The sequence below is a fragment of the Elaeis guineensis genome, chromosome 1, assembly GCF_000442705.2.
Source record: "Elaeis guineensis isolate ETL-2024a chromosome 1, EG11, whole genome shotgun sequence".
Taxonomy (NCBI): domain Eukaryota; kingdom Viridiplantae; phylum Streptophyta; class Magnoliopsida; order Arecales; family Arecaceae; genus Elaeis; species Elaeis guineensis.
This window is the reverse complement of record NC_025993.2, coordinates 13,700,066-13,772,154: the sequence shown is the minus strand read 5'-3', so window position 1 is coordinate 13,772,154 and position 72,089 is coordinate 13,700,066. Positions and strand designations below refer to the sequence as shown.

Below are 72,089 nucleotides of genomic sequence, written 5' to 3'. Positions count from 1 at the left end.
ATGCTACCAAATGCCCCAATAAAGTTTAAGGCATTTACTTAGTATTACAGGTGTGAACTCGCTCGTTCTTCTTTGTTCAAGCTTCAGCATCCCTTATTCTAGCGGAAGGCTCGATCATGACTACCCACTTTCCTCAGAACATACTAAGATCTTATTTAGCTAAGCTTTTAGAGTGCCAGAAAGTACTTTTTGACTCTCAAAAAGTACTTTCGAACGATACAGTGATATTTGATAAAAAATTAAAAAGTTATTTTGATTTTATTAGAAAGCTAAAAAGGTCTATTTTAAAAATATTCTATTTTGAAGCTTCCCCAAAAGTACTTTTTTACTAATATCAGAAAGTACTTTTTGACTCTCAAAAAGTACTTTCGAACGATACAGTGATATTTGATAAAAAATTAAAAAGTTATTTTGATTTTATTAGAAAGCTAAAAAGGTCTATTTTAAAAATATTCTATTTTGAAGCTTCCCCAAAAGTACTTTTTTACTAATATCAAAAAGTTGTTTCAATTTAAATAAAATATTTTAATATTAGAAATACCCACTAATAAATTTTATAACTATATCATATTATATTATTATACTATAAATATAATATAATATAATAATAAATTAATATTATGATATATTATAAATATATAATATAATTAATATAATCTATTATAGTATTATTATATTATTAAAATATAATTTGATATAATAATATTTATTAATAATATAATATAATCTGTTATGTTATAATTTATTATTAGATTAGATTATAATCTATTATATTATTTTATATTATATATTACATTATAATTATAATAATATTATATTATAGTACATATTATATTTTAAAATATAATAATATTTATGTCATAGATATATAATATAATCTATTATATTATAATTTATTATTAGATTAGATTATAATCCATTATATTATATTACATTATATATTACACCATAATTATAATAATATTATATTATAGTATATATTATATTGTATTATATTACATTATATGATAATAATATTATATAATATAATAATATTTTAAAATATAATAATATTTCTATTATAGATATATAATATAATCTATTATAATATTATTTTATTATAATAATATAATATAATAATATTTTAATAATAATATAATTATATTATATTATAATAAAATAATATATTATATTATAATCTATTATTATATTAGATTATAACTAATATATTATATTATATTATAAATTATATTATATTATTTTTTACTATACAATACTATGCAATAACTTTTATTATTATTTTATCATATCAAAAATATTTTTTATTTTAGTTATCAAATATATGTTCAAGTTTTAAAGTATTTTATGAATGTGGTTATCAAACAGTAAATGGTTTTTTATAAAAATTCTACTTTCAAAAGTTTTACTTCTCAAAAGCTTTACTTCCAAAAGCTTTACTGCCAACAGCAATTCCAAATAGGGCCTAAATATAATATATTGAGAATATAAAGAATGCGAGCTCTCTCATCAACCATGGTCAGCTTTTTAGTAAATAAGTTTGCTTGCTGAAAAACTTTGAATCTTCTTGCTTCTACACCATAGACCAGGGCCCAATTTAGAAGAAAAATGATGACTAGTTTTCACCAAACATCTTATCAGTTGACAAAGGCTTAAGAGACAGAATTTAGAAAATGCTAAAAAGTGGTCTTCATTTAACATAAAACAAATTGGCAATGTGAAATGTAACATTAAAAAAATAAATAAATTATATAAATAATTTTATATAAAATGCAACCAAAATAAATAATAAACAAAAAATTAGAAGTGTGATATTTATATTAATAGAGTGTATTCCTAAAATTTTATTATATCGAAATGAAGAAAATTGATGGTTGGAAGTTAGAGAGAAGCTGGCCATGTGTGTGGTTTAGAATCTACAGACTGTTGCTAAGATAAACTTAATTAAAATTAAAATTTTAATTTTGAATTAGAAATTCAAGTTGGATAGTTATAGATAGATAGAGAAGTTATCTTGATAGAGTTGGTTGTTATCCTGTTTTATCTATTTGATATTTTAAATTAAATTTTAAGATTATATATATGATGTATCGCAGAAAATATAATCAATCCACTGATAAAAAATGTCTCGTTATTTGATTTGTTACAAATCTTATTCTTCTTTATTCCTTATTCTTTTATTTTAGAATTTTTTCTTTTATCAATTTGGTATCAGAGCCTCATCGAGATGGCAAGCGATGTGCAACTCCAAATACCATGTCTCATGAAAGAGAATTATGAAACTTGAAGCATTCAAATAAAGGCCTTATTAAGATCGCAACATGCTTGGGAGGTGGTTGAAAGAGGCTATATTGAGCCTCAAGATAATTCGATGTTGTAGGTGGGGCAACACGATGCCCTATGAGATTCGAGGAGGAAGGATAAGAAGGCAGTCTTCCTCATCTATTAAGATAATGATGAGATCAATTTTAAGAAGATCTCTGCCACGACAACCTCCCAGGAGTCATGGGAGATTCTCTAAAAAGCCTACAAAGGTGTTGACAAAGTGAAAAAAAATTGCCTTCAAATGCCGCGAGGAGAATTTGAGGCCTTGCGAATGAAGAAATCCAAGGGCATCTCGGATTATATCGCCAAATTTCTGACGATCGTAAACCAACTTTGGGGGAATGATGAGAAGCTAAAAGACATCCAGATAATTAAAAAATTTTTATGATTGTTAGATGATAAATTTGATTATATTGTTGCAGCCATTGAAGAATCAAAAGTTCTAGAGAAGATGTCGGTGGATGAGCTTATAGGATCATTGCAAGCCCATAAGCATCACGTCAATAAGAAGTACGAAACAGTGAAACATGCTCTTCAAATGAAGCTCTCATTTAAAGAAGCACAGAAAAGCTCAAAGGATGATAGAAACCCAAGCGATCAAAGCCGTGGCAGAGGCCGAGGTCGCGATAAAGGCTACGAGCATTGCCGTGGTCGTGGAAGAGGAGGATGAGACAGAGATAAAAGCAATCAAAATAGTGGACATGGGAGATCAGATGCAAAGATTAGAGGTATAAATATAATGTTCAATGTTACATTTACAAAAAAATATGGATATTATTCCTCTGAGTGTTTTTATAATAAAAATAACCAACTTAAAGAAGTAATTAATTATGTTAAGAAAATAGAAGAGGATCCTTTATTATTGTTAACTTAAAGAAGATGAAGCTAGTGGACAAAAAAGTTGATATTTGGATAGCGAGGCAACTAATCACATGTATGGTCATAAAAGTACGTTTGTAGAGTTAGATGAATTGGTGGAAGAACAAGTCTTTTTTGGAGATTTTTCAAAAGTTTTGATGAAGGAGAAAAATAAAATTCTAATCTACCTCAAAGATAACAATCATCAATTTATTTTTGATGTATATTATGTTCTGGATATAAAGAATAATATTTTGAGTTTGGGACAACTGCTTGAAAAAGATTATGATATCTATATAAAAAATAAGAAGCTTGATTTGAGAAATAATATTAATGACTTGATTGCCCAAGTAGAGATATCAAAGAATAAGATGTACTCATCCTTGATATCAAGAATGATGTAACCAAGTGCTTGAAAATCTGTGTAAAAGATGCCTCGTGGTTGTGGCACTTGAGGCTCAGGCATCTCAACTTTGGTGATCTCAATATGTTATCAAACAAGCAGATGGTCCATGGTTTGCCTCATATCAACCATCTCGATCAATCGTGCAAAGGTTGTACTCTTAACAAACAATCTAGAAGATGTTTTCTACATGAGGCGAGATACAAAGCAAAGAAGCTGCTCGAACTCATTCACACAGATGTATACGGATCCAATGTCCCCACATCATTTAGTAAGCATCAATATTTTATGACTTTTATTGATGACTATATAAAAAAAAATCTGGATATATCTTTTGAAAGAGAAAGCAGAAGTTTTTAATATGTTCAAAAAGTTTAAGACAATAGTTAAAAATGAGAGCGGCTATTCCATCAAAGTTGTTTGCTCAGATCGAGGCATCAAATTCACCTCCAATTCATTGAAGTATTTTGTGAAGAGAATGAGATTCGGCATCAATTGACTGCCCCTTACTCACCCCAGCAAAATGGTATAATGGAGAGAAAGAACCGTACTGTTCTCAATATGGTGCAAAGCATGATTAAAAGCAAAAATTTATCAAAGGAATTCTAGGCTAAGGTGGTAGCTTGCGCCGTCTATATTTTGAATCGCTATCTTATAACAAGCTTGGAGAATAAAATCCCACAAGAAGTATGGATGGGAAGAAAGCCAAACATCTCACACATGAAAGTTTTCGGATGTGTAGCTTATGCGCATATTCCAAAGCAAAGGAGAACCAAGCTAGATGATAAAAGCTCAAAGCTCATCTTTATCGGGTATAGTACTAAATTCAAAGCTTATAAATTATTTGATCCTAACAATTCAAAAATTATGATCAACAGAGATGTTGAGTTCAATGAGAAAAATGAATGGAGTTGGCATAACAAGGTTGGCCAGATCATGGGAGAAGAGCTTGTCCAAATTGAAGTTGAAAAATCTTCACTCAGCTACTATACCACCATCAACACCAGTATCTTCACCGACACCAGCATCTTCTAATTCATTGGATTCATCATTGGATGGGAGTTCAAAAGTACCACAAAAGATGAGGAGTCTAAAAAAACTATATGAGGTAACAGATGAAGTATACATGGTTTGCCTTCTTGTAGATTGTGAGTCTGTTGAATTCGAAGATTCCATAAAAAGTAAAAAATGGAAGCATGGCATGGATGAAAAAATAAAAGCTATCGAGAAAAATCGCACATGGGAGTTGACTTCTCTTCCTAAAGGAGGAAAAGTCATCAAAGTGAAGTGGGTATATAAAGTGAAAAAGAATACAAAAAGCTTGATAGAGAGATGTAAAGCCAGATTAGTAGATAAAGGGTACAAGCAGAAGATCGAAATTGACTATGATGAGGTATTTATCGTTATTATTCATATGGAGACTATTCGATTAAATTTATCTGTTGCAGTATAATATAAATGTTCAGTTTTTCAAATGGACGTAAAATTGGCTTTTCTAAATGGCTATATTGGTGAGGAGGTCTATGTGAAGCAACTGATTGGTTATGTGATAAAGGGGCATGAATCAAAGGTCTACAAATTTAACAAGGTATTGTATGGCCTAAAGCAAGCACTGAGGGTATGGAATGCAAGAATTAATGCACACTTCAAGAAAAATGACTACATCCAGTGCCTATACAAAAGCACCCTCTACATGAAATCTAATGGGGAGGATATTTTACTAATCTCTTTACATATAGATGATTTGATTTTTACACGAATAATCCGACAATGTTCAAAAAATTCAAGCAAGTCATGATTCGAGAGTTCGAGATGATGGATAATAGCCTTATGTCATACTTCCTTGGGATTGAAGTCATGCAAAGCAAGGAGGGAATTTTTATAACTCAGGAGGCTCATGCGAAGAAGATACTGAAAAGATTCAAGATGGAGGATTGCAAGCCGATTTGCACACCAGTTGAATATGGGACCACATTATCAAAGCATGATGATGGAGTGACAGTCGATCCAATATATTTCAAGAGTCTTGTTGGAAGCTTGAGGTACTTGACATGTATAAGGTCAGATATTTTATATAGTGTCGGGCTTATTAATCGCTTAATGAAGGAACCAAAGTCAACACATTTAAGGACTGCAAAGCAAATTATGCGTTACATTAAAGGTACTCTTAGTCACAGACTTTTTTATTTGGTTTCTAACAATTTTTGTTTAGTTAGCTACTCAGATAGTAATTGGGGTGGAGATCTAGAAGGCAGAAAAAGCATGATCGGATTCACATTTTGTTTGGATGACATAGCATTTACATAGGTTTCAAAAAAACAACCGATAGTGGCGCTTTCAATATGTAAAGCTGAATATATTGTGGTCTCTTCATGTATATGCCATGTCATGTAGCCAGAAATCTTTTGAAGGCAATATAACAAATACAAGATAATGCTATCAGAATCTATATTGACAATAAATCGATGATTGTACTAGCCAAGAATCCAATCTACCATGAACCAAGCAAGTACATTGATATATGCTTTCATTTTATTTGAGACCAAGTCAAGAAAAAGGAAATAGAATTGAAGTACATCAAGTTCAGGGATCAAATTGCAGATATTTTCACAAAGTCCCTTAATTTTGAAGTATTTTGCAAATTGAAGGATTCATTGGAGTCATTGATAGAAGAGAATTACGTTTAAGGGGGGATGTTGATAAGACAATATATATATATATATATATATATATATATATATATATATATATATATATATATATGATATATCACAAGAAATAAAATCAATCCACTGACAAAAAAAGTCTTATTATTTCATTCCTTCTAAATCTTGTTCTTCTTCATTTTTTTTTTTTTTATTTTAGGATTTTTTCTTTTATCAGAGACTACAGAGAGAAAGAGGGATCCCAAAAGCATTGCAGGGGGATAAATTGTGACTGAAGAAAGATGAAGAGAGAGAGAGAGAGAGAGAGAGAGAGAGAGATAAGGGTGTGGCTATTACAAGGATGGTGAAATTTAGGGAGAGAAAAACTTGGAGCTGTATTTCACCTTGTTTCTTGTAGATTTACATAATTATCCCTTTAAACCAGAATCATGAACTAAACTTTTTAATAAGTAATATCAGAAACCTCTTGTTGCGGCCAATCGCCTCGTCGTCCGATCGTCGGGGAGCGTGCACCTGCAAAAATGAGAAGTCCACACTGACCGGAGGCGGCTCCGGTGGGGACCCTCCGACGGTCAAGTCAGAGAGGTGACTGGGCAACAGTGAAATGAAGACAGAGAGCTCGATCGAGGGAGAGAGGTTGGGCGGTCTGGAAGTCGACGTCGTTCGAAGACTTCTGACCGTCCACCTGCAACTGCGCAAGCCGACGGTCGATTTTCTCGAACCTGCGCTCGTAGTTGTCTGTCCGTCGGTGCTGGGAGACCCCAGGAGTGGAGTCTCCGGAAGAGTCCGAGAGAGAGGCGGACGACGTTCGCGGTCGCTTCTCCTTCCTCGCTCGTTCCAGCTGGGAGGGAGAATGCTGTCGGGACCGATGGGCGTCACGCCGCGGCCGCCCCTCCTCTTCTCCGGGGGAGCGCTGTTGAGGGCGCTCACGCGGAGGCGACGGAGATCGGCGCGGTCGGCGGCGGCTGCTCCTGAAAGGCATCGGACGGGCCGCCGGTTGTTGCTGGAGGCTTTTGACTGCGTCCGTCAGTACGGTCATCTGCCGACACCTCTATTAAACAAAAACTTTGAACCATATTCTCTCTAATTTTTTTTAGTATAGTATAACTATAACAATCAAGCCTTAAATGCTGGACATATTTAGACCTATTTTAGCAGAAAAATTAATATTATATGTCCTCTAAACAATCTTCAAAAGGAAAAAACGGTAAACTTCAAGGTTTTAGGAGCCATGAATGGCAAAATTAATATTTTAGCCCCTAATTAAAATACTAATCCTCGTGTACCATTTTCTTTAAATGCAGCTATATTAAACAACGCTAGTGTAAATTAATACATGGAGCTGGAAAACAAAAGATCAGGGAAGCTGCATGGGAGCAAAGGAGATGGAGTCCCAGAGAACAAAACTCATGTGACTAGCAATATGAGAGACTACCCAACCAGCTGCATCCTTGTCTACCATCTTTATGTGGATGTTCTAGAGCAAGCATATGTAGCAGTTATCTTACTGATAAGAACCATTGATAGGCCTCCTGTAAAACTTGTGTCTCTGGTTCCTTGAGTTGTCTTGTCATCTAACCATGATATTTCTCAATGGTATTACATTTTCACTCTGCTTATAATATATAGGCATGTGCAAATGCATGTCCTGCTAAGAAAAGGTGATTTATAAACAATTGAAACAATATGTAGGCATGTGCAAATACTTTGCTCACAACCATCTGTATCTCTTATGTACATCATACATGCCAAATTTTAGTGTTGGTATAACTGCAACCAAGGTAAGTGAAGCCAAACTCTGACTTGTTTGGGCTCCATTATGCCAGGGAGTCATGCTTGGCACAAGCTCGAGTTTAATTGAGCTATATCAACAACCAAAAAGTTGAGTTATATAAGTTCAATCTAGCTCATGAATCATTTAACCATCTTGAGCTAAGCTTAAATATATACTTATTTTTTCATGCTAAGTATTATTGAGCTTAACTAGTTTATAAGCTAACTATTTATTAGCAGGGGTGGCACTAGGTTGGCTTCGAGTTTATACAAAACCCAAGCTCAAACCTTATAAGATAACTGGGGCTTAATTTGATAAACATGTTAAGCATGAGATGGGTTGCCTAATCATATGCATGCACACATGTATATATGCATGTTTATATGTATTTATGTATGCATAAATATATTTGTATACATCCACACACACACACAAAAAGATACATCCACACACACGTGTGTGTACATGTGTGTGTGTATGTATGTATGTACATACATACATATATACATACGTATATGTGTGTGCGCGCGCGCGCGTGCGTGTGTCTATATATATATATATATATATATATATATATATATATATATATATATATATATATGTATGTATGTATAGATTTGTGCATGCATATATGTTGGTTTGTTTTGTCTATATATGATATTTCAGCTATGATTTATGATTGGGCATTCAGCTTGCTACTTTAGAAACTTATCCTAAAAAAGATGACCTCTAGAATCTTCTATGTATATGCTTCCACTATAAAAAAACCTACAACAATTGTGGATTGAATCGTAACAAGAACAGTCATATTTGTAACATAATTCATATTTTGATGAATCAATTCTCACCTAACAAAATCATTGATCATGCTTTCTTTTAACAAAATCTTATCTTAAATGTAATATTTTTAACTAAAACCAGTAAGTGCTATTAATGGTAAGCTGCAATATTTTACAGGGATATTAATTGGTTTTAATATGGTTATGAAACTCATTGCTCCAAATCAAAACTCTCCCGATGATTTATCCAAGGTATCATTTCTGAACTAAATCACCAGATTCAAGGTTTAGATTGCTCAAGTTCAATCTGAAAATCATTTTCAATTTTGTATTTTTGTTCATACTATTAAAGTAACACATAGCCCTACTAGATTGAAAAGGTTAATGATCTTAGATAATAAACTGTACTAAAAGACACCATTGAGGCGGAAGAGAAATGCATAAAATGCTATAACAAACATGATCTATAGCCTAGATAATACTATGAATTCCTAATGAGTGAATTGTTTCTTTGGTAGATTATTAATCAACCTATTGTTGGATTATGATTTCTCAATATATAATTTGCTATTTTTAGTGAATAGTGTGCTTGTGCAACATTGTTAGCTATTGGGGATTTTTGATAATTTATAAGTTTAATCTTACACCTTGATAATAACATATTATGCCACCTTTTTTTCAATGGAGCATTAGTTAGGACAATTCTTAGAAGTATTAGCTAAGTTTTGATTTACTTTTTAGTATTAAGCAATGCTGGAATAAAATACTATATGTCATATAGTTTCATTTAACCTCATGTACATGGAAAATCATGCTATTTCAAGGTGTGATTCTTGTTGAATTTTCTTACATTAGAATTAGATTACTACTTTGATTTCAAATTCTTACATTCACATTAAGAGCTTGGAAGACCACATAAAATAATTTGAATTTAAAATTTAATGAGTTTAAACAAAGTTTTGAACATTGTGAACTTAATATCAAGTGGGTACATAGACCATTTGATGCCACTGGCGGATCCATGTAGAAAAATATAGGGTCAATTGACCCCACAAAAAAATTAACCCCTTGTGTATATACAAGTAGCAAAAGTATTAACTAGTGGGAAAAATCGAAATTGATCCCATAATATTAGGCATATATATATACACACACTATTAAGGAAAAGTTAAAATTGACGTACTAATTTTATGAATTGATCCCATATCTTATATAAAATTTTTAAAAAATAAAAGATAAAAGGGACCATATAAAAAGAGTAATTATGATATATATTCTCTCTTTTTAATAACTTACATGTCCTATCTCTCTCTTTCTCTCTCTCTCACATACACCATTTTGACTTTTTTTGCTCTCCTCTTTTTTTATTAATTATTTCTTTATTTATTTTTTAATATTCCATCCACCCACCTCTTATATTTAAATCCTATATTAATTTATTTTTTAACCCTAAAAGGTCTACATCAAAAAATGAAAAGAATAATTATAACCTATATTCTCTCTTTAATGACTCATATATCCCACCTCTCTCTCCCTCTCTCATACCACTTTAATTTCTCTCCCTCTTTCTCATTCTTTATTCATTACCTTTCTATTGTCTTTTAATGCCCCACCCTAACCTTATGATCTCCATTCGTCCATTTTTTACATTTAATTATTACATCAATTTATTTTTTATATCATAATCAATCTAAATCAATAAAAAATTATATATTCTTCATGTCTATCTTCTCAATCTGAATTAAATGTCTCTTTTAGATTCTTTTTCTTGTAATATTCTTTTAATTTTTTGTCTTTTCATTTTTTCACTCATATCAAATATATATATTAGAATAATTTTTGATTTATCGTTATAATTTTAATATTTAATAATATCTAAAATTTTATTGTGGTAGTCCTTTATAATATTTTATTATAATGGATATTTAAAATACCACATATTATCAATTTTATGTATTTTATTATTTTTAAAAATAATATTTTATTATTATTTTTCTTTCTTGTTTCTTTTCCTATAGCTATTTCACTTCTTTTATTATATTAACCCCATAAAATAAAATTTTTGGATTTGCCACTATGTTTTCAACAAATGGCTATTACTTCAGATTTTAACCTGTGCAGTGGCTTTCAAATTCTATACATTTATATAAATATGGTCTAATACAAGATTTCCAAAATGTTATGCTAAGGCATCGGTTCTGTCTTATAAGGCATCGGTTCCTTATCCATTTGATATCTCGTATTTAGATGATAAAAAAATAATTACTATATTTTGAATATATGTTGGCTCCCTTCTTGTATAGAAAATGTGAATATAATATAAAATATTTAATACAAAATGTTTAAGTGTATTTTGTGATTCACATAGATATTAGTTGTTTTTGTTTGACCATTTGATGAATGCTGATAATTTAAATTTCTATACATATATATATATATGTGTGTGCACGTATATATATGTATATATTTGTATATGTATGTATATATATATCTAACCTCAAATAAGTTATAACTAGTCAAAGTTTTCATGTCAACTCACTTGAGTCTTTTTTTTTTTTATTGCTAGCCTTATTATGAGATAGTTACACAAGTACACTATCTTCTAAATTAACAACCATATATCTCAATGCATGTATGGAATAGTTATACACCTTCATCAAAGCAGACAACATGGTCATCCACACTATTGCTGGTGGTTGCCTAGTCAACTATGAGAATAAAAATCATATGGGGTGGGCTTCGTCATCTACTATGTTTCTCCTAATATCAATATTAAAAAAGGAACCTAAAAGTTAAAGACTTTCGCTAACGGAGTCATTAGTCTCGTAGTTAAAAAAAAATATATGATATTTTTTTTTTATAATATACTTTTTTATTGATACATGTTACATGACCAAGTGATACACACCAAATAAATTAATCATCAAGTAAGTCAATACATATTTTTAAATAAATTGATACATAATTTCTAAAATATCGAGTTCAGCAATATATAATACATGGCCAGATGATACATATTTAGCAAATTAATTATCTAACAACCTAATACATATCTCTAAATAAAATGATACATAATTTTCAGAATATTATATTCATCAGTACACATTAAATGATATAGTGATACATACTTATCGACTTTTTGATACATACTACAAGTTGGTTTGATGCACACCTAGCAATAATTCAATATACATTTCTAAGTAAATCATATATGATTTTCAGAATATAAAATCTATCAATATATAGTACACGATCAGGTGATACACACTTAGTAATTAATCATCTAACAACCTCATGTATACCTCCAAGCAAATCGATACATAGTTTTCAAAATATTACATTCACCAATATATAATATATGATAAAAAGATACATACTCATTGACATTCTAGTACATACTATAAGCTTCTTTAATGTACACCTATCAATAATCTAATACATATTTCTAAATAAATTAATATATAATTTTTAGAATATGCTTTTTACTTAGTGATATGTATTGAATCATTACTTGATATGTATCAAAGAAGTTTGCAGTATGTATCAAAAAAAAGATGAGTATATATCACTAAGTCATATAGTTTATACCGATAAATATAGTATTTTGAAAACTTTATATTAATTTATTTGGAGGTATGCATTGAGTTACTAGATAACTAATTCACTAAGTATACATCATCTGACCTTATACTGTATATTGATAAATTTTCTATTCTAAAAATTATGTATCAATTTATTTAGATATATATATTGATTTACTTAATGATTAATTTATTTAGTATATATCATATGGCCATATGGTATGTATTAATAAAAAATATATATTGAAAATAAATAAGAGAGAATGTCATTTTTTTTAATCACGAGATTGATGACTCCATTACTAGAAAAGTTTTTGATTTTTAGATTTATTTTTTAAGGTTGGGGTTAAAAAAAATGTGACAAGCTATGAATCTCGTCCATAATTTTTTCTCTAATACCTGCCGCATATGATTTTTGTTCCAATTATAAGCAATTTGATTGCTCAAACCAATTTTTTAGCACTATTCATTTGGTACCGAGAACTGTGGTTTTAAATCATAATCATTAGTGAAATTTATAAAAACATCAAGAGGGTGTTTGGTTGGAGGGAGTAGAGGTCTGGAATCGAAATCGAAATGGATAATTTCCATTCTAACTATTTGATTGGAAGAAGTCTCATTCCGATTTCAATTTCAAAGTGGAATGAAAATAGTTCAATTTATATAGAATTCAATCCCTACTTTTCTCTATGGATTCAAATCTTCATTTCAATTCTGATTCCAATCACGAACCAAATGTTTTGGAGGATTTAGCCATTCCGATTTTGATTCCAAACCATTCTGATTTTTATTTTCTTTTTCATTCTGGTTGCGAGCCAAACACCCTCTAAATGTGCATGGAAACTAAGAGTGAACCAGCCGTTTGGTCATTAGTTCTGATTTAATAATATACAGAAATAGTGCACTTAGTTTGTGTAAGTTGTTATTTTCTAAATCATATTTTGGTTGAATTATCCTGAATGGGGGCACTTGGTGAGTTGGGCCCAACTGTCCGTAGAACAAGTGGCTTGGGTTGATACTCAAATTTAATGATTCCAATTGTTCAAGGTCATTTCAAAAGACAAGATTATTAAAGTAGCTGTGACCTACTTGGATTTGGGCCAATTGGGACTAAATTAAAAAAAAATTGGTCCCGATCTATACGATGTCTCCGAGGAAAGATTACTTCTGGTAATACCGGAATTTTTGGATCTTGATTTGTGACAAGAGCAATAGTCTATGTGCTCTATCTAGGAACGACAATTGATATGGTACTCGTAAAATTTGTCTTACCCGTATTTAAATCCATGTAAATTTGTGCTATCTGAACCCATGTCAAATATGGCTAAAAATTTGCCCAAAAAATTTCAAAACGATCTCATCAGAAAAAAAAATTCTGTTGGATACCCAGCTCTACCCGTTTAGTCTTTATTTGGATTGAACACCCAATCCAAAATTACAAAAGAAGAAAAAAAAAAAGAGAAGAAAATGGGTGAGCAAAGAAAAAGAGCTTTGTACAATGATTTGACTATAATTAATATCAAGCAAAAATCAATAATTTATCAAACTTCTAATTCAAACACGAACAAATAGCCATAATCCATAATACTAATATTAGGATGATAATCCCCTCACCCATCAATGTACATTAATTTTTGTAAAGTTTTATACAAATATATATGTTATATATAAATAGGTCTAATAGTAGGGATCTGGGGGCCAAATTTCAAATCTGTCCTAAACCATAATGGGTTTTAATTTTATATTCCAATCATTTTCAAACCCCATAAGAAATGGAAAAAATCTGTTCAATTGCCATTCCTAAGTTTATTTTTAGCTTGCATTACATGATGAAGTGGGCCATATAAATTTGATTTTTAGGCTTGCAGAAGATGTGGTAGTTAATTACAATTAACTTAGATCCAATTCCTACGGCCGACCAGTCCATCCCATCGTCACACTAAAACCAAATTGAGCTAAAAGTCAAGACATCATTCTTGCCCAACGTACATGCCAGGAAAGATTTATTTGTCAAGTTAGACTTTGGACTTTATGAAGGACATTGGAATTGTTCGTATGTAACCATAGTTAGGGTCAAGTCCTGGGACTTAGAAAACTTGTCGTCTTGCCTTTCCTTCTATAGGCCCCAACAAATTTAGGCTTAAAACATAACTTGGCATAATGATTATTTATTTTTTTATAAGGAAGATTTTAATAATAATTTCTATTTTTTAAAATTAATTATGAATCTAATTCAATAAAATAAAAATATCACACAAACCATCTTGTAAAAATGACAAAAGAATTCCTCATGTCAAAATACCTGGACAAACACTTACAAGACGTATCACATTACTTTGTGAAAGATGAGAAAACTAAGCATAGTTATTGGAAACAATAATTTCAATTATAATGATATATTGAAAATAAATTTTCGATTGCTCAAGTAAAATTGGGCGTTGGATACAAGTCGTCTTGCTTTGAATCTATTCTCATCTTACTTTTGGTCAGATTTTTTCTCTCTCCAAAAAAGAAAAAAAAAACTGTTTTTTTTTTTTTTCTGAAAAACTTTACCTGCCATCAAAAGAAGAAACAGTTCAATGCACCGCTTCAAAGTGAGACGGAATATTCTAACAACAACTATAGATTCTTTCTTTGGTTTTCCAGTGTAACAGAATATTCGAAGAACCATTCACAAAAGCAAACATTTATGCGACAAGAATGAAACGGAATCTCGGCACATTGGACACGCTCACCGCTTCCGCAAATGGAATCTCGGCACTGGTCTCCTCGCTCTTCCAACGGTCACCATTACCCCTAACCCTGCTCTTCCTCCCACTTCCAGTCTTCCACTCCACCACGTCCCCTCTTCCTCTCGCTTGCGTTAACTCATCCCTCCCTCTGACCCCCAAACCCAGCCTCTTGAAACCCTAGCCACGGGAGGGAAGCCGAGAGTGACGAAGAACGCTGGAATCGATGGCGAACGCGAATGGACCGATGGGAGCGGAAGGGCGAACGGTCCCGCGGGCGACGAACCCGATGGTGACCCCTCTCCTCACGGATCTCTACCAGTTCACCATGGCCTACGCCTACTGGAAGGCCGGCAAGCATCTCGATCGAGCCGTGTGAGACTTTCCTTTCAATCCCTCCCTTAACCTCGTCGCTTTTTTGATCGGTTCTTGATGCTGGGATTGAGTTCTCTTCTTGGGGACGATTTGATGCTCTGCCCAATGATTCGAGTTCTTTCTTATCTTAATTATATAGCGGTTGCTACTGTGATCTGAACAGGTTTTAGTAATTATGTCAGATATTATACCAAGATTCTCTTAATTGTACTCCCTGAATTTTGTGGAGGCTTTCTCAGTTGTCTTTCTGTAGAGACCTCTCTTTATCCAACATTACCCACATTAATTTCGTTACATAAACGTTATACTCGCTTAGGTGAGATGCGCCTGCTGTGTGAAAGGACGTTTTTTTTCCTAATATACATTTCTTGTTTTTTCTCCTTTTATGTTCTTCTATTGTCCTTCTAGTATTGGAAATGCATGTATTCTAAGATTTGAAAGGATTCGTGTCTATTATCCAAAATATGCTTATGAATTATTGAATAAGACTTCAATAAGGAATTCCAAAAGATGATGAATGTTGTTACTATGGTTTTATAGAAGGAATTGGATATTTTGTTGGTAAAGTAAAATACTGTATTTGATAATTAGACACGGATTGGTATTTTTCATTCAGCATTTTTTCCTCATGGAAAAATATTGAAGTGGTTGCTTGTGAGAAGTTCATAGAATTGTGGTTATAAGCTTCTTTAGATCGCACCTATTTCTTGTCAGGAGTCTATTTCATTACGAGGACATGGCTCCTCATAATTACTTTGTTTCACTGAATATCTTGTGGTGCAATCATTAGTATATGAAGAAACAAGGATCGATGCTTATGTGCATAGCTTCATTCCTTTCTCTTATAGAGTGAAAGCATTACAATGGGCAATGGCATGATTTATGACAAAATCAGAAGTTGAATATGGTTTGACAACCTGCATAGTTCTTAACTTATTAATGTAAAAGAATAGTTTGGACAGGCTGCATACGATTTGCTGTAGGATTGTGAAAAAGCTCTCAAAATATAGAAGCTGTTTCATAAAGATGTCACTACAAGATTGGTGGAAGTTTAACTGCAATTGTGTGTCAATTACATAATAAGATATTAATAGAGTATAGGTTATGGCTTATCCAAATCTGTAATTAATGTTCATACTTCTTTATATGTTTGGGACACCGAGGATTAGTCAGTTTTTTTTGTAAAGAAGTTTGGTTTTTTCATTCCATTTCCTGGATCATTTCCTCAATTAATAGGCTAGTGTTGTAGAGTTGGGGATAGGGCTGCATATGTCTCATACGCACCTTGAATGGTTAGTGCTTTAGAGGGGGAAAATTTTATGGTCTGCTGTAGAAGTTTGGAATTAATTGCAAGATTAGGAGGAAAACAAGGATCCATAGTTCTTTTTGAAGGTTTCTAGTGTCAGTAAGTAGTGATATATGGTAACCTACCAAGGTTTTATGAACAGGAAAAAGCATTCAAAGTGTTTTCTTGCATTGATAAGGGATGGCAACTACTGGCCTTTAGGGATCAAAGAAGTGCAAAATAAATTCAGAGCAAATCCAAAAATTATCAAATTAAGCTCAGGTATAACTGCAGAAAACAAATAGTAGACAGAAAGACCAATAGAAAGAAAAATAGAAGAATGTAGAATTAAGAGAGCAGCATGCAGATTAACAACTAGTAACATAGTTGCTTGGCACCTCATCCCTAAGGTCTTTCCCTCCAAGAGGTCCAGGTTTCAAATCCCGATATTGCTCAGAGAGATAGATAGAGAGAGAGAGAGATAAGAATTAGACCAAGGATGAAGAACAAGGGAAGGGGAGAGGGAAACAGCCAAATTTTGGCTATCTTCCTTCCTTCAATCAAATTAACTCAAGTACCATTTCTAAAGATGGAAGATTACCAGTTTACGACCTTTATATAAACTCAAAATCCGAAAATATTAACAAATTCTAGCCATCTATAAAAGCAAAAGAAGATAAAATCTAAAAGACAATAAGGTCTCTTATAAATTTCCATTACAGTACCATGAACAGTCCCCTACTGCAATGGTGCAACATACCTGTGAGTAGTGCCTGCTACAATGATGAAAAGCCTCCTTAAACCTTGCTGGGACTCCTCCTAAAAGATACGGACTTTTGGAATCTTCAAAATGTGAAAGTATGGGTCAGTGTGTGAAAATTAGAGCTTCGGTGTACATCGGTCTTGTGCCTAGAACTAGGATGCAACGTGAAAGAATTCTTTCACATTATCTGCACTTAAGCAATGAAGTCTTGGACCCTGCATCTGGTTATTTAGGCACACAGACATAGCTATAGCTATCACTATGGTATCCAACTGAATAAGTTGGCAATACTCAGAATTTGCTTGCTGCTCCCCCCATCTTTTCAAGTTTTATGTGTATATTTGTCAGTCCATAGATTGGTGATTTTGTAAGCTTATCTTCTTCATTTTTATTTGTTGTGTGCGAATCTAGTTAGATTTTGTTATAACCTTACATGTTTGAGACCATAGATTTGCTATATCCTTAGCTTCTTCATCTTTCTATATGCTAGTTTTCAGGATGCTCCTTAGTTGATTTGCTGTTTTACTTCATTATCTCAGATGTTAGGTATTTCTATGGAAGGATTTGTTGACATGTATATTCCAAGCTACATTTGTTGTTTTGTTATATCTTTACATTTGTGTCAGGTTTGATTTGTTCTTCCGAAAAAACCCATTTGGTGGTGAATACACAGTCTTTGGTGGTCTTGAGGAATGCATAAGACTTATTGCTAATTTTAAATTAAAGGAAGAGGAGATCTCCTTCTTGCGCTCAATCATGCCTACATGTGAGGTATGGTTTGTTAGTCATGCAGCTAATTTCTTATTTCACACTTTAATAACAACTAAGTACAAATATATTATCTAGCAAGGGAAACATGTCTCAGTATAGCTGTTTATAAAGAATCCTCGAGTTTCTCTTGTTAGATTTTTCTATGAGATCATTTAATATAATCAGCTCTATTTCTTTGCTTGTGGGTGGTGTTTGGTTCCCAAATAATTTAACCAGCATATTTAAATAATTGTATTCAAATAGGTTCTTATTCCTTGTTTATCAGCTAAAATTATTCAGTTACTTGCCCTCGAATGGTTTTAAACAAGTTAAAACTGAATAAGTACCATAAAGATGCTTTTCAATTTTGAAATCCGAAAAGTGCCCCCGCATTATGGAGTTTTATTCAAGAGTCAAAAAATTGGTTTGACTGAATAAACCTGGATGAAGCTGAAAAGGTGAATGTTATACAAGTTTGTTCATGTTTATTTGGATGTGGATAATAGACTATTAAATCAGGGTAACAATAAGAACCAAGATATGCTGTTTCAGTATTGGGCCCTATATCAATGCCATCCTATTATTGTATCGGTATGCCTGGTATGAGAGCCAGTTTGGTGTACCGAGTGTTGGAACATGCCCTAGTATACTGGCGCTGAACTGGTATGGTATAGTACGACCCGTACCATCTGGCTTGGTATGGTATGGTGTACCTTGATAATAACGCAAGGAAAATTTTCTCAGATCACCACCACCACTGATAACTGAAAATGGGTATTTTTGCTGACTAATTAGTGTTATCTGAGATCCTTTCCAACTTATGCTTTGTAGGTTGAATTTTGGATTCCCTAGTGCCATTAGATTGAAGAAATATCCTCTCATATTGATTTTTAAATTCAAGAAAATCCTATTTGTTGCTTCCAAAATTGTTTTTCAATTGATGGAATAAGGTTTACTAGCTCTTAAGCCCGCAAACTTTAAGAGTTAAGGAAGCCATGTTGAAACACCAAAGCTGAATAGGCATCTTTTTCATATGAACTGCATGAAATGATATGCAGATTTATCTATTAATTGAACAATATATGAATCATATATTAGGCACGTGACATTCATCAATTTAGAGTTTGTTGAGATGTGGTCTTGTTACTATAAATTTTCTTAGAAGATAGTTAATATTAGGATTTTAGCTCAACAACTTTCTATGTATCATACTCTGGTGCTCATCTATTCTTTGCTTTCAAGAAACTTTATTTCGGAAAATGGAAACAGTACAAAATATTGAGAACCATAGTGTCTGTAAGAAGTTTCTTTGATGAATGGAAGGCCTTGAGAAATACAAGAAAGAAATAATGTAGAGTGCTTGTTGCAGAATGGAAGGCAAAGAGAATACAAAAGTAAGACTAGTATCTTAAAAAGTATATATAAGATAATAATGGCACAACGATCCTTGCATATATGCAAGTCTAGCATAGTGTGGCTGAGAAAAAAACACTACCTATCTTTGACTTGTTGCAATATTTGAATTCCTTTTCCGTCTTTATTTATTGCTGCAAGTTGAGAGATTATTATAACCACATTGTGTATACTAATTAACTCTTATTTTTGGTTGTATTTATAGCATACGAGTTTAAGCAACCTTTTTTGGTTGGTAAATGCATTATGATAAAAGTTTATGTTCACTCCAGAATGCCACTGTTGCTAAAAACATTTATTGAAAATATTTTTTTCAGGATGGTTTCTTTGACTATCTCAGGGCAATTGACTGCTCAGATGTTGAGGTTTATGCTATTCCTGAGGGTTCTGTTGTGTTTCCTAAGATACCCTTAATGAGAATTGAAGGACCAGTTGCTGTGAGTACCTTTTAATAGCTGCCAGTTTTCTGGATCTAGTAGATTTTTAATTGTGTTACATTTTAGTATGTCATTTCATGATATGGTTGCATGAAGTTGTGCTTTTGGATGCTATCACTCTGATGACACCTATAATTGCAATGATTTTTCCCAGGTGGTACAGTTGCTTGAAACTCCATTTGTAAATCTTGTCAATTATGCCTCATTAGTTACTACAAATGCTGCAAGACACCGATTTGTTGCGGGAAAGTCAAAAACTTTGCTTGAATTTGGGCTTCGACGGGCACAAGTGGGTTTCTTGTTTGCTTCTCTTTTCATTTTTGTCAAAGCTTCATGTATATTTATCTTATCAGATGTTTTTCCCCCCTCAATCTTATGCTTAGGGGCCCGATGGAGGAATAAGTGCTTCAAGATACTGCTACATGGGAGGTTTTGATGCAACAAGGTTTACTCTGTTGAAAAAGTGAATGCCATGTCGTAGGGGTCTTACCATTCTGACATTCGATGTGCTTAAATGGCCTCATCTATCTGGATCTTTATAGGAAACTTACCATACCCACATTGTGCAAATGAGTGTGAAATTCATAGTGCTAATTTTTGACAATTTTATCACATGAATTCCTTTTAGCAGAAGGCGAAACATAATAAATTGACCCTAAGATAAACTTGATTAGACACTGCTGCAAGAAGAGTTGAAGAAGCAAACTATGCTGTAATGACCCAGGACATCACCTGAAAAAACAAACCAGAAGGTCTTATTTAGGTTTCTTGGCCTTGTATAAGTACTCAAATTCTCCCCAGCATGTAAACATTGTAGGACTAAACACATGCTCGCACGAGATCTCATATGTGCAAAACTTTAGGCACAAGGCAATATGATAATAATTGCAAACTTTAATTGGCCTTTTAGATGCATAAAACATGTTGAAAGTAGAACTCCTTCATTTTCCCTTGAAGGCAATAAACTATGACAATAAAACAATAATGAAGGAAAAACAAATTTGGAGGAGAAGAGATTTAGAAGCAGATGAGTAGAAAGAAGGGAAGAAAAAGTAAGAGGGGAAAAGTTCAATGGCTTGCTTTAGTCTGGCTGGATACCTGAACCACTGATCTTTTTAAGCAATTAGTGATAGGGCAACCACTTACTCCTGCAAACAAGCAAAATATGTCTAATAATCTGTCTGGTCATCTAAAAGCTGTTACACTACTTATAATGGATCCAGAACCTGGTAGTTAAGGTTCGTTTACCGCAAAATGTATGGAACACTAATTTCATTATCGAACATTTCATACAGAAAGGTACATGATGGAACAAAATAAAAAATAAAAATCTCCATCCTTCTTAGGGGTGGACTTAGTGTCTTCATAAGGAGATGAACCCCAATTCAAAAGAAAGAATTTTTGGAAAAACAATGGTATAGAGATGCCTATGGTTCTGCAATTGCCAATATTGGAAGTATGATTAGTGAGATGCTGACATATATTTTTGTAAGCCTTAAGAAAATAAGATGGTCCTGGGACCTAGACAGAAACTTAGAAGCTTGTCAAAGAAACTGTTGGTTATCTGTTATTTGTCTCATTGATAAAACAAAATATTCCCCTATGAGTAATTATAAACTAATTCCACTAACAAACTTAGTAAATGTACTAGTTAAAGAAAAAAAAAGTTTTTCTGATTTGCATAACAATCCACTGGAAATATTGAAAATTTACAAATTATTAACACTTTACTGACCCTGGAAATAAGTTAATTATTTTTTTGAATGCGTTATTATGTATGAACATTTATATGAATTATTTTAGGGTTCTTTTTCTCGAAAGGGAACGAGAGAGTGAACCCCCTAGCACTTTAAATTCTAGTATGCACTCCTATAATGGATAATTCAGATTCCATTCATTGAAAAAAGTAAGTATTTGCTGGGTGCAAATTTTATGATTATTCAATTTATTAAATCTTTGAATAAGCTAACTAATCCCCTTTTTTTTTTTTTGCTAAGATCAAATAGTAATGGATAAGGATTATTTGAATGACTTAATTTCAATTTTTAAAATGTTTTTGTTAGATTGTACAAATCTGATAGTCACTTTTAAAATAATAGCAAGCCATACAGCATCTTGGGTCAACATTTTTTTTAAAATAATTTTGATATAGTATTTTTTTTATGTGTGTCCTATATTGACTTATTCTGAATTTATTGGTTTTATAGAATCTTATAATATAATTAAATACATCACTTGATTATGTAAATAGAAACATAACATTGCTAAGAAAATAGTTTCAGTATAAATTTAGTCTTCTGCTGCTTATAAAACAAATTATTTGTTTTGACCATCTCTCGACCCCTTTTGTGGTAATTGACATATTCTTTGACCCTATAAAGTGTTTGTGTACTTTCCTCTAGCATTGACCATTAACTCTAGCCAATGGTAAATCACTAACATTGGGCTGAGTTCTAGTAGTGTTTCACAATTAATTTTGTTCCTCCAACCTTCTTAGGTCATAAAGCCATTTTTATTTGTTACTCCTGACACAATCTCCATTTTTTTCATAGGCTTGAATGTATCTTCAGGCTGAAATAGCATAGCATGTTGTACTTGCACATAGATCTTGCTCAATTATCTCTTAATTATCTGTTTCTCTTGTATTTTCTTTTTTTTGGATGATTGTCACTATTGATTTGAATGATTTAGCTATGTCTTTTTAAGTCGTCTTCTCATTTTATTTCAACAGCAATGTTGCAGCTGGAAGGCTGTTTGGCATACCACTTCGCGGAACTCATTCACATGCCTTTGTTAGCTCCTACATGGTTGGTACTAATACATTAGTGTATTATCTCTTATAAACCCGATATGTTTATTATATTGGATATTCTACTATAATCAATATCATAATTATTTGGGATATATAGCGAATTTATTATGAAAGTCAATATGTTGTAGTATTCCAGAAGTGGTTAAAATTCTTTCACATCTTGAATAACGAAATGGCATAAGAATTTTGATCTTTTGCACTGGGTAAATAATTATCTGGAGATGGATGGTAAAGGTACCTTGTGATAGGTTTTTGTATTTTTTGTGCGTGAGAAATTATACATTAGGTTAATTTAAGTTCTATTGTATATAGGAGGCTGAGCTCTAATTGTTGGTAAGTGAAATTAGTTTTTTTAAGTGAGGACATAGATTGAATGTTTTCTATGTTGAAGTAGGTCTTAGGGGTGAAGATGTGCTTGGGAAGCAGGAGGTATAGGTGTAGATGGCAGGGAATCCTGGGATGCTATAGATTTGTGCTTAAGATGCACTAGCAAATGAAATGACAAATGATGGATGGGTACCATAAATGGATGAGGATCAATGGTCCTTTATACATTAAAAGTGCTTTTTGCATGAGATTCACTTTTTGTTGTGAAGAATATGATGTGTCCCATGCTGTCTGATGTCACCGATGAGTTGATTTAGTTACTTAAGTGGATGGAGATCTTGGAAACTATTCAATATCATGATGGAGGACGGTTCAAAGGATGGTCTTCATTTAGGAAAACATTCCATAATCATTTCATTGATCACTTACATAAAAGACTGAAAAGGGTAAGAAGATTAAAATAGGTCAAGCCGATTCCTTAGTACTGGGAAATTTCTGCCTTTAGTTGTCGCAACGTCTCTTTGGAACCTTGTTCCTGCACCCACTTTTTATGTGTTTTTTTTTCTAAATCCTTCTGAGTGATCCAATTCCCGGCACCCACATCCACTCATGCTTCATTAATGTGGTAAGAGTGGGCATTGGAAAATCTCACATGGAGACTATGAGATTTGTTGTCATTTCTCAGATGATTGTGTCATTAAACTAGTCTCCTTTTGCCAATTAAATTGAGAAATAGGGTGTCGGAGTACTTTTATTTTGAATTTAATGGGGTTGTGTTTGTAAATTAGTTGACTCTGTGACAATTTTATGAACATTTGTGTTGAAGTCGAGCTCTGTAATTTTGATTCTAGGTTAAGCAGGCTATGTTTCCTATTTCAATCACTTGATTTGTGGATCTAGCTGAGTTGATGATTGTTGGGTGATTGATTGAGAAGAATTTTTCTTATCAAATAAAGATGACTGGTGATTTTCTTTTTGGAACTTACTTGAAGAGTCGGAAGCATGAGTCACAATCATCATTTTTAAGAGCTAAACAATAGAGTAATGAGTAAGGCGGCTTCTAATGTGCTATGCAATTGTGGCATTGAGAATAATCATGAGTCATCCCTTGCAGCAGCAAGGGTCCTCATAGAGGAACATGCTTGGTGGACCACTTTATGGGACATCTTGTGTGGCGCACATTTTTGTCAGCATGGCATTGGTTTGGCCCCACGAAATACACAATGTTTTATGAACCTAGTTGATTTCATGTTGATGAAAAAGTTATGACACCTCAGCCGTCCCATGGGACATGCATATAAAGTTTGTCCTCCTAGCATTGCTCCTTCAAAGTGCAGCTCATGTGTTAGATGATGATAGAATGGTTCCAAGTTGCTGATGTCAAGTGGAAAGGATATGCGTGGAAAAGTCCAAGGGGGGAGTTGGGATTGTGGTTGATGGTAGTTTGATGAGCATAAAGAGGGTGCTGGTCAGTTTAGGGATTAATGATGGTAGTTATGTGGGATGAGATTGTGAGAGGGACGCTTTTGCTTACCAGAAATCTCTTAAGACAATAGCCACTAATAAGAAGAGCATTTTGAATATTTGAAGGCTAGTGATGTGGTATGCATTTGGTCTGTGAGAACAAGGGTGGAAGAGAGCAACAAGGCCTTAATTGGAGGGATGGCTTTGTAGAAATGTTAGCTTGAAAATGGTGAATCTGGAATCTTCAATGAGCCATAACTATATTTACATATTCAAATTGGATCACAGTTGATCTGAGTCTAATCTGTTATGGGAAAAAATGGTCTAGTTCAATCCCCTAACCTGATGATCATTAAACATTATCCTATCCAAGTTTGAAGAGTCAAAAAAATCTAGTCGAGTCTGATATAACCACATGGGGAAAAAGGAAGATGAGCAAGGTGAGAAGGGAAGAGAAGGAGAGAGGTTTCTCCTCTTTTAATTTATAAGGGCAGAATTGTTCGTCATAAACTCATGATTTTCTTTCCAACTAAGGAAATTTCAATAAATCCATCTTATGATTACCTGCAAATTCAGCCACTTGCATCACATGTTCTATAAATTCTAGGAATAAATGTTGGCATATGCTGCTTTAACTTATTATGCTGTTTTTTTAGGGTCCTGATGAGATTGTCGACAAAGCACTCCAGAGCCATGATGGCTCAAGCACATGTGAAGATTTTGTTAGTCTGGTGCAAAACTGGCTCGGCAAAATTCAGGTTCTTATGGATTAGCTAGTGCTTATATTTCTTCCATGTATAACTAGCTTCTTTAATCTTTTTTTTTTCCTGTGTCCACTGCTATACAGACTTTAACATGGTAGTAGGTCAACATTAGATTCTATTTGTTAATATTTTAATTTGTCTCAATTAATTCTCATTTTCAGTTTCCAGCTTGATCTGTGTGCAAGTCATGAATGGTTCATGCTTTATACTTTCATAGAGATTATCCAATTATTCGACATGCCTTTTTCATTTATGGTAGTATTTAATACTGTTTGTTAATAGACGCACAGAACATTTTGATCTAGTCCTTGCAGTAGTCAAGTAAAACTGAGTTTTCATGAAACATGTGAGTAGATATAGGGAGATAATCTCTATATGTGTTTGTGTTTAATGAGTATCAGAATAATGAAGATCCATGTCCATGGATGTAGATGTAAGTGTTTTAATGTTTGCTCCCCGTGAAATTGCATTGATACAAACTGTCTAGGAAAATTATTTGCGAAAGGTCTAGATCAATACATACTTGAGATTTGATCAATACCTCGAGCAAGGCAAGAAATTTCATACCGGCTTGAACCAGTCAGTACACCCTATAGCCATAAATTCGGGAAAAGGCCCCACACTGAACCAATCTCGGTGCGGTACTGCCCCGAACTATGCGAACCTATGTAGTTCCGGTCGGTTCGGCTCGGTGGAGCTGTCAAAGCAAGTTGCATGTGGGTTGAACCGAGCCACACATAGGCAGGGCTATCGAAGCAAGCTGCACGTGGGGGGGGGGGTGAGGGCTGTCTGGGTAGTATAAGGATGGCCTTTCGAAAGAAAGGTAGAGAAGCAAACACTTCTCTGCCTTTCTTTCGTTTAGTTTTGAATCGAGGAAGAAAAAGAAAACCACCTCCAACTCGTCGGATCTTTCATAATTTCATCAAGAAATCAAGATATTTCAGTCAGATTCAAGGTAATCCAACTTTTCCCCCACTCATTTTTTTTGCATTTTTTGGTCAAAAAACAGTAATAAATAGAAAAATAAAGAGAAATTATGCCAAAATTTTTGTTTTTGGTGTGATTGCATTATATGTTGTAGATCTTTAGGCGTCTATATGATGACGCTAAAATCATTAATTTTTATTAATTATATTTTTTTAAAATTAAAAAAGATATATTTTTGAAAAAATATAAATAAATAAAATTCAAAAAATAACTGTAAAATCAGAATATTGTTTAGGATGGTTCAAGTTACTTTTACTTTAAAATTAATGTCCGATTATGAAGATTTTGATGCATGCCGTGCATAGTAGCCTAGGCCTAATTTTAAGTAAAATTAAAAAATAGATAGTCTTTAATGCATGTTCATGGGTTTAGAAAAATATATGTAGCATCCATGATATATATTTCTACTTGGATCTAAGCTCAAATAAATTTTTAAAATTTTTAAAATTTAAAAATATTTTTTAATTTGTTAAATGATACAAAATATGTAATCAATTTAAAAAATATGTAAAATTAGTAATACATTTTAGCTAATTCAGAAGTATTATTTGAAGAACATCATATATTTTTCTGAATTTATGAGATTTAAAATTATTTTTCAATATAAAAATTAGATATCAATAAAAATTATGTAAAATTAGAAGTATGAAATATATTATTCAGATGTATTTTTCAGGAGTTCAAGAATTAGATTTTCTTTTTAGGATGACAAAATTTTGTTATTTTTACGTACATATTAAACTAAGGTGCTTTGTTAAACTTGTAGCATCAAGGATTTGGAGCGTGACATTTGTTGGGATCATGACGAGATGTTCTCAGCATCATTGGAGATGCAAATAATGCAACATAGTTCAAGGAAGGAGGGATGACTGGGTTGAAGTAGCATTTGGCTAATGGTATCTCGATGTAGTATGTGTAAAAATATCTGTAGAAGGTCCGACAATTGATGAAGAAGCATTTTGCTGATTTTAAAACAACGACGGAGAGGGCAAAGCAGAAGAGGGTGGTGGACTGTCGAGCCGCAGAACCATCTTTCGATCACTTCAAAAAGTCAGAGGCCTCCGCTCTAGATGATGAGGAGGCACAGATTGAGGTTGCCATTCAGGCAAATCTAGATGATCAATAACGGCTAGAAGAGATGGCTAGGTACAGAGGATGATTTGGATCGTCATGCTATGAATCGGGGTCCAGCTTATGATCAATTGAGAAGAATCCAAGTTCAAGAGGACATCCTCATTCAGAGAGACTGTCAGAGGTAAGCATAATATTTTATCTATGCTGGAATTTTTGGCAGTAGGAGGAAGTCCTCTAGAGAGATTCCAGCAGGAGCCACCATCCATGATTTGGATCCACAGATTTTTTCAGCAAGGATTCAAAACAGCAGAATATTAATAGTATACTGAAGAAGGATAAGAAGGATATGTGGCGAGCTATTGGATCATGATTTTATTTCAACCACATTCCAACAAATACAGCAAACAACACATTATCGATCTGCCATTTCAGCCATACAAGCTGTTGGTCGAATATAGATCCTCTAGGACCTACGGTCATATATGATGAGCTTCTTGATGATAACAAGAAGTTGAAAAGATGGATTTCTTCTTATAAGAATAAGTGGCCCACATATGGACTCACAGTGATATGTGATGGTTGGACCGGTTCTACTAAGCGGAGCATCATCAACTTCTTGACATATTATGATGGAAAAATATTTTTTCACAAGTCCACTAATGCTTCAGATAAAATGCACAACACCACATCCATCCTTGGACTGATGGAGGAGGTGATTGATGCGGTAGGATAGCAGAATATTATGTAAATTATCATAGATAGTGGGTCGCAGTATAAGGCTATCGAAGAGTTGCTGATGAAGTAGCGACCGCATATTTAGTAGACGTCATGTGCTACACATTGCATTGATCTCATATTAATGGATATTGGGAAGCTTTGTAGGGTGTAACAGGCAGTGGACTCACTTCAGACTATTATTAGAGTCATGTACAATAATAAATAGGCCCTATCATTGATACGGACATACACTAGAAGAGAGATCTTGAGATTGGATGTCACACAGTTTGCTACAAACACATAGCACTTAATAGCCTTCTAGAGAAGAAAGTAGTCTTGTGTCAGATGTTTGTTAGTGCAGAGTGGCAGAAGAGCAGATATGCAAGGGCCAACACTGAGGGAAGTTATGTGGAGAACTTGATGATGAGTCAGTCATTCTAGCAACGAGCTAATAATATAATGAAGTTATTAAATTATTATACGAGGTGCTTCGAGCCATAGACAATGAAAGATATTATCAAATGAGCTTTTTGTATCATATGATATAGAGGATAAAGAAATAGATTAGTGAGATAGATTTGAAACATACTCAAAAATACATAAAAGCATCATTGAGCGACGATGGGACTATCAGTTGGATTAGGACTTGCATCTGACAGGTAAGCACGAAATTAAGAATCTTCTAAAAATTTTTCTTCTCTTGTATTTGTATAAGATTACTTAATCATTTATAGAATTTATCTGCAACTTACTATTTGAATTCGAGGTTCCAATACACCATATCTAAGATAGATTGGGATAGATATAGATAAGGAGCTTCTAACTACTCTCTGTAATATGATATATAAGATGATGCCCAATCCATAAATTGCATCTGTGTCTGCAAGAGGTATGTTAGGTTAATTAAGTTACGAGCATTTAACTGAATCTAGTCTGCAATCATTAACATATTTGTTAAGTTAACAAATATATTTTTCACAGACGAAATAGTTTAGAGAGGAAATAGATAATTTTGGAGTCTCATCAACTCTCGAAAGCAAAAGAAAGATGAATCCAGATAAATTAAATATCAACAATGATAAAACTTTATTGACATTACATATCTACGAATTTCATGTAATCCGATACATAATTTTGCTTAATATTTTTGCAGCTGAATGGAAGATTCATTTTGGATAATCCGTAAATAATTTGAAATATGCGGCTATCCACATTCTTTTCTAGACAGTCTCCTCTAATAGCTGTCAGCATAATTGGTCAACTTTCGTCCTCATCCACAGCAAACAGAGAAATCATTTGACATAGAAGTGCCTCAACAATCTTGTATACGTACATAATTTAAGATTGAGGCTAAAATGCATCTAAAAGAAAATACAACTGAAGTATATGGATCCGATGATAGATGACTATGTTAATGATGATGAGGATCCGATGATCGAATAGCTTGCAAGTCAGTAGTAGAAGTTTGAGCTTGATGAGCTAGGATCCTCTCTACGACTAGCTAGTTTGATAGTTAGAGATTATGGTGGATCTATAGTAATGGGCTGATAGAAATATTCCACATAAGGTTTCAGTTGATTAGCCACAGTCTGAGAGGCCACAAGGGAGTCATTCATCACGTAACTGCATGTTTGAGAATTCTCCTAGAGATTTGAGCGAGAATTATTAAGACGAGATCGGTTATCTTAATCAAAAAGAAGGCATCATTCTCTCAAGCAGAGCAAAGTCAATTATAGAGGGGCATGAGGGAAGGTCAAATAACTGTTCAACAAAAAGACGAAGTAAAAGAAAAGATAATAGTAGCCTTATCGAGAGCGGAGTTAGTTTAGATTCAGAGATAAAGGGACTGATAATAATAGTCATGAATTTGATGACCAGAGAGGGACTGGAGGATAAAAGACCATCGTTCATAAGACACAGTCGTAGGATGGTCTTTGATTCATCGGTGAGTCTCACTTTATACATATGCCACACAAGATAGGGATCATGGTGCATGAGCTGATAGAGCCTGTGAGGATACGATTCATATAGACGATGGACTCCTAGAGGTCGTCCAGCAAACGATGCAGCTATAGATGATCTCGCATGTGTAGGATCTATGGATGCATCGGATTCATCCTTGCATTATGGATCGTATCATCCGTAAGCAACTTATGATTCATATGAATATGATATGGTGCATCCGAGGCATCATCTTCCAGTGATTACTATCCTATGTAGTCCGGAGCATCTTAAAGATCGAATTTTGCTGTCAGTATGTTTGGATGGACCTCTCCACAACTGTACCATCAATCTGACTATACATCTCAAAGTTAGAGCTTGAGCGAGAGATCTGAGATGTCTTACCATCTAGAAAGGATATCTTATGGGATGAGCATTTAGAACTACAATGCTGCTTGATTAAAGAAATGGATTGATGTTCCTTCTAAGTACGTGGATGATCCAGATATTTACAAGTATCATAGACACTGGACAAGATATTAGATCAATAAAGATCAAGATTAGTATATTGTTCTTGATAGATTGTACTTTAAATGCATTTAATGCGTGGTTTTGAATTTCTTTTATTTTTATTTAGAGTGATAGAATTATTATATAACATAAATGAACATTAATTTAGATCTAAAATAACTAAAAAATAAAAAAAATTGATTGGATTTAAAAGAAATTGAAAAAAATAAAAAAAATTATGCCGGTACAGAACTGGCATGCTAGACCGTATTGAGTGTCGGTACGAATACCATATTGTATCGGTCAGAAGTCAGTATGGGTCCTGGTACTGATTCTAAAAATTTTGGAAACGTCGAAAGAAAATGATAATCGTCCAAGTCAGCGAAGATGAAGGATTACTGGTGCAATGGATCTCTCCAACTCCTAGGTTTTTAAAAATCAATGTCGATGATTCCTTTAGAGCAACTTATGATAGGAGGTGTTGGTCTAATTACATGAGATCAGACGAGGTGATTCATGAAAGTTTGGTCCATCTTTATTGGTGAGGTGACTAGTATAATCTAAGTAGAAACAACTGTTATACAATATGGACTTCAAAAGGTCATAAATCACCTTGTTCATTCTATAAAACTAGAAAATGATTGTAGAAATGTCATCGATTTTTTTCAACCTCAGCATATTTTTTTCAAGGAAGCATCCATCTGTCCTGGCTGGGATAAGAAAGTAAATTGCTACATGCTATCTTTGTTGGCTTCTTTCAATCCTATAATCATGTCTATTTCACATATTTTACAGCAAGGAAACTATGCAGCATACCTGCTAGCTGCAGATGCTACGACTACGTTGGAATTCGGGGTTTGGTGCATGTATATATGTTTCAAAATTTTTATTTTCTAAACATCGCAGTGGAGAATAAGATTAAATATTTTTAATCTGAATTTTGCATACATAAAAACATAAAACCACATAGATCTATTTCATATGCTGAAATTGATATATGCTGAAATTTAGATTGTGATCAAATCACATACCTGTTTCGTAATCTCTTTCTTCAAATCTAGATCTGAAAGAGACGAGGCTCTCTGTTAGCCGCACAAGTATCCGATCTCTACGAGTATCCACTCGGGATCAGTCTAGAACAGTCCTTTTTAATCTGAATTTTGGTTCTCCAAAATTCAGCCTGCTGAATCTGAACAAAGCCTGGATCGCGATCAACACTTGATCTTTCTCCTTGATCTTCTTCTTCTCTTCTCTAGAGTTTCTTCTTGCTATGTGCTGCTATCAGATGTTAGAAACCAGCAAGGAAGAGGCACCCAAACTCCTTTGGGCATAGATCTCCTTGGGACGCACGTCCCAAGGAAGGGGTGTATAGAACACCCAAGAGGAGAGAAAGGGAGAGGAAAAGAGGGCATGGGGAGAGCCTTTGGGTGTGAGGGGCTGCTGGTTTTGATGCTCTAGAAATCTTAGGAGAGGTCCCTTTAAATAGGCATAAGGATTGAATCCTATTCAATCTCATATTACAAGTCCTACTTGCATTAGGATTCTTATTAACTTAAGTTATCCAACTTACATTAGGAAGTCCATTAAGCGTCAACTATTAGAGCCTTTGCACCCATAATTAGATATCCTTTTTTGCACCCAAGAGATACTCCATATGAAAATCAAAGGCCCTTTAATTAATGGACACGTCCAAATTGATCAAATCAAAGTGGCGTCCCATAATAACTATCAAGGAGATTCATAAGGGACTTGCATCCTTAATTTATGTGATCTATAATCTTAGACACCCAATAATTGAAGTCTCATGAATTTATTCATGTAGGTTATTAACAGGTAATTAAGTTAGAATTAACTTATCAAATAAGTAATCCCAACGAAAGAAAAATTGGGTCCAACCATGTGCTAGCAAGATTACTATGAATCCAATGGGTTTTTTAAACCCAATTGACACTTCATAAGCTCAATTACTTATTCTAAGCCTAATCCTTTTGTTGTGTGACCTCATAGATTCAATTTTATCTAGTAGTGAGACATACAATGATCTCTATCATCGTATCATTGAAACTCTTTTCAATAGATCGAAATAATTTTACTCTAACTCAATAAGGATTGTCGATTCAGAACAACCCTAGTGAACTCTCAGAATCCACTAGTGATACCTAGCAGTATGCAGTGGCAACCCAGTAAAACTGAAATGAACCTCTAGGTGTAGTTAACGTGTGATTCAGTCCCTCTATCGTGAGTCCCGATTAGATGGCAGGTCATGGATAAATCGTCAAATCTCAACATCAGTCATATGATGGATTCAATCAGCTTAAGTTCATATGTGATTCTATGAAAAATTTTTTCCATCAATCACACTGCTATGTCCATAGACTTAAGGACTCAGCCTCTTAAATCTCATAAGATTACTTTCTGCTAGGATCGATAGATCTCATCTTGATGCACACCCCACTCCTACAGTGGACCAACTGTCGTCAACATCCACTACAAAAGCTCTTTGAGATTCATGTTGATGTGTCAGTCAAACTCCAGCAGCCTCACTGTGAGCAGTAGTGTCATCTCAGATCAAAGGACTAGTCATACACTGCAGCATCGAGAAAGTCACTAACGAGTGAGCAGACATCCATGTAACTTCTCGTGTTGGTCATGCTCAGTGCTAGTTGTTCTCTAACAACCACCTACACTCTCACTCCAATGTTTCTATACTGCAGACTCGAAATTCATCTATCCGAAAAAAGCAATCTGTGCACTGGTCTATCCGGATCAATCACCATCCTCATGATGATCCTATGATCAGGAGCAATTTAGGAATCAACCATCAATGGCATATGTCTCAAATTTTCAACTCTTTAAGAATATATGTCATCATCTTGTTAATCTCTTGGATGATTCATGAACACATAGATATGAATGGTAATATAACTGCCCAATAAGTATAAAATCATGTCCTAGAGATATAAAATATGTCAGTCAAGATTGGCTTCTAGGACATACATCCAACAATCTTTCACTTGCACTTAAGCTAATATGCCATGTACCAAGTCCTATCTTCACAAGACAGGCTATAGTCTTAGGCTAGTCAAGTGACTTACCAGTGGGTTATCCACATCACATGTAGAGTTTGCTCTCTGTACCTCTATATATTTTTACTCAAGGTAGTCACGTGTTCAGCTGTTCTATATGCTTGGATATCTGGTGAGATCTAGGCTCGTTAGCAAGGGCTATGGTGTCATTGTCTTTGCAGTACAGTATCGCGGCATCTGATGATATGATAACTAATTCTGCAATTAACATTACAACTAGAATGCATCCTACACATCTACAATGTACTCAGCTTTCATTGATCAATTATTTAGAATCCTTCCAAGATATCGACATAGGAACACATCCATGATGTAGACATTCTACCATCAACATCAGACATAAAGTCTGAATTGGTGTACCTCCCACTCCTAGCTTTGATCCTTTTCCGAACATGTCCTCAGTTCTTCTTAAGAGCTTAAGGATATTTTCATAGCAATCCAGCGCTCACAGCCTAGATACAATTGATATTTGTGACAATCACGGTATAATCAGTTCAAGTATTTTATGGCATACGACTATGCTCGAGAGGGTAGCAGACCCCTCTCCGAGATTTCTATGCTTAACGCTTTCAGCATCCGGTCTCTGTACTTTATTTGTGAAAGCACAAGCATCCAATTGCATCTATCTCTATAGATCTTTAGGATGCTCACTGTCTTTTATAGAGAAATCTATATTCGATCATATTTTAACCGATGTCAGTATTGGACACTCCCACTAACCCTTTTGAAATCCATAATTTCTCATATCTGATCAAACAATTTGATCATATCATTGAAATGAATGTTCCAACTCCAAGGGTATTGTGGTCTTTGTGATCACCTATCACAAGAAGTGAAATCTATAGGCTATTCCATATAGAAATCTTCAAAAGATCTCTACTCAGGAAAGCTATTTCGCATCTTTTCTTGGAGTCGATGTCTCACATCGCCTGGTTGTAGGTTCTGGGATCATCTCTATGTTCTCTATATCCCATGAGAAATGATTTTCTCTGCATTCTTTGTTAAGCATGCTCAAGTACCTTTCGAGAGGATTGAAGATCCTACTATGTATACAGGTGGAGAAATACACGTCTACTGGCTCATGATTAATATGTCCTTAAGGACCCAAGGCTCCCTGCTCTTCAGAGACACTCTCTTAGAGCTTAACTTTCCTCCCACTGCTTATTTTGGTTAAACAGTTTTTCAAAAAGATAGCATTGAGTCACAATCACATTGTAATCCCATCGGAAAGTAATATCTCAAACTCTTTTAAGAAGAGCTTTATAGACCTATCCTCTAACATATCCACTTGCTGTTCTAGACACAGGCTAGACATCCTTGAATCTCAAAATAATCAAGATTCAGTTCTCATCATGTCATATCTCAAACGGTGTGTAGGAACAGGTTTAGAGAGAACCCAATTCCATAGAAATAAAGCATGTCCCTAAAGAAATATAAATCAGTGATGTTCATCATGGACCAGATCATATCTCATATAGTCCCTTGACTCTTCTTATCTCATTGAGCTGAGATTTATTAAGAGGGATCCAATATGAAACAATGTCATTTTATGAGATAATCGAAAAATTTCTTTCAATGGTATTGCATCCTCGATCTGATCGAAGTACCTTCAGCGATTTGTTTCTCTACTTACATCTGAATTCTTTGAATCTTTCAAAAATTTCAGATTTGTATATCATATACAAAATAGAGACAACTCCTTGGTTAGCACATCACATAGGCTACACACATCAAATGTGCACAAGGATAAGTATCTCAGTAGTCCTTTTCCTCTTGTCCCACAAGAGTAACTTGATCATATTTTCTCGAAAAGATGATGCACAAACTAGATTTGACTCAACAGTCAATGAGCCCAAGCCCATATTTTTTCAGTTTGTTAATCATTTCTTCTCCAATATGACTTAGCTATAGGTTTCATATATACTTTAAATTTTATCTCAATTTTGGATCTCTCAGATCCAATGGCATTTACTGATTGCTCAATTAAGTTCACATATGCATCAACATGCAAATGATAATGACTGTCTCTAAGAACTAAATTCAAACGATGATCGCAAAGGACAGATACCCATGACCACAGCAGCAACTGTTGCCCTATAGCCAATTCAAAGGTTACTTCTTCAGCCCTCTACTTTCCCATCGACTCTACACTAGAGTTTGTAGCTCAATTAGGAGAAGAGAAAATCGTAAGGACAATATTGAGCAATTTCTACATACTACTCTAGGTGTATCTTTGTTTCTTTAGGCTCTCCAGGTATTTATCTCTGAACTCTTTCAAGGTTCCTTTGTTATCAATATTTTAACTAATTCAGATAAAGTGCCATGATAGTCTTTCATATGGTAGTTTACTATAAACTATCCATATAAACTAATCAGGGATCGCAGGATTAAATCTATAAGCAATTCCTTATGCATGGTCATGTCGAGTCTTTTAAGCTTTTTAATGTCCTCGATCATTATCAAATAACGATCATAGACTGACTGCCCATCACGCATCATATGCGCTATGTGACTCTAATCACCTCATAACACTTGCAGATGATTCAACGTGTCGTAGGCAGTGAACATGTGCTCATGCATAGCACCTATCTTAATTATCATTGTCCATCCACTCATCAAGTATAACTCATTGACTATGAGTTGGATAAGTCGTTAATAATATAATAATCTGATAGAGAATATTGCTTAATTTTTTAAATTAAGAATAATTCTTAAATTTGTGAGCCAATCTATATAATCGGTTTTGGTTAATCGGTTGATATTTAGGATTTGAGTTAGAAGGTTGGAAGCTAACACAATGAATAGCAGAGAGTAAAGATTCTAATTGGATGTTTGTACTTATTTTTATAATTTATTCTAGAGATTTTTAGATGCAAAAGAAAACTCCCACTATTTTATCAGATCTCCCACGTTCTCGGTGGAGAAACGAAAACACTAACACGATATTTGGGTTTCTAGTGGGTGCTGCGGTCCCATCGATGTCGTGCACCTCACCTAACAGTTATTGGTAACACGAATAAATGCCGATGCGTGGACAACTCTTTGTCCAGATGCTTTTCTAAGCATATTGCAGCCACTTGGTCTCTAAGTCATGTGGGCTCAATTAACAATTATTGCCCGTACTTCTTAGTTAAGTCAGATCCACCGTTCACAAGCAGGTGTAAAGCCGTCATTAGGTCCCTCACCTAACAGTTATTGGGTCCAACCCATCTTTATCCTGCAGCAACTCTTTGCTAATAGAGTGGTTGCGTGTTCCTGATGCAACTGAACCATTGTGACCAGCCGAGAACAATCGACGCCGGTAGCACGTCTGCACATCTACAACGGTGGAAGATCTTGGACTTAATATTTTGTGGAGAGATTTGGGTTTAGGTCTTATCTAATCAGTCATCACATGACTGATGTAATTAGCATGGGCTAAATCAAACCACCAAGCAACCATATTTATGACTCAATCTTTCAAATTGGCCAGGTAAGTGGAGATTAGTGGGGTCCCCCGTTTGCTTTCTTTAGACACCAATAAATTGGCCAGGTAAGCAATGGAACCAATTAAATAATCATCTTTCAATTACTTACCTTAGTCACCAATTAGATAATTGATCAGAATTGGTTAGCTCAAGTGAATCGGGCTCAAATCAACAAGCCAAATTAGGTCCTTAGGTTAATCGATTCTGCATATGGGACTCAATCGATTTGATCAACAATAATTGTATGATCATTAACTTAATTGATCTAACTCAATTCAACACTTGACTCGGTTTAACCAGTTACTTAATCGAATTAGATCCATATGGCTCAAATCAAAAATCTTAGATGTAATTCTATTACATGATTTAATTTTTGATTTTTTCATGACTAAAATCTTCGTGCACAAACAAATTTTAGATTCTAAAATCATATTTCAGATCTAAATTTTTTGTATGAAAGTAAGTATTAAAACATGAAAATAATTTTTAAGTTCTAACATGCAAACATATATCATATATATGCATGTAAAATCAGATCTAAACAAAATTTCAGATCTAAACATGATATCATATATCTCATATACTAATCATAGATTAGATTAAAACCAAATTTATGATCTAAATATACAATCATACATCATACATACGAATCAAAATTCAGATCACAAAAAAATTCAAGTTTCATGCATATATCTATTTCACATGAACTAGAACTCTTTTTAGATCAATTTTCAGATCTATGCATGCATCAACATATCAACTATATATTCTAGAATTAAATCTAAAATCAAATTTCAGATTTGACGATCCATCCAAACATCTCATGTATCAAGAAAAAATTGATTTTGAAATCTTTTCAAAAGCATGTATATTAAAATTCAACATTGAAAATTCGTGGCTCTGATATCACTGTTGGAATTCGGGGTTTGGCGCATGCATATGTATTTCAAAATTTTTATTTTCTAAACACCGTAAGGAGACTAAGATTAAAACACTTTTAATCTGAATTTTGTATGTATAAAAACATAAAATCACATGAATCTATTTCATATGCCGAAATTAATATATGCTGAAATTTAGATTGTGATCAAATCACATACCTGTTTCGCAATCTTTTTCTTCAAATCTGAATCTGGAAGAGATGAGGCTCTCTGTTAGCCGCACGTATTCGGTTTCTACGAGTATCTATCTGGATCAGCCTAGAACAGTCCTCTTTAATCTGAATTTTAGTTCTCCAAAATTTGGTCTGCTGAATCTGAACGAAGCCTGGATCGCGATCAACACTTGATCTTTCTTCTTGATCTTCTTCTCCTCTTCTCTAAAGTTTCTCCTTGTTATGTGCTGCTATCAGATGTTAGAAACCAGCAAAGAAGAGGCACCCAAACTCCTTTGGGCATAGATCTCTTTGGGACGTGCGTCCCAAGGAAGGGGTGTATAGAACACCCAAGAGGAGAGAGAGAGAGGAAGAGAGGGCGTGGGGAGAGCCTTTGGGTGTGAGGGGTTGCTGATTTTGATGCTCTAGAGATCTTAAGGGAGGTCCCTTTAAATAGGCATAAGGATTGAATCCTATTCAATCTCATATTACAAGTCCTACTTGCATTGGGATTCCTATTAACTTAAGTTATCCAACTTATATTAGGAAGCCCATTAGGCGTCAACTATTGGAGCCCTTGCACCCATAATTAGACACCATCTTTTGCACCCAAGAGACACCCCATATGAAAATCAAAGGCCCTCTAATTAATGGACACGTCCAAATTGATCAAATCAAAGTGGCACCCCATAATAACTATCAAAGAGATTCATAAGGGACTTGCGCCCTTAATTTATGTGATCCATAACCTTAGACACCCAATAATTGAAGTCTCATGAATCTTATTCATGTAGATTATTAACAGGTAATTAAGTTAGAATTAACTTATCAAATAAGTAATCCCAACGGAAAGAGAAATTAGGTCCAACCATGTGCTAGTAAGGTTACCATGAATCCAATGGGTTTCTCTAAACTCAATTGACACTTCATAAGCTCAATTATTATTCCAGACCTAATCCTTTTATTGTGTGACCTCATAGGTTCAATTCTATCTGGTAGTGAAATATACAATGATCTCTATCATCGTATCATTGAAACTCTTTTCAATGGATCGGAATAATTTCATTCTAACTCAACAAGGATTGTCAATCTAGAACAACCCTAATGAGCTCTTAGAATCTACTAGTGATACCTAGCAGTATGTAGTGGCAATCCAGTAGAACTGAAATAAACCTCTAGGTGTAGTTAACGTGTGATTCAATCCCTCTACCGTGAGTCCTGACTAGATGACAGGTCATGGATAAATCGTTAAACCTCAACATCGGTCATATGATAGATTCAATCAGCTTAAGTCCATATGTGATTCTATGAAAATTCTTTTCCATCAATCATATTGCTATGGTCATAAACTTAAGGACTCAGCCTTTTAAATCTCATAGGACTACTCCTTTCTGCTAGGATCAATAGATCGCATCTTGATACGCACACCACTCCTACAGTGGACCAACTGTCCCAACATCCACTACAAGGGCTCTTTGAGATCCATGTTGATGTGTCAGTCAAACTCCAGCAGCCTCACTGCGAGCAGTAGTATCATCTCATGTCAAAGGACCAGTCATACAACTGCAGCATCGAGAAAGTCACTAACGAGTGAGCAAACATCCATGTGACTTCTCGTATTGGTCACGCTCAGTGCTAGTTGTTTTCTAATAACCACCTGCACTCTCGCTCCAGTGTCTCTACACTGCAGACTCGAGACCCATCTGTTCGAAGGAAGCGATCCGTGCACTGGTCTATCCGGATCAATCACCATCTCTATGATGATCCTATGACCAGGAGCAATTTAAGAATCAACCATCAATGACATATGCCTCAAATTCTCAACTCTTTGAGAATGTGTTATCATCTTATTAATCCTTTGGATGATTTATGGGCATATAGACATGAATGATAATATAACTGCCCAATAAGTACAAAATCATGTCCTAGAGATATGAAATGTGTCAGTCAAAATTGGCTTCTAGGGCATACATCCAACAGACCAACCATCATATCATGGCTGCACCAGAGTTTCTATTAAAAGACTTATTCTGTGATAGGATGGGGATCAACAGGGTGCGAAAACTCAACATAAACTCTTCACAAGATAAGAACAAAAAAAGAGCTGAAAGTTGTTTATTTAGATGATCTAAATAAATTGCATTTGATTAATCCTATTCCTAGGATTTATGCGGGTCTCTATACCTCCGATAGCTTACATGTTGGGACCGACTGTAAAATGAATGGAATATACAAAAGGCAATAGAGTTCTAGCCCAATGTTTTTACAATTGCAGCCATAAGGACTTATCAGACGGATTACTAAAGTCCAATTTTTTCATCTTCTGGTGATATCTAGAAAATAAGAATGTTTCAGAAATTATGATTGTACGTGGTTATTTTTAGCGCACATACATACAACATGAGATGAACTGTTCAAAGAGGTTTTATGGTTTTTGTATCTTCATAACCAAAAGAAATAAAAGACACCTTATCCTCCCCATGCATTTTAGTGGATGCAAGCAAGCATTTTATTTAACCTATATTTAGTAAAATTTTCATAGACATGAACGAGTGGGCATTGTCTTTCGATCTGATTTGAAGTCACTTGTACAAAGTGTAAAATCTCATAACATGAAGATAACCTTATGAAATGAATGCATGATAAAAAATGATTAAGTTTCAACAACTAATTTATCTTACTTTTCCTCTAGTAGTTATTGATCATTGACTATCATGCACACAGTATATCAGCTGCGTTTGAAACTAAAATTGTCAAAGCTGATATACTATGTGCATGATATACTAATTGTTAACAACTAATTTTAGTTTCAAACGTAGCTGATATACTGTGTGCATGATAGACAAGGATCAATAACTGTTGAGGAAAGGGAAGATAAATTAGTTGTTGAAACTTGAGAATCATCTTTTATCATGCATTCATTTTATAAGGTTATCTTCATATTATGAGATTTTGCACTCGGTATAAGTGACTTCGAACCAAATTAAAAGACAACGCTCATTCGTTCATGTCTATGGAACTTTTACTAAAATATGGGCTACATAAAATGCTTGCTTGCATCCACTAGAATGCACAAGGAGGTTAAGAAGATATCTTTTATTCCTTTTGGTTATGAAGACATAAAAAGCATAAAATCTCTTTGAACAATTCTCATCTCATGTTGTGTTTATGTGCAATAAATGGTAAAATAACCACATACAATCACAGTTTCAGAAACATTCCTGTTTTCTAGATGTCATCAGAAGACGAAAAAATTAGACTTTAGTAATCCATCTAGTAAATTCTTCTTTTTATGGCTACAATTGTAAAAACATCAGGCTAGGACTCTGCTGCCTTTTGTGTATTGCATCCATTTGTAGTTGGTCCCAACGTGTAAACTATCGGCTGGCATAGAGACCTGTATAAGTCCTAGGATTAATCAAATACAATCTGTTTAGATCATTTATATAAAGAACTTTCGGTTCATTTTTTTTTCTTACCTTATGAAGACTTTTTGTTGAGTTTTTACACCCTGCTGACCCCATCCTATCATAGAACAAGTCTTTTAATAAGAACTCCGGTGCAGTTGTCCATTCCATGATATGATGGTTAGTCACAGCATCTGCAGTCAGGTGTACTGCATAGTTTTCTTACCATAAAATATGTGAAATGGACATGGTTTCAGGATTGAAAGAAACCAATAAAGAATAGCATGTATCAATTTTTTTTCTTATCCTAGTTGGGGCTGATAGGTGCTTTCTTGAAAAAATATATTGAGGCTGAAAAAAGTCGATGATCCTTTTACAGTCATTTTCTATTTTTATAGAATATAAATGGTGATTTATGACCTTTTGAAGTCCATATTTGTATAGCAGTTGCCTCTACTTCGGTTATGCTAGTCACTTCACTAATAAAGATGGATCATGCTTTCATAAAGTGCTCTGTCTGATCTTGTATAATTAGGCCAACATCACTCACTTCTTTTTCTATCATTAGTTGCTCTAAAGGAACCATCAACATTGATTTTTAAAAACCCAGGAGTCGAAGAGATCCATTGCACGAGCAGTCCTTCATCTTCACTGACTTTTAGAGGGTGGTCATCATTTCCTTTTCTAATGTTTTCAAGATTTTTTGAACCAAAATTGGGATCCATATCAGTTTCTAATCGATACGGTACTGTGCCGTACTATCGACACTCGATACGATGTGGCGTGCTTATTCTGACCGTCACATATTTTTTTCATTTTTTTCAGTTTCTTTTGAATTCAATCATTTTTTTTATTTTTGAATTATTTTAGATTCAAATTAATGTTCATTTATGTTGTATAATGGTTTTATCACTCCAAAATAAAATAAAAAAAATTCAAAATAACGCATTAAATGTATTTAAAGTACAAACTATGAAAAATAATATACTAATCTCAAGATTTCTATTGATCTAATATTTCATCGAGTGTCTATGACACTCATAAATATTTAGATCATCCGCATACTCAAGAGCACCAACCCATCCTACTAACCAAGCAGCATTGTAGTCCTGAATGCTAATCTTATAAGGCATCCTCTCTTAATTGTAGGATATCTCAGATCTCTTGCTTAAGATTTGGCTTTGAGAGGATACCTCGGATTGATGGTACGGCTGTGGAAGGGCCCATCCAAACATATCGATAGCAAGATCCGATCCATAAGCTGCTTCGGACTGCATAGGGTCATAGCTATCTGAAGACGATTATGTACCATATCATTTCCATATGGATTATAAGCTACCTATGGGTAATAGGATCTATAATATGAGGATGAACCTCATACATCCATGGATCCTACTCCACGTGCGAGGTCATCTGTAGCTACATCGTTTGCTGGACGACCTCTAAGAGTTTATCGCCTATATGAAATCATATCTTCACGGACTCTATAAGCTCATGTACTGTGGTCTCCATCTTGTATGGCATGCATAAATTGGGACTCCGGTGAATCGAAAATCACCTTACAGCTGTGCCTTACAAACGAAAGTCTTTTGTCCTCCAGTCCCTCTCTGGTCATCAGATTTATAACTACTGTCATCACTCTCTCCGGTCTCTAAATCAAAGTGAGCTAACTCCACTCTTAATGAGGCTACAACTGTCTTTCATTTTTTCTTTTCGTTGAGTAGTTGCTTGACCTCTCCTTGTGCCCCTCTGTGACTGACTTTGCTGTGCCTGAAAGGTTGGACGCTTTTCTAATTGAGATGACGGCCTCGTCTCAATAGTTCTCAGTCAAATCTCTGGAAGGGATGTCTTGGACATGGAGTCACGTGATGAATGACTCTCTTGTGGTCCTTCAAACTATGGCTAATCAGCTGGAATTTTATGTGAAATATTTCTATCTATCATTATCCTATATCCATCCTAATCTTCCTAGCTACCAACCTAGCTGGTTGTAGAGGGGATCTCGGCTCATCAAGCTCCGGCTCCTATTGCTGGCCTGCAAGCCATCTAATCATCGAATTCTTATCATCATTAATATAATCATCTATTATCGGATCTGTGTACTTCAGTTGTACTCCTTATGAATATATTTTAGCCTCAACTTCAGATTATATTAAATATATACAAGATCATTGAGGCACTTCTCTGTCAGACGATTAATTTGCTTGTTGTGGATGAGAGCGAAAGTTGATCAATTGCACTTAGCCACTAGAAGAGATCGTCTGAAAAAAAATGTGGATAGCCACACATTTCAAATAATCTATAGACTATCCAAAATGAATCCACCATTCAGTTGCAAAAATATTAAACTTAATTACGTATCAGATTGCATGAAATTAGGAGGCATGTAATGTCAACAAAATTGTGTTGTTGTTGTTATAGGATTTCCGGGTAGTGCACTATTCATTTTATAAAGAAAAAAGAAAAATCTATATTAAGCTTCTTAGACTGGACATTTTGAGGATCAAGAAATAGGAGGAGCTAAGATCCTGGATGAAAGGAGAGGTTGTACTAAAAAAGATGTCACCATTAATAGGCAAAAATGGGAAGGTTTAGTAAGATCAAGATTTTTGGAACTGATATTAGGACCCGTACCAGTTCTTGATTGGTACGATACGGAATCGTTACCATACCGACACTCGATACGATCTGACATGTCGGTTCCATATTGGCATGCAATTTTTTTCATTCTTTTAAGTCCAATTCATTTTTTTATTTTTGAATTATTTTAAATTCAAATTAATGTTCATTTATATTATATAATGGTTCTAGCACTCTGAAATAAAATTAAAAAAATCTAATATAATGCATTAAATATATTTAAAGTACAAACTTTAAAGAACAATGAACTAACCTCAAGATCTTTACTGACTCGAGTGTCTATGACGTCCGTAAATATCTAGATCATCCGCATACTCGGAAAGAATATCAATCTGTCTCTCTAATCAAGCAGCACTGTAGTCATGAATGCTCATCCTATAAGGCATCTTCTCTGGATTGTTAGATATCTCAGATCTCTTGCTCAAGCTCTGGCTCTAAGAGGTATCCTTGGATTGATTGTACGGTTGTGGAGGGGGCCATCCAAACATACTAACAGTAAAATTCGATCCGTAAGATCCTCCAGATTGCATAGGATAGTAGTCATTGGAAGATGATGCCTCGGACGCACCATATCCATATTGATCATAAGTTGCTTATGGATAATAGGATCCATAATCCGAGGATGAACTTGATACATCCATGGATTCTATTCCACATACGAGGTCATCTACAGCTACATTATGTGCTAGATGACCTCTAGGAGCCAGTCGTCTATATAAAATCGTATTCTTGTGTGCTGTATCAGCTCGTGCATTATAATCTCTATCTTGTATGGCACACATAAACTGGAACTCATCGATGAATCGAAGATGATGCTGATATATTTCTAGATATGTTTTGGATCTATCTCATTGATCTGTTTCTTTATCCTCTCCATCATGTAATATAAAAAGCCCATCTGGGGATATTTTTTGCTGTCTATGGCCTGAACACCTCGTATAATGGTTTGATAACCTTCACTATCTTATCAATTCATTGCCAGAATGATTAACTCGTCATCAAGTTTTTTACATGATTTTCTTCAATGTCGGTCTTTGTATATCTACTCTTCTACCACTCGATACTGATAAAAATCTAACGTAAGGCTACTTTCTTCTTTTGAAGGCTATCAAGTGCTATATCGTTTGTAGCAAACTGTATGACATCCGTCTCGAGATCTTTCTCCTAATATATGTCTGCGTCAATGACAGGATCCATATATAATTGTAGATGAATCTAGTAATAGTCTGGGCTGAGTCCACTGTCTGTTGCACCTTACGAAGTTTTTCAATATCTATCAACATGAGGTAGATGTAATGTGCAGTATATAGGGTCCAATAAATATACGGTCGTTGCTCTATCAGCAACTCGGCGGCTTTATACTGCAGCTCATTATCTGTGATAACCTGCACGGCATTCTACTCTCCTACCACATCAATCACCTCCTCTATCAGTCCAAGGATGTATGCAGCATCATGCATCTTATTTGAAGCAATTGATTTGTGATAAAATATTTTTCCATCATAATGTGTAAGAAGTTGATGATGCTCTGTTTGGTAGGACCAGTCCAACCATTATACATTATCCATCTTTCCAGCTCATTATTGTTAAGAAACTCATCATAGATGTCTTTGGATCCTAAAGGATCTATACTTGGGCCGGCAGCTTGTATGGCTAAAATGACAGACCGATAGTGTGTGTTGTCTGCTGCATTCGCTAAAATGTAGCTAAAAATAAGCCATGATTCAATAGCTCGTCATATATCTTTTTTTCATCCTTTTTCAGCATAATATTAATCCTCTGCTGTCTTGAATCCTTATTGAAAAAAGTCTATGAATCCAAATCATGGATGGTGGCTTCTTCTGGAATCTCTTTGGAAGATTTTTTTCTACTACCGAAAGTCTCCAGCATAGATGAAACATTGTGCCTGCCTTTACTGGCAGTCTCCTTGACTGAAGAGGTTCTCTTGAATTTGGACTATTTCCACCGATCGTAGAGCCGGATCCTGATTCATAGCATGACAGCCCAAATCATCCTCTATACTTGGCTATCTCCTCTAGCCGGTATTGATCATCTAGATTCGTCGGAATGACAGCCCAAATCATCCTCTATACCTGGCTATCTCCTCTAACCGGTATTGATCATCCAGATTCGTCGGAATGATGCCTTAATCTATGCCTTGTTTGAAGCGGAGGCCTCCAACTCTCTGGAATGATAGGAAGATGACTCTACGACTCGATGGTCCACTTTTGTCGTCTCCTACTTCACCCTCTTCTTCGCTGCTTTAAAATTAGCGAAGTACTTTTTCATCAGCTACTAGATCTTTTGTGGACATTTCCGGCACATAGCTACATCGAAGTAACCACCAATCAAGTGTTGCTTCAACCTAGTCATCCTTCTTTTTTGAACTCTATATTACACCATTTGCATCTCAATGCCGAGCCGAAAGTATTTCTCCATGATCCTAACCAATATCATACTTCGGATTCTTCTTACTCGTTGGATTCATTTCTACAAGTTTAATAAAGCACGTCAGTTTAATGTGTATGTAAAAATAACAAAATTTTGTCATCCTAAAAAATATCTAATTTTTAAACTTCTGAAAAATACATCTAATAATATCTTTTATACTTCTAATATTTTTAATTTTTATTGATATCTATTTTTTATTGAAAAATAATTTTAAATTTCATAAAATCAGAAAAATATATTATATGCTTCAAATTGTACTTCTGAATTAGCTAAAATGTATTACTAATTTTATATTTTTTAATTAATTACATATTTTTTATTATTTAATTAATTAAAAATTATTTTTAAATTTTAAAAATTTTAAAAATTTATTTAAACTTAGATCCAAGTAGAATATATAATGAATGCTACATATATTTTTTTAAGCCCATGAATATGCGTTAAACACTATTTATTTTTTAATTTTATTCAAAATTAGGCCTAGGTTACTATGCACATCATACATCAAAATCTTCACAATTGGATATCAATTTTACAGTAAAAATAGCTTGAACCATCCTAAACAATATTCTAATTTTATAGTTATTTTTTGATTTTTATTTTTTATAATTTTTTTTAAAAATATATTTTTAATTTTAAAAATATATAATTAACGAAAATTAATGATTTTAGCGTCATCATGTAGCTTGTTTAAAGATCTACAACATATAATGAAATCATACCAAAATCAAAAATTTTGGCATGATTTCCCCCATTTTTTTTATTGATTACCATTTTTCGGCCAAAAAATGCAAAAAAAAAGAGTTGGGGAAAAGTTGGATTACCTTAAATCCAATTGAAATATGTTGATTTCTCGATGAAATGGTGAAAGATTTGGCGAGTTGGGGTTGGTTTCTTTTTCCTCAGTTCAAAACCAAACAAAAGAAAGGCAAAGAAGCGTTTAAAAAGAAAGGCAAAGAAGCAAACACTTCTTTGCTTTTCTTTTAAAAGGCCATCCTTGTACTACCCAAACAACCCATTCCCGTCTGCCCACCCCAGCCACATGCAGCTCGATTCGAGGTTGAATCGACCAGAATCGTGCGGTCCGGGGCCTTTTCTCGAGTTTTTGGCCCAAACTAGACCGGTTCCTGGCTGTTCCAGTTCAGTACGGGGTGTACCAGTCAGTTCGGGCTAGTAGGAATTCCTTGGAATGTATAATCATGTAGATGATGACCAGAAATTTGGTTAGGAGTTGGGTTCAGGTCTTCAATGGGCTCTTTCGTAGGGTGAAACTGCACAGCAATGAGGATGGCCCAGAGCAAGATTTGGTAGTTGTTGAAGTGCTGGGCTTCCATGGCTATGAAAATTCTTGTGCTTTATCGAAACTAAAATTTTATTTCCTTTTTTTTTTTTTTAAAGACTCTCATGGGTGCATTAGAAAAACAGCACTTTCCAGTGCAGCAAGCAGAAGAAAGAACTCAAGGTTCTCATGCTATGGCAGCCCCAAGCCAGAGCATGCAAGGTTGACAAATCAATACAACCAGAACAGATGGACCTACACATTCATAGTGTCATAATTTACTGCTATAAATTATATTTTTGGCCTTTTTACTTGAGAACAAAATGTGAGCAAAAAAATGTACCGATTCTTTTTTTGGCATGGGGTGAATGGAATAAATACTGTTGGATAGATGGTTTGAAAAGTTTAGATGTGCATTTGTGCCACACATTATGCAGCATAATGTCATGAAGACACAGGGATGCACTTCAACATATGTATGTATGCATAAATTCTCACACAGTACTTAATTCACATGCTGAAGTATATTACTGCCCATCTAACAGTATGTTCCATGCAACTTTATCACAAATTTTTTTATCCCAATCTGGATGCACTGTTATATGCTGAAAATTTGGTGAACCTCTAACTCCTATAGATGCAAATCCATCAAGTATTTGTATGTGGATCACTTCTGATAATTTTGTTCATGTATTCTGAACTATATATCAAATCTATCCTTGTATGCTTTTAGCGGGCAGATTCATTGCGTGGTGTTTTCAGTGAGACGAATCAAAGTGAGCTGGCGGCATTCACATCATATGCATTGGCTTTTCCAAATAATTTCCTCACCCTTGTAGACACCTACGATGTAAGTGAACTTGATTTTGCAGTCTTTCTCTATGTTCCTAATGTGCTTGACTAATTTGTTTATCTGTTGTCCATTTGTTGTTACTCCTATTGCTCTCTCTCTCTCTCTCTCTCTCTCTCTCTCTCACATTTGTGTGTGTTACCCAACATCTTCATTATCAACCTTTTTGTATGTTAATGAGGTGGGCTTGCCTTATTTTGGTTTCCCAAGAGTCCCAAGGGTTGTTTAAGTCTTTGAGTTCAATTTTATTATAATTTTGTGTTGATTTTTGGGCCTATTCTTAGGATTTTGTATTCCTAATTAGTGTAGATTGGTGTCTTAAGGTCCTGCTTGGGTAGGAATCTGTTATCATTATATATGAGTTTCAAAATGAAAGTTTTATGTCACTATATGTAAGTTTCTATATAATTCCAAATGTTATTTTTTTTCTCTTTTTGTCTTGTCTTTTGAAAGTCTTCAAGAGAACTTTAATTGTCACTCCCGAACACATCACCAACTTAGCCAAGTGATACAGCCACACACTTTCTAAGCTAAGATCTTATAGAATATGCAAGGCCTGAAAATTTGTTATTACGTCAATATCTGTGAACAACAATGATCTCAATGCATAATAAATAATAAAACTTGTACAATTACAAAATTCCATCATCCAATTGATACCAATAATGCTCTATTTATTCATCCATTCACCCATGACCCCATCCATAGCCAAGTACTAAGCATGTTGTAACTCCAAAAAAGGAAAGGGAAGAAACAATATGAGCCTTATAGCCCAATAAGAATCTTTGCACATCCACACCGATATAATAATATAATTTAAAAATAGCAATGAGCAATATCAAAGTGAAAATATAATGCACAAAATCTTATATCAAATATCCAAGATAATTCAATGAAATTGACAAATATCTGCATGAATATGTATCAAACATTCATCTTATCAAGAGAGATATATCATAACATACTAATAAATAAAATATTTTATTCAACATTGGTTTCATGTGTCTTATCATCCATTCATCTTTATCATAATTTCATATTTGATAATAATTTGCTTTTCAAATTTGGACTAACCAAGATCATGTCCTAGCTAGTCCATGACTGATAAACATAATTCCCTCGCATAATCCCGTGGAGGCTATATCACACATAAGCTCATAGAGGCTGTCCTACGTATAAGCTCATGGAGGCTATCTATATGACGAGGATAATACAAACCATTGTTATCCGTCTGATAATTATATATTATTCTTATCAAATCAATTTTAATTTAGTAGTATATTTCTTGATTTCAAGAAAGTATATCATAGCCATATATAGTTAACACATAATACCAAAAAATCATATGAAAATGAAATCATCTCATACAAAGCCAAATTCAACGATATAAATCCCACGATATAAAACCAGCGATGCAAATCCATAAACAAGTATTTACTAGTGATCAAGTACAAGATTCTTACCTCTATCGATGTTAGTCTCAGATATAGTTTTTGTGAGTCCACATGCATAACTAACAAGTCCAATTAATTTATTATAAAACCAGCTTATTCTCTATCAACCACTAGCAATATTAATAAACAAATTCTTACTAATTTCCTAATTTTCAGAGTTGTAATATTCGAATTACCCATAACTTTTCTATCCTTAACTTAAAAACTAAAATAAATAAGGGTTAGGATTTTACTTTGATTTAGTGACTTGTGTATAAACTAAAATACTAGCTTCTTCTTCTTGTGTATAAACTAAAATACTTTGATTTAGTGCACCTCTACACAAAATCGAGGTCAGTTATAACAAGAGATTCATATAGAAATAAGTACGAGGCCGGCCAAATGGCACAGTGCAATTGTTTGAATCAGTCAGAACAATATAAGCCAATCATTAGATCATATACCAAGATTAGAGTAATAGATAAGAGGTTACCAATTATGGCTTCAATGATGGTTGACAAAGGTCCAAGTGAAGGAAGAATAGGGTCGATAGGTAGCAGCATCCGATGGTCCAGCTGGATGTGCTCTGGTAAATTCAACCAATCAACTCATGGAATAAGAATCAAACCATAGTACAAGTAACACAATAGGGATTAATGATAATAGTCCAGCGACACCCGACAATGGCTAGTATAGGCCTGACGCACTGTGTGGCCACAATTGCCGTTCAAGACTCCCTTTTTCGAGGGTCAACTAAAGATTCATTGAGGCCAAGATAACAAGTCAAAGATTGTCGATGGATCCACAAATTGCCAATGAAGGTTGGGATGGAGGTCGACAAGATGGGTTGTCACCCACATTATCGGTCTAGGATCCTTTATTGGGATCAACCTAAGGTTCACAAGTGAAGAGTCTCGGACCCTCCACTGAGTCCGGTAAACCATATAAAGAGTAGGGCGAGAGTACAAGAGAGAGAGAGAGAGAGAGAGAGAGAGAGAGTGAAGAAGAAAGAAGAGAGAGAGCTCTATTCTTTTTCCTCAAAATATGGGAAGCTCTCTCTCTCTCTCTCCCTCTTTCTTGCAATAGAGGACATGGGGCTTGCACTAAAGGTGGGAGCAGCCTAGGACGTGCTTGGCCGTGACAAAGGTAGCGGCAGCAATGGGTGATGACTAGTGATGAACACCCAAACAAGGTAATGAAACAAAATAAGGGACAATGTTCCATGCTTACCTGGTGGTTCATCAGTCCCAAATCAAGGTGATTTGTCAGCCCAAGAATCAGAAGAAAGGAAGAGAAAAAAGGTAGCAACCTTACCTTGCCACCGGCGAGATCTTGCGGCCAAATCGACAGTGAGATTCCAAGAAATCCTCCAGAGAAAAGCTTGAAATCATGCTCCAATTAAGAGATCTCAAAGGCGAATGGTAGAGAGGGAGTTGAGGATCTCTTTTATAGATGGAATCGAGGGATTCAACAAAAGGAAATTGGGGATTCAAGGTCCCTCTGCCCATCGGAATCGGGGGAAGAAGACAACAACTTCTAGGAGTCTTCTTCCTCTCATCTCACGTGCGAAGCATGCATGAGAACTTTTTTTTTCTTTTTCCGATCATGCTACTCATGGGCTTGTCAATGGACCGGTCCCTTGCATTAATTGCTATTAGAATCGATGTTCTATTAGAAGAAAAGGATTATATTCATTTTATATGTTGTACTCTTAAACTCAAAATCAAGAAATGCCTGCTTTCCCTATCACACTCATCCTAGAACAGCATCACAGCACTTCTGAATAGGATCTAGCTAAGAAACATGGGTCTTAAAATCCCAAAATGCAGCGCCCAAGATAAAGAGAGGGGAAGTGATGGGAGGGTCATGGGGGGAGGGGAGAGAAGGGGGAAGGTAGTGGGAGGGTTGATAAGGAAGGGATTTGGGTGTTGGGTGGTGGGGAAGGAAGAACAAGGGGAGGAGGCGAGAGGTGGGGCGAGGAGGGAGGTGGTAAGAGAGTGGGGGAGATGGGAGGAGAGAGGCAGTGATTAGTAGGATAGAGGGAGAGAGGAGAATAGGAGGCAGCTCAAGGGATGCTTGGTAAGGGAGGGGGGAGAGAGAGAGAGAGAGAGAGTTGGGACTTTAAAGGCATGAATCTTGGAATCATGGCTCAACTAAATATCATGCTTTATCTGATCATATCTGGCCCACTTAATTTCAACTAAATCGAGATATCTCAATAAATTAATCATTTAAATATCTAAAGTCAAAAGGGGGAAGTAAAGTGGTAACTATTATGTATACAAGAGATGCTTCGATCTCATCATGTCCATGTACCTGCATCTGCACTATACCTGCATGGCTGCACTTGCACTATACCTACACAGCTGCACTTGCTTCAAGCTACTAAGCTTTTAAATCTATATGAAACCCATAATGACCTATGTTAGGGATACCCCTTCATTTAAAATTACACTACATGAACAATAACGCAAGTGTGCCCCCAAACTTAGAATGTTCAATTCCTGCCTAGGTGTAAGGTCACCACCAGTCATCATCCTCTTTCATTTTTTCCATAGTTTTCTCTAAATTATTTTATTCCTTTTTCATCTTTATATTAAAAAAAAACAAAATTTCTCAATTTTTAAGTTACCTTAGCTCCACTTATTAGGAAAATTCCTCGAGATTTGGTCCATAATAAGCCCAGAACGAGGTCTAGAATGACGAACGGAGTCCAACGAGCCTAAGAACAGACCAAACAGAATTCAGACGGTGAAGATACGCGCGAGAGAAGCCAACACAGAGGCTGGCGTGGGGCGTCGGAGGGGCCACGGGCCAGCGGAGGCTATGACGGAGTGGGCCAGGCCCAACGGCGGAGCGAGAGCGCGAGGCAGCGCACGGCCCAGTGCGGGCACGCGCGGGCCGGCCCAGCGGATGCGCGGCCCGTGAGAAGTCTTCACATGGTCCATGCCCCATGTGTGGACTGGGCGGTGCATGGGAGGTGCTGTGGATCGGGCGACCATTTTCTAGGGGTTTCGCATGATCTAGGGTGGACCAGCATGATTTCTCTAACGTTTCTCGTGGTCCACGGTACTATTGCATGGATCGATGAGGTTTGAAGCGTTGATCTACACTGATGAGTGCGATCGGACGATCAAGACAGGAGCCAATCTTGATTTGATGGCTTGGGGAGGTTCTGGAGTCCTGATTGAAGTGTTTCTCCGATCTAAATCTTGTTTCACATCTTTAAAACCCTGTGGGCGAAACAGAGACGGCAGTGTGAGCGGTGGTTTGGCAGAGGCCTGGGCACAGCAGCAGCGAGTTCGGCAGCGGCAGCAGCAGCAGACCTTGAAGTTAGGCACCGACAGAGAGCAGAAGCAGGGGGTTCAAACAGACTGTCAGATAGCGGACAACAGTCATTTCAAAGATTTAGAGATCTCCTAGAGAGAGTTTTTGTGAGGAAGAGCTTTTTGTTGAGAAAGAGGGATTTGTGTACGAGGGTTGAGGGTGTGATCTCCTCTTGTAAATTTTTTCTTTTTCATAGTGAAGCTTGCATGCCCCATGGAGGTGAGTTTTTTGGTTGATCCATGTATTTGATTATTTTTTTATTTTATTTTTTCTTTCTTCCTGCTGCAACGTGTGGTACCAGATCCTGCACAACAAGTGATATCAGAGCAAGTGATATCACAACAATTGGTATCAGAGCTAAGCGATACCAGGAACAGATTGTGGTGGTGTTGATCAAGATTGAAGATGGAAAAGGCAGGCTCAATCAAGGTAGAGATCAACAGGTTTGATGGAAAGTAATTTCTCCTTGTGACAAGCGAGGGTGAAGGATGTGCTCATCCAGCAAGGGTTGATCAATGCTCTCTTGTACGAGGAGATGCCGACTATCATGGAGGTGATGGATTGGAGGTGGCTTCAGTTACAGATAGTGAGTACGATCTGCTTGTACCTAACGGATGAGGTGGTGGTACATGTATTTGATGAGATTTTTCTAACGTGCTGTAGTTGAAGCTCAAAAAATTGTACATGATGAAGTTCCTCACCAACATTCTCTTTCTTCGGAGGCAGTTCTACCAACTATGAATGACTGAGGGACAGCGTGCAAGAACATTTCAGCCACTTTCTGAAGATCGTCACCAACCTCCTCAGCATTGACGAGAAAGTTGAGAAGACTAGGGATGTTGGTCTTGCTAGCATCGCTTCCTCCTTCGTATGAATCGTTGATGATAGCTCTTCTAGTAGGGAAGAGCACCATCAAGATGGATGAGGTCACCGCGATGATTCTTTAAAATGAAATTCTTAGGAGGAAGAATCTAGCTTCAAGCTCAGACGGTGGCAGCTCAGCTTTGGCGGTTTCTAGAGGAGTAGTGGCGGTAGACGGAGCGATAGGAGATCGCGACGAGAGCAGTTCAAGTCCAGAATGAGAAACTTGAGCTAGATCAGATGTTACCGATGCGACAAGTTGGGGCATCTAGTCAGAGATTATCCATAATGGAGAGATCGGACGAGAGCTACTGCAGCGACGGTCAGTAGCGAGTCAGAGGATTATGTCCTGGTGATATCTGATAAGGTATCTACTTCTTTTCAGTATTGAATTTTAAATTCTGCATGCACCTATCATGTATGTTGCAGAGAGGAGCTGTTTGACTCTTTGAAGAACAGTGAAGGCACTGTTCATCTATCGGATAGATCGAGCTATGCGATCAGAGACATCGAGATGGTCAGCTGGAGGACATATGATGGTACAGTGAGAAGATTAGGGAGGTCCGATACATATCCAATTTCAGACAAAATCTTATCTTACTGAGCAAATTGGATTCGATTGACTACAGGTGGATAGCTGACGGAGGAATTCTGAAGGTTTTGCACGATGATAGGATGATATTGGAGGGGAAAAAGAGGACGAGAGGACATTATTATCTGGTAAGAAGCTCAGTGCAAGATGGAGTTTCAAAAGCCAGGAGCCCAGAGCGAGGTGGAGCTTCAAGTGGAGGTGGATCGGTCACGAGATGCGAGACTCGGAAGGATAAGAGGTGATATCACAAGATGAAGTTTCTATTGCCCCAGGAGGCTATTCCGAGCAGGTCTCAGGTCAGGAGAAGCACAGCATATGATGGAGATGGGATCGAGCAGTCTGGCTCGACTCCCATATTTGTCCATCCATGATCAGTAGGCATTTGCCCCAAGGTATGGGGCGAGAAGATCCAAAAGCTCTTAGAATTAGGAGAAGGTCAAATATCGAGTTGAAATGAAGATTTTTAGAAAAATATCTCAAGATTTGATCCATAATAAGTCCAGAACGAGGTTCAGAATGACGAACGGAGTCCAATGAGTCCAAGAACAGTCCAAACGGAGTCCAGATGACGAAAATATGCGTAAGAGAAGCCAACATGGAGGCTGGTATGACCCACGAGCCGGCGGAGGCTGCGGCAAAGCGGGCCAAACCTGACAGCAGAGCAACTGCGTGTGGCAGCACGCGGGCCACCCGCGGGCGTGCGCAGGCCAGCCCACGTACCGCGGGCGCGCAGCCCGTGAGAAGTCTTCACATGGTCCATGCCCCATGCATGGATCGAGCAGTGCATAGGAGGTACTGTGGATCGGGCGGCCGTTTTCTAAGAGTTTCGCATGGTCCACGATGGACCAACATGGTTTCTCTAATGTTTCTCACGGTCCACGGCACTATACGTGGATCGATGAGGTTTGGGGTGTTAATCTACGCTGATGAGCGCGATCGGACGGTCAGGACGGGAGCCGATCTTGATCTAACGGCTTAGAGAGGTTCTGGAGTCCTAATTGAAGTGTTTCTCTGATTAAAATCCTGTTTCACATCTTTAAAACCCTATGGATGAAACAAAGAAGGCAATGTGAGCGGTGATTCGGCAGAGGCCTGGGCACAGCAACAGCGAGTTTGGCAGCGACAGCAGCGACAGACCTTAAAGCTAGGTGCCGACAGAGAGCAGAAGCAGGGGCTTCAAACAGACTGTCAGACAGCTGACAGCGATCGTTTCAGAGATTCAGAGATCTCCTAGAGAGAGCTTTTGTAAGGAAGAGCTTCTTGTTGAGAGAGAGGGATTGGTGTACAAGAGTTGAGGGTGTGATCTCCTTTTATAAATTTTTTTTTTTCATAGCGAAGCTTGTATGCCCCGTGGAGGCGAGCCTTTTGACTGATCCACATATTTGATTATTTTCTTATTTTATTTCTTCTTTCTTTCTGCTGCACCGCGTGATACCAGATCCTGCACAACAAGTGGTATTGGAGCAAGTGATATCACAACACTTCTGTCTGTCCTCTTTTTCTTTCTTTTTGTTTTCTTCCCATGTTAGTTGAACTTATTTCAAAGAAATACCTTCAACAACCTTCGAATTAGCAAATTATAGTGTCAGTTTACTTTCTATATCAGCACATTGATTTCTACCTAGATCATGGTACCATATCCTAAGATAAATCTCTCTCCTGTCAATTTCATACCAAAATTCCAATGTTCGAGTTGAGAGAATTTCATGTTTCAACAGAAAGTTCTAGACAACTTGGCCTTCACTAATTTTTGCAATGATACTCATGAAACATGTATGATCTTCATCTCGACATGCTTCTATAAATTTGTACATAATTCTCCATTATTTTGATAACCTGCATCCTGAACATAATCCTAAGTCGGCACAACATTCACTTTTCATCTTTGCATATGCATTAAACCCAGCCCTGTAAGCCTAGCAATAATGCATGCTGCACTTATTTTATTCGAGATTAAAACCTTGGTGAACATATCATATATCTATTTTTTTTCATGTCATTGTGGATTGAGGGTATCAACTTGGTATGACTAGTGATTAATAAGATTTGCTTTTGCTCTTTCCAGACAGTACTTCTAGCCATATCAAATGTGATTGCTTGGTCAGAAGTTCACCAATCTCAGGGTATATAGATGGATAAGTTGACCCATCAAGGATATGGACACAAAAAAGGCCATTCATAGGATGAGTTTGAATATATGTTGGTGAACATGTTTAAGTATTTCAGGCTGACTAGAAATTATTAGTCATTCAACTTGCTTTAATTGCCTTATTGCATATGTTATACATGCATATTGTGGTCATATAAATGAAATGCTTCAGCCCAGGTTTACTGTCTCGATACTAGACTGCGTCCGGATACCATCTAGTGTTGATACATGGTATGGTATGAGATGGTGAGGCATATTGAGTGTCGGTATGGCACAAGACTGCATACTGGTCTGATACCAGTATAATATCGATCGATATTGCAAGCCTTGCTTTTAGCATTATAGGTTGTATTGATATTTCATACCCAATATTTTGATGCATGTTTTGTGTTATTTTAAAAATTCAGGAGCTAATAGTAGAGATATATTTTAATCAGGTTACGAGGAGTGGAGTGCCTAACTTTTGTGCAGTAGCTTTAGCACTTAATGATTTGGGGTAAGTTTTGAGCCTTCAAATTGTGTAAAACAATTTCTATTACAGTTTTAATTGAATGGAGTCTTCCATCCTTATATACTCCACTTTACATTTGATTGTAAATAATGTACAGTTATGGAGTTTCCATTCTTTATTTGATAGATTTAAATATTTCCTATTTACTTTACTATGTTCATAAATTTTTAAGCACCTATCTAGTTTGAGGACAGAATGTAATTAGAGTTTAATTAAAGTTAGGAAAAATTGAAAAGAATGGTAAGAATTCAAAATTACTGTATAGTTTTCTTCTATTACATCTCTATGCAAATATCATTGATCTAATATTTCTTCAGCAATGTAGAACTAGCACTATCATGGTTTTTCATGTGTTTTTATGTGAACACATTGAGTGAATTAGCTTAATACTCCAAGTCATCTTTTTTAAAGACGGTGAGCCTTGGTGCAATGGTAAGATTGCTATATTGTGACCTGGAGGTCCACTAGTTTGAGAAACAGCCTCTCTGCATTTTACATAGGACAATCACTATCCTCTCTAGGTGCTGTTCTTTGAGGGATTAAAAGATATCACAAAGTATTTATATAAAGTATTGCAAGTAAATAATTGTGAAAAAAAGGAAAGCATTTGTCTTTAACTTCTTCTCTTTGCATGCAACACCTTTGAATCCCAACCAAAGAATTCCCAACCTTCCAAATACCATTTTAAGTTGTTAATGCAACTGCTCAGATTTGCAGGAGAGAGAATACAAAGAGTGAGAAAATGGAGAAGGGAATTAAAGATTGATGATGGAAGAGGCAAGCGTATAAACAAGAGTGTTGGGAAAGCTAAGAATGTATCACTTCTTGCCTTATTCTTGTCAAACCTTAGGCCCTAATGAAAATCATCCTCATTTGTCGTGAACCTTTCAACTTGTGGTGTGCACATGGGTTATCCATCATCATGATGCAGTAGACCGAGATGAGGGACTGAGGTTTAAGTGGAGGACAAAGTTGGAGGTGGGGCAACCTTGGATTGGAAGGAGGTGGGGGCAAGGCTTTAATGCTCGATTATGCTGATTTTTGCCGACATTCTCCTGTTGGAATTGTACTGGCACAAACAGTTGGTTGGCATGGCACATGTCATGCTGTCTACTAGCCGGCAAACCCCATGGACTTAGTCCTTGGTTTGGAGATGTGGGGGTTTGAAGTGATGAGATGCCTTTCACCTGCTTAAAGCATGAAACTTGAAGCTAATCAATAGTTAAAAATCTACTATTTTTTCTACTACTAGCTAGCGGGCACATACAATGCAAGTTTTGTGGAAAAATAAAAATAAAATTCAAACTAGATTATATATAAATTCAAATGATTATTAAATATAATTAATTTCCAAATATAACTGACTTGAAATATATACCAATTTCTAGAATTTTTACTGCATGCAGGATTTATTGAAGTTTAAATTATGATTAATTTCCAGATATGGCATATTTGAAATATACACCAATTTCTAGAATTTTGATCGTGGGCAGGATTTTGTTGACATTTTAGTTACGATTAATTTCCAATGTGATTGATAACCAATTTCTATAATTCTATCCTCAACTGGGACTCTAAAAGTCTAAAAACAAACATATCATGAACTATAAAATTTTGTATAGAAGTTTTACTTGACCATACTTCATTTCCATAATTTTTCCAATATTTGATTACAACTAATTTCCTAATGCAACAATTTTTTGGAAATTTAACTGCAGTTGAGATTATGAATAATTTTAAAATATCAATTGGTGGGGTATTTTATGTGTTGGGAGGTGCTATATTTCCTAGAGAAAGAGAAGGAGGGTATTTTCAAGATTGGGAAATGACAAATAGAATCAGGAAGAAATATTCTTAGCTTTCAAAACTCATGTTTGTGTGGTAGAGATATTGCTCAATAGAAGCTTTTAGCTTCATTCAAACATATAAAAATATGGCTTTGCTAACCATTAAACAAATTGAAAATAGAGTCAACAGCTATTTTTCCTACAAGAGTGGGATAATCAAAGAAATAAATTCAGAGTTTTAACATCAGAGGGATTCGCTTAGATGGAGTTCGCCTGGGAGTTTAGTTCCACCTTTCACATGATGGAGCTATCGCAATCATGGCAATGGTACCATATAAAAGACTCCTTCCAACATGGCTGCCAGAGGGATGGAGGAATGAGGTGAAGGTGGGGGCTAGGTGAATTACATTTTAGTATTTTAATTAATTTTATATATTTAATATAGTTGGCTTGTCTAGATTCAATCTAATAACCCAGACATGTAGATACAGGTACTTATTTTACCAGATAAGATTGGGGTTTAGATCTGGTTAACTATGTCCCTTTTTTTCTAATTGATTGTGGAGAGATGCTAGTAAGACTGTTGTTTTCATCTGTGCAAGTCCCACTAGCCTAACAACAAAAAAGATTGTTCTAAGGAAATGTGAATCATGTACACCATTCTACCGATTAACAGTCCCATGTGGCATTTTGCCTCTTATCTATTCGTTGTAGCTCTTTTTAGTCCTCTTCAACCACAGATTTTTTATCATCATCTGGCTGTCGACTGTAATTCAAACAACCTCTTTAGCAGCACATGCATTGTACGTGCCTGAATGCCTGAATAATTTCACAACAGAAATTTTAGGGGAGGGTTTACTTCATGTTATGCTCCTACATGATAAAGTTATCCAAGAATTTAATTGATGATTTTATAAACAATCTTCACCTAATTTCTCCTTTGACTTCAGGATATCAAAACTGTCTTAGATTTGCTTGTGGGACAATATTGAGAACTGCTAGTGCTCCTTCTACTCATGCAACCTTACACGTTTTAAAACAATAGCTTATGCACATGCATGAAGGCAAATGGTACCATCACAAATGTGCAGTGTTGTTATGTTCACCTGCCTGATGGTATCCTTGGGGCAAGAATAATGAGGGATGACTTGTAGCTCATGGGATGACCTAGGAAAAGGATTAATTTAGGGCTTGATCTAATTTCATTGCTTGTTGTACTATACTTTTATACAGGACAGCAACAGTCAATCTTTGAGATATCCACAAATGAGAAGTTCAAATAAACCCGACCTAGGGTTTTTGTGATAGAGTAGATAGGTTGAATAAAATTCTAAAGGGCTCCAGGCTAAATTAGAGAGGTTCATGTTTGTCCTATAATTGAAATTTAGCAACCAATGCTTACAAAATAAGGATTGTGTAAGCTGAGAGTGAGATAAGCATGGCTGAACCTGGTCAAAAGAATTCTTTTTTTCAAAATAAAGTAACCTGTCTCCATATGCACATGCAAAACCTTTCCTAAAGTGCGTGTTTAGATTCTTTTGGAACCCAATAGAAAGTCAGAATCCCATATAGAAAGAAACATCCAAGGATTAAATCCTTAAAGCTCTGTGACTGTCAAACCCCTTTATATACCTAAAATAGGACCTTTGTACACCAAGCTTAGTTAGAACAAGAGTCTAAAACCAACTGAAGAAATTATATAATTAAAGGTGCAGAAAATGCAATAAAATCTAAACTGATCTATTTCTTCTCCATTTGTTGTTCAAGTCATGCAAATACCATGTAACCCTGATACATGCATGCATAACAGTCCACTGCAGAAATGATGGGTTTTCACTTCTTTCCAAGATGATGCATCCTTGGTATCTTGCATGAGCTTCATGGTGACCTGAAGTAGTATGATATTTCAACAGATAAAAGCCCGTCCCAGTGCATTGAATCATGGAAATGCCTAATGGTCAGCAATCAGCACCAGATTGTCCGAATTTAAAAACTTTCAGTTTCTGAATATTAAAATCTTATCATGGTAGAATTTGGATACTGATGATAAAACTCAACATATTTCAGGTAGAATTGGAACCAATGCTTTTGTTTTGTGGTATTTTAATACTTTGTTTCTTGCATCTGTTCTCTAATGCTTCTGCTACATTCTTTTTAAAAAAATTTTCATCTTTAGGATTTTAGGCTTTATATTGTTATAGTTTTAAAATTATAATGTTTTAACTACTATTGGCAATACTTTTTTAAAAAATACAGGTATAAAGCGGTCGGAATCAGGTTGGACTCTGGTGATCTAGCATATTTGTCCATTGAGGCTCGAAAATTTTTTCAAGCAATTGAAAAGGAATTTAGTGTACCTGGTTTTGGGAAAATGAATATCACAGCTAGCAATGACCTCAATGAGGAAACTATCGATGCCTTGAACAAGCAGGTAAATCTCTTTGATTGAATAAATATATTGATATTTCTAGTTTCAAATTGCATTATCACTTACGTTAAACTTAAAAATGCATAAAGAAATGTTGGAAGAGAGACAATGGGGCAAAGAAATGGCAAGCATGGTATTTTCTAGTCCTATTGTGCTAGTCATTGGGCCAAACAATAATGAATCTCATTGTCAGAGTTATGGTCTTTTTATTGCCTTTCTCATTAAGCTTGATCCCAAGTTTTCTTTTGTTTTAACTCTTTCTTTCATTTGGTCAAGGCCTAGTCCTTTTTGTTCTATAGTATGAGGTGTGCATGTTGCACGATATTCCATATTAAAAGAAAGGTGCAAAGTGTTTTATTTACTTAAGTCATGGTTCAACTTTCAAGTGGAGTGTCAATGTAATTGTAATCTTCATCTCTAACAAACATTGCCATAATTTTTTATGTTGAAACTAATTCGTGAGCTTGAACTTCCTATTATTGGATGTCTGTCAGTCTCATGCCTATCAGTAATGGTAATCTTTATGATGTCTACCAATAAAGTTTTTATTTTAGGATCCAGAAATAATTAAACTAGTTGTTCTGCTGAGCATAAAATAAAGATGCTACTATCACTATGGTGATTTCCTTTTTCATGACTATCGACCGTAGACAATTGAAGTTTTTGCTTGTGACAATAATCAATATCTTATCCCACCTATCTGGTGAAGTTAAAAAAGGAAAGTGAAAGGAGGATGATAGATAAGCTGAGATATGAGGCTGAAAGCAGGTTGGATGTAATCCAATTGTATCCTTTTGTGTATCCAATTCAGGTTGGATTCATATACTAATTTTTTGGTCCAAATAGATACGGATGTAGATCCAGATATTTAGTATATAAATTTGCCAGATACAGATCTAGATTCGGATATACTTGATTTTACCAGATTAGGATCCGAATATCTGTGTGCCTCCTTTAAGGTAAAAAGATTGCTAAAATAAATTGTAAGGCCTAGAATTCAGACCTGAAACATCTCCTTGAGAACACAAGCACTCAACTGGTAGACCACAATACTATGTCTAATTTCTATAGGTCGTTCTTTTTAGTTATTGAAAAGCATTCATGTTGTTAAATGACTATTTCATGTATGCTGTTATATTTCATATTTTAATCATTATTTTATATAAAAATAAATATTTTCTTTGATAAAATGAAAATTTAATTTTAGGTATTTTCAAAATTTTATTGACTAAAATATTACAAATATTAGTAACTTCAATGTACTACCACATTTATTTATAGTTTTTCTTACACACTCGCTAAGAAACTTGATAATTCATTTTTTTTATTTATGCTATAATTAAAAATTAATGATAATTTTAAAAATATTCTTTCTATTGCATTATAAATATTAGTAACTTCAGTGTACTACCACAGTTATTTATAATTTTTCTTACAAGCTTTCTAAGAAACTTGATAATTCATGTTTGTTATTTATTGTATAATTAAAATTTAATGATAATTTTAAAAATACTCTTTCTGTTGTATTTTTACTTCAAATAATTTTATTTTTTAATATTTCTAATACAAGTCTAGTCGAACTGGTAACTTGGACTCTTGACCAAGTTGATCTCCATGCAGGTTCGATAACCATCTCTTAAATCTTTAATTATCTTGTGTCGCATGCAATCTGCATAGTGAATCATGGTACCGTCCTCTATTATTCTATAATTAATATTAGTTTTCAGCATTGAGTTTCACTAAAAATCTGATTTATATTCGAATAATATCTGACTTATACTGGTATTTGGATAGAAAAATATGGATATAACTAAAATCGGACTTGTGTCTATATCTGCTCAAGACAAATATGGATATATTTAATATCCGATCTATATCTGTATCCGTTTAAAACAAAAATTAGATACTAATTTTGGTATCCATTTATATTTATACATTATTCATATTCATTAAAAAATATGAATACGAATTTGGATATACCAATATCTGATCTATTTTCAGCCCTAGGCACATAAGAGACCGTGCAAGTAGTACAAAGAACCAGCAACAGAAATGAACTGCAAAGGTGACAACCACAAGGATGAATGGCATGCCCTCCATTTGTTAGTAAAGACATGCTCATCTTTTCTTTCTTTCTTTTACTTTCTTACCCCTTGGTTGGGATGCACATTGTTCCAGTGGTGAAATTGGCCTTGTAACAAAATCATGCTGTGCTTAGACTCTTGGAGGTGACATTTACATTATCAGAGGATCATAAATCAGACAGTGGTGCCATAACCAACTAAAATTGAGTATGCTGTTGGTTGTAGGTTTTTTAATGTGGGTAGCTCGTTTAGTTAGTTCACTTGGCTTAGGGAGAGTCGGAGACATGGGGAGCATGTTTAGTATGAATCTTCAGTATCCTGTTGTTGATGTTAGTATTTTGTACAGACATCCCTCATCAAACCTTTGTCTATGTGTAGTGGTTTTGAAGATCATGGGAAGGACATGCTTTTCACTGGCTGAGTTTGCTTAAAATTTTGATCTTCAAAAAAGACTGTCATTAGTCAATGCATTTTCTTTTGAAGTATCTGTAACATTTCCAGCATCTTCTTGTGTGTACTCTTCTTTTGGTCTCCTTCCATGCAAAGTCAGACTGTGCTTTGTGACCCTCCTCCCTAATTACCATTTCCATAATCACATTGCACAAAAATTTAACTGCATCCTAGTTGAGGATCATGTCCCAAATCAATAAAAAATAATCAAATTCTTACAACTTTCATCCATGTTTTATTGGGGTCTCCGCAAATTGTTTTTACTGCTGGTGCACAACCCGGGCATTCTTGAGCAGCTAATCATTGTTGCACATGATAATACTATCATAGTCAGTCCAATAATTCGCCAATCTATTGATTTAACTCTGATCAGCCTCATTTTTAATCTAGTTCATCCTCATTGCACATCTTCATCAACATTCTCATCTTTGATGTTTGCATGATCACACAAAAGGGTTTGATGTTCTGTTAGGACATCTTTGCAAGCTATGGTAAGTTATCCACAGGATAAATCTCATGAGAAGTGGAAAGTTTGGGAGGGAGCAGGATGTGTGAAAGGGATTTTCAGTCAATTGGGTGAGCTCTTGGATTGTGCAATCCCAAAAAATTAGGATGTCTTGTTCTTCCTAAAAAGTGATTTATCACATTCTTATTATTGTGGAATCTAGGAATCAAAATCTCCCATGTTGGTTACTATTATCTCTCTGCACAGTTGTCTGCAAACCCTGGCTTGTATGGTTTTTTACCACAGATGAGCTGTCTGAGTATCCAACAGCCCCTTAATATATATTGATAATGATTATTGATTTTCCTTTCAAAAAAGATAATGATTATTGATTTCTCGAGACCCAACAATGACTGTTTCCAATCTTCATGTCAATCTTATCCTTGCGCTAAACTTTTTTCTTTTGTCACTTGGAAAATCAGTTATTTTGATTGTTCAATAAAGCTACAGAGCAATCCATCTTTTTTATGGTGCTGTATCATGGTGCTATGTTTTCCTTCTCTGGCAGGGACATGAGGTAGATGCCTTTGGAATCGGCACCTATCTTGTCACATGTTATGCTCAAGCAGCTCTTGGTTGTGTATTCAAACTAGTTGAGATAAATAATCAGCCCCGTATCAAACTATCTGAAGATGTTACAAAGGTTAGATCATATTCTAACTTTAATACCACTGTCTTCTTATCAAACAATAATTATATCATTATTGTGCTTTAGGTCTCCATACCATGCAAAAAACAATGTTATAGACTGTATGGAAGAGAAGGCTACCCATTGGTGGATATAATGACTGGGGAAAATGAACCGCCTCCAAAGGTATATGTTCTTTTCTGATGCCAACCCAAGACCCGAGTATTACATTTTGTTATTTTAAGAGTGGATTGGTATATGGTTGAGCTTGAGTTAAGTAGCTAAAAATAATATTAATAATATTTCGTAGCAACTTGTGAGAAATTGTGCCATTCACTTCTTAAACGTGATCTTCCGATGTAAAATAGATGATGCTATCAACTTCTTACATTTTTTTCCACTTTATAGGTAGGAGAGAGAATTTTGTGTCGTCATCCATTCAATGAATCTAAGAGAGCATATGTTGTACCACAGCATGTAGAGGAACTATTGAAGTGTTATTGGCCCGGATATTCAGGTTTGAATCCTCTGTTCTTGACTAGCTCTCTCTCTAGAGCAGATTCTATTCATTCAATGATCTACTTTATGTTGGCTCCAAGTTTAACTACTGGTAAACTGTTTACCTATTGGGCTCGTTCTTTTGTGGGTAAATATCATGGGAAAGTTGGTCAACTTTCCTATTGACCAACTTACCCATGTTCTCACAGATTTCAAGATGGGTAAATTATTTTCCATGGGTGGCATTTACCCATGAAATAGGAGGAAAATTTTACCCATCCAGGAGATGGCTAAATGATTTTCCCATCAACCGGTAAAGTGATCTCTTAATTTTATTCCTAAAATATCCTTTTTCTCGTTTCCGATGCCTCTATCGTTAATGCCTAATAACTCAGACTAATAAAATATATCTTTATTAGAAGTTGATAATTTTATTATGTTAGGATAATTTGGTATAGACTAAAAGCTTAGTTTGGTACAAAAAAAATTACTTAGTTTGGTACAAAAAAAATTAAGCTTTATAAATAAATCATCAAATTTGACCCAAGAAGCATAAAGGGTATTATGGGAAATATGGATAAAGTTTAGCAACTTACCCGGGAAAGTAATAATGCAAAAGAACAACAGATTTCAAAGCCTCTTTCCCATGTATAAAAGAACATAGGTAAGTTATTTTCCTGTCTAAATGTTACCTGGGAAATACTTACCCAGAAAAATATAGTTTCATGGGTAAATCTTTTATCTACAAAAGAACGGGCCCATTATGGGAAGTTCAAAACTTGGGGTGTTGGGGAAGTTGGCGGCTGTCATTTTTTTTTAACCTTAGCTCCCATTACAGATGGAAGAGTTTGTATCTCTATTCTAATATACATAAGTTGGAAACACAATTGGAAAGCCTGATTGCATGTATGGCAATTTAATGTGCCAAAATGCACTCCGCTAAAGTTTGAACATTCTTTACAAATGACTCTTATCCCAGTGCAAATTCCTCAAGAATTTGTGTAAAATCCCGACCGGGCAAACTTTGTGATAGCAATGGTCCTGTCATGTGGTCTAAAAGACCAGATGGTGGGTAGCAAAATCCGTGTTACTGTCTATGAATTTAAGCCCATCTATTTGATTGGTAGTGCTATAAGATTCTTCCAGACTTGGAAAGAGTCTAATCATAAAGGGATGAAGACAAGTGTTGATTTAGAAAATCACACCCATCGTAGAAATAAAATATAAACCATAAAAACAAATTGAAATGCAAACCCTTAAGAAAAAGAACCTGTTAAACTTGGAAGACTATTTTCTCAGTTAAAAAGAAAGGGTATTTTATATGTATTCACTAATTTGCTGAGAGCCTATTTTCTCAGTTTTAGAACAATCATACTCCCAAAATGCCAACCAGCCTTAACTAGTTGGAATTCCTCTCTTTGTCCCACGATATTTCTCATTAAAAAAGGAAAATGAAATGAAAAACAAAAATAAGGAAACTGCTAAAATTGAAACAAAGCTTACTAAAGTTGGTTGCCCCACTGAATGAGGCTCTTGCCATTATAGGATCTGAGGAGGGTCAAATAAACACAATCTTGCATCCATACGCAGAGATGCTGTTTTCATGTTTTGGACCTGTGACAACCTCATTATAACAGAGCAACCTTGATGTAGCTTCATGACCCGCCCTCTTGAGCTTAAGCTTTCTTACAGTTGCAAGTTAAAAAAATCTTGAAAATGGTTTGTGGGGAAAAAGGCCACCTTGTGTTTTTTCATTAATTTATGTTGCCTTCAGTAAAGAATCAATAGGTTAAAAGTGAACAATTAAACAGCTGATACGGTATAACTGAATTCTAGAAATCAATTGCTTTCAAGATTGATGTCAATTTTTAGTCACCTAAATCATGGGACTTTTTGACTGCAAACAACCATTAACTCTTGTCGCATCAAGTTTTCTTTCCTTTTCTGTCGTTTTATATTTTGTAACAGAAGCTTGAGCATTCTTGTTATATTACATTTGTTGATTCAACGACACTTATGATCAAGATGATGCATCACTGAAAAATAATCATTATGCACAAATTCTTAACCTGGATATTGGTGCTCAAAGATAAACCAAGGGAAGAATTACCATCCTTGGAGAAAATTCGACATCGTTGCATGAAGCATCTCAACCAAATGCGGCCAGATCACATGAGGAGATTGAACCCAACACCATACAAGGTTCTGTTTTCCTTTTGCTTGCCCAATTTTGTCAGTCTTGTCATATTGAATCTGAACTGAGAGAATGATTAATTCCTGACCAGGTGAGCGTGAGTGCGAAGTTGTATGACTTCATCCATTTCCTATGGCTCAGTGAAGCGCCGGTTGGCGAGCTGCAATGAATGCACAAATAAAGCAATTTGTGGATGCCTTCAGGTTATGTGGTTGTAATAATCTCACTAAGAATGATTATATTTTAAAGTTTCTGGATCCTTATATCGATCGATAAGGGTGCATTTCTTTAGCAATTCTCTTCCAATTTGCAAGTCTTCCATTGCTGTATGTTATTTGCTCCCCAAAAGAAGTGAGTTTTATATTTAAGTAGTATGACTTCATCCATTTCTTATGGCTCAGTGAAGCGCCGGTTGGCGGGCTGCAATGAATGCACAAATTAAGCAATTTGTGAATGCCTTCAGGTTATGTGGTTGTAATAATCTCACTAAGAATGATTATATTTTAAAGTTTCTGGATCCTTATATCGATCAATAAGGGCGCATTTCTTTACAATTCTCTTCCAATTTGCAAGTCTTCCATTGCTGTATGTTATTTTCTCCCCAAAATAAGTGAGTTTTGTATTTACAATATTGTTTTGATAAAGCACTGGAGAGGGCCAACAGTCTCAAAACACTAACTTGTGGCAAGGAGCTTACATTTTTGCCATTTTTGTGTAGAACTTGATTTTTTTTTCCAAAAGGGGAAAAATGTAGTCCAGATATACCTTGAAACTGAGTCTGGCATATCTCGTTCAAAAAAAGTCTCTTTGGAATTCAGCTTATGCCTGTAGGTCTCTGATGGGAATACCTTTCCTCAACTTGTGGGTCTGGGAACCCTTGCTAAAGGCAGGTTAGTGCGATATTATTGCAAGCAGATTTACATAGCAATCATTATGTTTCTTGGCTGTTTGATCTGAAAGTCTCAATGATTGTTCTGCTAATAACCAAAGCAAATTATCTGCCCAAAATGTGGACAGCTTCAGGCTTCATTGATAGAACTGGGACCCTTTTAACACCACTGCTGTTCAACTTTCAAATATCATGAATATACGCCCGATATTCAACATAAAGAACAAAATTTTCTACCTACGGATGCTTAGTTTGAAAAGTTTCCATCTTTAGCATGAAAAAAAAAAAATGAGTCTTTTACCGTACTAATATAAATTAAATTTTTTTTATTAATTTAATATAAATTTAAATTTTTTATCGAAATAATATAAAATAAAAAAATATCATTTAGAATGGTTTTTTCTAAGGATAAAACGTTATTCCAAACGGCGTTTATGTGGTCCAGTCAGCCAATTATTCAGCTCATCTAGAATAAGAGAAAAATGCTATTATGAATGGCACTTCTAGAAGTATCATTCTGAATTGCGTTTTTAAAAATATTATTCACAATGGTGTTTATATATTTTTATAAAAAAAAAATCTGAACGTCATTCACGTGCTGCCTCTTTCTTCTCCAATGATGTCCCCTCGATCTTTTTCAGTAAGTCGTCGCCCCCCTCTCTCTCTCTCCCTCTTTCTTCTCTCTCCCTCTTCCTCCCCCGGCCCCTCCTCCCCCCATCCGACAAACCCCCCACCAGTTGCCCCCTCCCCCCATTTGACACACCCCCCCCTCGGTCGGCCCTCTCTTCTCTTTCCCTCTGTCCGGTCAGCCACCCGTTCGATGCCCCCTCCCCCTCCCATCTGACGCCCCCCTCTCCTCCTACTCTTCTTTCTCTCCCCCGACTCCAACCCGCCCGCCCCCCTATCGGCCCTCTCTTCTCTCTCCCTTTGGCCGGCTGGCTGATGCACACCCCCTCCCCTGCCAACTGCCCCCTCCCCAACCCCATGGCTCTGTCTCTCGATGCCGCAGCCCCCGTTCCTCTTCTTTCTCTCTCTCCTTTCGAATTCTTTCAGTCATTTTTTTTGCTAATATATTTATTAATTTAATGTATCTGTTAATGTGTTAATATTGTTTATTATATTATTAAAAATAGATTCGAATATGATTTTTTCTAAAATTTGATTAAAAAATTTAAATATATTACATTGCATAGAACTGTAGATCCGTCTCTTGATTAATGTACATATTCTACGGTATTCGTACATTTATATATTTTTGTACGAATGAGAAAATTATATATATTGATCAATTGATTGTCTAGTTTGGACAGTTTAGGATTGTAATTAATTTTATAGGTAATTGCAATTAATACTATATAGTTTGTCATGATCTAAATGTGTCTCGAAAAAAGTTAAGAAAGAAAATGTCACATCAAAAGTGCTATATAAATTAGTTTAAAAAATAATATCATGCACCAAAAAAGTATAAATAATAATGAGAAAATATATTACGCATCCAAAAAAATTGGTTTAAAAAATATAAATAAAACATATCACGCATTGAAGATTAAGTTGAAAAAAAAAATTACCTTAAAAACATCACTTGGACATATGCAATCACTTTTTGATCCACAGATGTCAGGGTCTTCATCTTCCTACATGTCCCAGATGACAGCACCGGATCCGAGTTGGCATCATGACTTTTCATCTGAGTGGTCTGATCTTTTTGTTACAGACCCATCATTGAATCCAGATGAGGAGGTTGAGGGGGTTACTCAGTTTGTAGATACTCTAGCAGCACCTGTTATTTCTGATATGCATGCTCAGGAGACGTCCACTGATATAGGAGAGGCCATTACATGTGACAAAAGAGGAGCGACTGTTAAAGACCTTCGTGAGAATGTCCAAACGGCCAAGGGTACCACGATGCCCACGTGGAACTTAGTATTTTTTAGATTTGTAGTACTGCAGAATTTTTTTTGTAAATGATATATTTTTGTTCTATCTTATATTATTAATTATTATTTCTATCAGAGTTTTAGATATTTTGCTTGTTTAATTTCAAGTATTGGGATGCTATATGGTTTGTCATGATCTTCAGATATGTCTCAAAAAAATTGGGGAAGAAAATATCACGTTAAAAGAACTATCCAAATTAGTTTAAAACATAATATCATGTATAAAAATAAATAAATAATAATAAAAAAATATATCGCATCCAAAAAAATTAATTTAAAAAATATAAATAAAATATATCACGCACCGGAGATTAAGGTGAAAAAAAAACATCTTAAAAATACCAAGTTGAACGATGTTTTCTAAAAGCGCCATTTTGAATGGCGCTCTCAATATTTTTTCTTTTTTTTGACGGGATTCCACGTAGATAGGAGGTATAGTAACTGGATCAAAGAAACATCATTTGAAATGATGTTTTTTCAAAAAAAAATATCATTTGAAATAATATTTTTCAACTTTTGCATTATCCTTGTAAATAAATTGAAATTTATATTAAATTAATAAAAAAAAAAATTGCACCACTACGACAAAAGACCCAAAGTATCCGATAGATGCTCATCATAAGCTTTGATTTTTCCTCCTATTCCTGTTGATTAGATGGCAGTGCTACGCCAGTTTAAAATTCGTGCTAAGGCTCATAAAAAATAAAAAATAAAAAACCAAACCTCGAAGAAGCCTGAGCACTGGACAAAGCATTTTCCGTGCCTCAACACCCACATGTTACTTGCCACCAACTCCCTTGCATATAACTAAT

General features: G+C 35.2%; 1 protein-coding gene across 1 annotated transcript; it reads left to right on the top strand.

Moving 5' to 3' along the window:
• Positions 1-15,104: 15,104 nt before the first annotated feature.
• Positions 15,105-68,837, top strand: LOC105038039 (nicotinate phosphoribosyltransferase 2). Its single transcript, XM_073250847.1, has 15 exons — positions 15,105-15,487; positions 18,162-18,306; positions 20,016-20,135; positions 20,290-20,424; positions 20,519-20,580; positions 22,867-22,942; positions 25,395-25,496; positions 48,888-49,004; positions 57,804-57,862; positions 61,921-62,095; positions 65,640-65,774; positions 65,847-65,945; positions 66,168-66,276; positions 68,347-68,459; positions 68,543-68,837. The coding sequence occupies exons 1-15, from the start codon at positions 15,339-15,341 to the stop codon at positions 68,618-68,620; spliced, it is 1,674 nt and encodes a 557-aa protein (XP_073106948.1). The 5' UTR covers positions 15,105-15,338; the 3' UTR covers positions 68,621-68,837.
• Positions 68,838-72,089: the final 3,252 nt, after the last annotated feature.

Excerpts from the sequence above, each read along its gene's own strand:
- LOC105038039 (XM_073250847.1), top strand. The coding sequence starts at position 15,339 with ATGGCGAACGCGAATGGACCGATGGGAGCGGAAGGGCGAACGGTCCCG. Across the intron at positions 66,277-68,346 it reads TTATTGGCCCGGATATTCAG|ATAAACCAAGGGAAGAATTA; the intron begins GTTTGAATCCTC and ends TGGTGCTCAAAG. Across the intron at positions 68,460-68,542 it reads TGAACCCAACACCATACAAG|GTGAGCGTGAGTGCGAAGTT; the intron begins GTTCTGTTTTCC and ends ATTCCTGACCAG.